Source organism: Eucalyptus grandis, chromosome 5, assembly GCF_016545825.1.
Source record: "Eucalyptus grandis isolate ANBG69807.140 chromosome 5, ASM1654582v1, whole genome shotgun sequence".
NCBI lineage: Eukaryota > Viridiplantae > Streptophyta > Magnoliopsida > Myrtales > Myrtaceae > Eucalyptus > Eucalyptus grandis.
In genome coordinates, this window is record NC_052616.1 from 16,464,326 (window position 1) to 16,536,414 (window position 72,089).

Here is a 72,089-nt window from a genome sequence, read left to right on the forward strand (position 1 = left end):
TCATAGAAAATATAAAAAAGAAAAATCTTTATCTATTTCAAAATAAGTGAAATGAAAATGGGCTAGTGATTATATCCTTACATATGACCCAATTAAGATAGCGATGAAAAGCTCATTTTTATCCAATGATCACTTATATAAGTCTATTTTTTAATACTATTCACATACCTCTAAGCAAAACCCCACGTTGAAAAAATGAAATTGTCCTTCTTGCAAACTCATTTTACCATATTGTGTAGGGTTTATGTTATCGGATGTTTAGTTAATTTTGAGTATATTTTTTTGAGGGGGTGTTTGAGAATCTAAAATTTGGATATGGGCATTTTTGTAAAGAAAATGGATTTTTCTAAATAGAGATACGAAGATAATTGATATCACTGTGTGCAATTGTCTAAAATTCGATGTCAGTTTAGTACATATTTCTCGTAGTGGGGGAGGTTATTTCTTTTTAGATTCTATGAGCATATAAACAATAATTAGCTTGCAACTATTCGTAATTCTAGTGAGCATGCAAAAGTTCAGCATGCCGGATTAAAGTAGAACACATATGGCAATAGCAAGTACTATTACTCGAAGCATCCCCAAAGTTGTGTGGCATGGCCGAGGTTATATATTTGAGTTCGCTCCATTGGGATTGTCGTGAATATTTAGGGTGCATTTTTTCCTATACATATTGACTTGTTATTAGCACTTAACACCTGAAACTTTCACATATACAATTTTTGACATTTAAATTCATATATAGTTTTTTCATAGTTTTAAAAAAAAATTGGATAATGTTTTAAATTCAAGCAGGACATTTTGCTTTCGTTGACGCATGCACAAACATGCCCTTAATCTGACACAGAGGATAGCTTCATTGGACTAGTCTTTTCATTGAGAAATGTTTGTCTTTTCAGAGAATAGTCCGTCCGTCCACCTCCCCTTTTGGGGGAGACCCGTTATTTCCCTGTACCATGCCCCCGTGTTTTAGGGAGAAGGCGTCGCGGGGATCAGAGCTGCCAGCCCTACCCTCGAAGGGGTTGCGGACGGGACTGGCAATGGGGCTAGAATCTTTATCGAGGCTCGAACTCAGCCTCTATCCAGTCTTTCCTAGATGGCATAGCCTTTTAAGGTTGTGCTAAGGACCAATGGACTTGTCTTTTCATTGAGAAATGTTTGTCAACCCAAGGTGAAGATGTTGAATTTTGCTGTTGTAATGCTGGATTTGATTGGTAAGCTATGCAACAAAGTTGTCTCGAGATCTGGACTGATCTTTGTAATGCTGTCCATGGTAGTTGCAAGGCTTACTTGTGTAGACAAAAGTTAAATGACGCAGGTGATTGGATCAAATTAGATGCTTGTGGCCAAAATACTAGTGTGATTGTTGAATTTGGTTGAAAATACTCCTTTGCATATATCCCAAGTCCAGTAGAATTGCAAACATTATTAAGGTCTTCCTTCTATTTAAATTATTAGTCTTGCCATAGCTACAAGGGTTTGACCGTTTGAGTTCTCTCAGAATTTCAATGAGTTTCATTTTTATTTTTATTTTATTTGGTGTCGAATGTGATGTTTCCTATTATCATCAGAATTGTAAGTCTTAGATTTTTCTTCTCATTGCTTCTTGGTTATGGAGTTAGACCAACGACCACGTCCACGGTGTGTTGTACCACGTCCACGGTGTGTTGTTACCATTATGCTTTTGTACGAGAGGAGAAGAGGAGGAGGGGTGGATGGGGTGACGATGGGAAGAAAATAAAATGTGGGTAGAGAGCCAGAGAGGATTGTAAGAAACGGGAAAAGAGAATGGAGTTAATGGAAATATCTTTCTGGCATGGTTTTGATGAATTCAAAAGAAAAATGAAAACTTTTCGACAATAAAAGTTTGTGTGATTCTAAAGGATAAAAATTGAGGAGAGCCATGTGGAAAAAGAGAACTGCCTTGATAGTATTAAGAGCATCGAATGATTATCTAAGTATTATCACGTGATTATTTATAAGTTTGTGTGAAGATGCGTGCTTTGTACAGATATGAAAATTTGACACTTTTTTGTGTTTATCTCAAACATATGTTATGGCCATACAATGCATTATTCATAGAAGCGAACCATAACATTCTAGACAAATAATACGGATTTATTAGCCAAACGAAAATTTAAGTGTTAATTATTCTAACTACTAAGTGATTTGTTGAACAATTTGTTCATTTGAATGTCGTTACTCATATAATTCATCATAAATTCAATTATTTGGATTCAATCTCAACTTAACAGCAAGTTATTGATATGACATCTTGTCTATCTTTTCCGGCCAATGAAATGACCCAAAGAATTATGCGGGTCTCGGAAATTACAGCTATATGACAACCAAGTCTTCTTGCTCTACAACTCCGACGCATCATATGATTCCAACTGGTCGGATTCTTCAAATTTTGAGGATGTTCTTGGAAGTTGCTCGAGTCGTTCTCTGATTGGTCGGGTTGGCGATGCGCTTTGATTTTGGCCATCCCTCTATTTGACTTTCAAAGAGAAGTGAAATTGGGACCCCACCGAGAAGAGTTAAGAACCCGAGATGTAGTCTGCTTCGTATTGTTTAATTCTTGACTAAGTTATGCTTATTGCCATATAAATTTTAGTGACCCGTTTAATCATTTATAAATTGCATAGAAAATTAGGAATTAAATTTTAAACTCTAGCAAAAACGATTTTCATTAAATTGCAAGGCATATAAACATTGCAATCATTTTTTTTTTTTGTCGATCTCTTTCTATCCCTCTTTCTACACTCACTCAAAACTTGTTGTCTTACCTCTTGCATAGCGTGGGAGTCGCAATAAACTTACGCGATCATTTGCATCGGTAGTAATACATCCTTCTCACTAAAAAAATTATATATATAATAGAAAATTAATTAAAAGAACTATTATTAAAAAAAGAGAAAAAGAAGAAGAAGAGAATAAGGAAAAAAAGAAGAAGAAGCCAAATAGCCTGCCCGGCCCTCCTCTTTCCCCCTTCCTTCCTTTCCTCCTCATAAGCCCGGCCCACCTCCTCTACTTTCATCCTTCCTCCTTTCTTTTTGTGTGGGCCGGCCCACCTATTCGCGGGCTGGCCCATCTCCCTTCATTTCAGCCTGCCCCGCGCGTGGGTCTTCTTCCTCACGCTGGTCACGCCTCTGCAAGAAAAAGCAAAGTACGAGCCAGAGGAGACGAGGATCGCGAGGGGGCAAGTGGCGGCATAATCCGCGGGTCGAGAACAGGCCAATCGGAAAGATGTGGTGGCAGAAGCCAGGCACGCCAGTCGCTAGCCATTAAAAGGAGAGAGGCCGAGAGAGAGAGAAGAGAGGGTTCGTTTTTGGCCGAGGGAGAGGAGGTGAGCGAAAGAGAGCTTGAGAGAGGAACAGAGAGCAAACCCGAGGGAACGGGAGCCCCAGAGAGTGATTCGCCGTAGTCGGTGGCCCGCCTATTAGCCACCGTCCGCGGCGACACCCCCCACCGAGCCAAACCAGGTAGGTTTTCTCTGGTCATGTATGCTCTGTTTTTAGGGTGCCGGGTCGGAACTCGTGGTTAACTAGTTCACGCGAGCACCGGTCCTGTTGATCTTCCATTGATGTTTCTGGGCGTGCTGGTATGCTCAGTTAGAAGCCTTGACCCGAGTTGAGTTTCAGAGGCAAAACCTTCGCATTTCATTAGTGCATATCATGTGTTGCGACAAAATGCCTTAAAGAAAACCGAAGAGCAGTTCGTGTTTTAACGCAAGACCGACTCATTTTTTCCCTCATGCCTGCTGAATCCCGCTTGCTTTGCCTATATTCATCGTGTTTTCGTATTGCGTGAAATATTCGTGTGTATTCAAATCGATGAAGTTTCTCATTGCGCTGGAAAATGGGTTAGTGCTCGCCAGAATACTAGTGTTGTTTTGGAGTTCTGGCGAAAACACTCATTTGCATATATCCCAAAGTCCAATGACAGAATTGGGATTTTTCAACAAGTTTTATCTTTCTCTTTGGACTTGGGAGAAGAATTCTAAACCTATTAGGACTATATTTGACTTATGGATTGATGAATGGTCCATCTTTCACTGAATTACGGCAACGGCATTAGTCTCTGGCCTCGAATTTGATCTTGTAGTTTGGAACTCGTATTTCTGAGAAAACATATGATGAAACTTATTTCTTGCTTTTAGCTCATCTCGTCAATTCCCAACTTTGTATCAGGGCATGATACTCTTTTTCCAATATTTTGATGCTGACCAATTGGCCATTCGTTTCATATAAGATAGAAAAGAAATTCAAATGGATTCAAAGACAATTTTCGCTCTGTTTTTGTTGTTCATAAACAGTTTTCACTCTGTTTTTGTTGTTCATAAAATGCTTATTTAGAATGCATCTTGAAGTGCTAGGCCCTTGCTTTCCAGAGATTTAAGAGAATTCAGTAACAGGGCTCTTGTTTGTTTTTTCCACACTAATCCGCTCTAGTTTAGCAAACTCTGGGCTTGGAGAATGTTACCTTCTTGTGCCAGAGGCCAGTCAATGAATTTATGTTCCCCATATTTATCTATTCGTCCTCCATGAAGGATGGAAATATGTGGCTAGATAGTGCTGATAAATTTACTGCTGTCAAGTTTGTCTTTTCAATTGGGTGGGGGAAGGGGGAGGGGAGAGAGGGAGAGAGCTTAGTTGGCAGGGAGCGATGCACTCGGGTGCCTACTTCTATCTTTCGGTTGGGGCTATTGTGTTATACAGTGGTTGTAGATAGCTTCAGATGGAGATTAAAAACATTCATTATCTTCTTCTTCTTCTTGTTTTTTTCTTGTCAGTGTATATTATCTTCTATCGTAGTGAAGATTGTATGAAGATCTCTAAGCAATGTAAGCCATATGATCCGTAGAGTAATTTTAATTTTTAACTGCTACGCATTACGCTATATACTGATTGGCAATTCTATCTAAATTAGTATGGTAATGTGCAGTGCGTTGGGTAATCAGAGGTCCTTAATCAAATGCCGAAAGGGAGAGGACGAGAATTTTTTGCATTGTTCAGTTTTGATTGATTTATATTCCTGGCAAATTATGATATCTCCGGAAAAGACATATTACTAGAGTTATTGCAAGCTTCTAAGTAAACAGGCTTTTCGTCAATACAATGGCTGCCTTCTCTTATCTCACTGAGGCTTTTATTGTTTTGGTAATATTTTTCTGTTCAATTTTAAAGAGTTTTCATTACTTGGCTTAAGTATCAAACTCTTGTACTTGACACTATTTAGATCATTTTGAATTCCCTTGTGTTTGTTGGGTCGTACTCGAAATAGGGATGCACAAGAGGAAGTTCAGTGACTGTACTATTCTCATGCAAATTCAATATAAACTTTTATAACTTGGTGATGGTCGTTATCATCATCAATTGTCAAAGTGCTCTATCAAAGTGATCTTTATGATTTTTGGTTGTAAATTTGTATGAAGGACCGAAAAGTGGCTTCTGTGGGACCGAAAAGTGGCTGCTGTGGCCACTTTTCTTGTGGGTACGATTTTGGATTTTCAGTGAACTCTTGTTTCCTGATTAAACTCGGTGAGAGTCAATGGCATTTTATATTCAGAGTAAGTACTTTTTTAATTACCGTTGCGGATCGACTTCTTGACAATGATGAGAAATTGACAAGGAAAACTTTAAGAAAGATAAAACGAAGGTTACCAAAAGAGCCTCAACATCTACAGAACAAGGTGAATAGGAGGAGAACCATCAGATGATTCCGAATCATCAAGGGGACTTCTGCTGGATTGCCTATTCAGCCTCCATCTTTCCAGCACATTTTGCAATTGCAGAGTTGGATGCTATTCAATCTGTTCTTAAAGAGAGCGAAAGGGTCGTCTAGAGGCAGCAGAAGCAGGAGGAGAATGTGTTCGGCGAGGTAATCGAAAGAGCCAAGGAACTTCGTGATAAGGAGTTCCATTCGCCAGCTAAAATGTATCTCAATTCTCCATCTAAAATACATCAATGAAGAAAGTTGAATGCGTGTTGGGTTTAGACAGTTGTTGAATACCGTTTCGACCCATTTTAGTTGTATTAGGTCTAATCCGAGGGCTTTACCCTTTCCAAATTGTATAGGTCTAACTTCCAACATACGTGCCCAAGGAAAAGCTGAACAGGCTCGTTTGTCTCGATTACAGCAACCAAAGAAATGAAGCGGCCCATCAATTCCTTCCATTTGATTTTAATAGTTAAGGTTTTAGGGATGATTTAAGCTGTAATCAGTCTTTCGAGGGGTCCATTCATGCTAGATGACCATGTGTTGACACAAATCTTTGGTGTGATATTTTTCCACAATTATCGTAAATCTGAGTTCTATTCCATCTTTATATTAACAAATATCAAAGTTTGCTGATTTATATAATCTGTGACGATTGACCCAAAAAAATAATCTTGGGTCTATTAAGATAAAGTATTGAAATCAGAATTATCTAATACAAATGACATGAAGCATGATTGTTGCCCAAATATAGAATGATTACAAGAGCTTTAAAAACCTAACTGAACTTCTGGAGCACAACACATCATCAAACAACTGAATGATCTCTTGAATTCGATTGGAATCACAAGCAAGCACATATTGATAACCAGCCAATGGCTGGAAAACACTCGCCTAGAGAAGCAATTCGGGACCAAGAGTGCTGAAAACGACATGCAAGTACCGATATATCAGGCTCCAACTCACTTGTCCAATCACTTTGATTAATGCTATGAGGTAGATGACTTCAAAAATGATATAAAATTGTAAAAGCTCATGGCTAAGCTCTTTGATATGTTATGAATTGAAATGCCCGACGACAAGTAGCTTGAACGAGGTAATTGCAATTTGAAATCTCTTAGTTGAGTCAAAAAATTTCTGCTGTTGTTGTTGGTGTGGTTGCTCATTGTTCTTGTGCTGAATCGAAAGGAAAAGACATATTCAAAAGGGAAAGAGAACTAGCTACTTAATCCGCACTCTAAGTAAGGCTCTCAAGAATATATTCTCACGAATGAACTTCATACCTTTCGATTGCCATTGTATGATCGGCCATGTTTAGGAGGAGTAAGAGATCTATGAATCCTGTGATTGTTTTTGAGTTTTCGTGTGAGGAGGTTTCATGGAAGCCCTGCCTCTTAGAAAGCGAATGGATTTCACGAGGGATCCCCTCAGAGTTGAACCCGAGTGGGGGGTGGATGAGTGGATCCCACAAGTTCAAGTCGCTCTCTAAAGGTAGTCTCGATTGTTTATTTCTTTCTTCCAACATAATTTTCCAATACACTCTGCGCTACTCAAAAGGAACCTAATGTCGGTGACTGTTTATCGGGTTGAAAGAGTGAAGACATTTTAGAAACCGCGTTATTAGGTTTAGTTCCCTTCCAAATTTTGTTTTGTCCCTCGTATAACGTTATACCATTGCTCGCCCAAGACACACATCCTTTGCGTGTGAAAGGAAATAAAAAGAAAATTAAATACATAAAAGATCACTTCAATGTATTTGGTCTAGTTTAGCAAATAAGACACTGATATTTTGCAAAACTTATATAAAAATTAAGTTATACAAAAGTTTGAAAAGTGTTAGAAATTAAGGGATTATCGTGATGGAAAACGCAAGATTTAGATTTCGCCATTCACCTATGCTGTTTAGTTATAATTCATCACAGGCTTTTCAAGGATAGAAAAAAAATTAAAATTAAAATTTCGTTAGAACTCCTTACCTTAACATAGCAGTTCTTTGAATGCATTAAAATTTTACAGTTTACTTTTTCATTAAATCATGTTTATGCATACCTAAATTTATAGATAAATTGGTATTTGAAAAAAATATGTGACCCTATATGACCCTTGCTTATTAATCGGTGACCTAGATGTATGACTACATATCAAGGTACATTTGATTAGTGAAGTAATGCAAATTGTTGTTGAATATTGTTCCAGCAATATTAACGTTTTCATTAAATTGGATAGTTAATCTTTTTGCTTTTTAGTCCAAGTAATTTTACAATGCAAATTAATGTTAAGAAAAGTGAGAGAGATGAGAGAATAGAGAATAGAGCTACTTGATTTGAGAACTTTATTGTACTTGCTTTGCTCAAGAACTGATGTCACCAACTAAAGGAAATAAATAATAAAAAGGGGAGTTGCCACCTGATTGGCCACAAAACTTTGTTTAGAGTGAGTGCATGGGTTTGGGAATTGATCTCGCTAAGGGAAGGTGTTAGCATCCCTATCGCACTTGTTTAAGAATGTTACATTTATTGTTTCTTTTGTAAGATATTATTATTCATGCTTAAAATATGTGTATATATAATAGAAAAGCTATTGACCAAAAAGTCAAAAAAATTGAGCACGACACCAATGAAACTATAATAGAAGGAAAAAAGAAGGATCAAAAGCCAAAAATTTAATTCCAATGAACAAACTATATTTTATTCCCAAGTTCACGAAACATGATAAACTGAGCTTCAAAAGACGTAAAATCTATAAACAGTATACTATGTTCAATATAGACCATGTATATGATAACATTCTCTCTTCCCTAAATAATAAGAATTTATTAAACAAATGACATGCAACAAAATTGTTACACAAACACAATATGATTACAGGAACTTCAAAATCAAACTAAACCTCGGAAACCGGCACGTCGTTGAATAGTTGAACAATCTCTTGAAGCCAGTCGAGAACTTGTTTAAGCAAATTAGATGATGCCAAAGCAAACACTAGCAATCAAATATTGACAATAAGCCACATAGCTAGAGACATGCTCATTTAGAGAAGCAACTCAACTCCGAACATCCCAAAAATGATGTACAAGTATTTGTATATCATGTTCGGGCTCGTAGGCCCAATCGCTTGGATCAGTGCTACAAGATAGATAACTTCGCAGATGATGTACAACTATAGAATCGCGTGGCTCAATGCCTGGGTAAGCTACGAATTGAAATGCACAATGACGAGTAGCTTGAACAAGGTAAAAATACTATGAAACCTCTTGGCGGAAGCACTTTCTTGTTGTTGCTAACGTGGTGGTTTCTCGTTGTCCCTATAGTGAATCAAGAAAGAAAATGATGGAAAGAGAAATGGGTTCCAAAGATGGAAAGAAATAAAAATCGGCTATTCAATTAGAGCCTTAAGTAGAGTTTTTAAGAGCATATTCACACATATAAGTCACGTACCTTTGGGCTATCTCTGTTTTATCGGCCATGTTATGGAGCAGGATTCGAAGACTTCTTCTCTGGCAGGAGCTCGTCGACCTCGCTTGAAAGAATTCTGGTCCGGAGCTTTTGTTTTGTGAATGGGAGTTTCTGAAGCGAAGTGAAAGGCCTTTGCTTCGTGCATTGCATTTTATAGAGAGAGGTGACTGTTGTTTTTCCACTCATGTTGACGCGGACTTGGCTTTTATAGATTTCGGATTTCGCACATCAACTGTTATTGGATAGGAGGTGAGGACAAAACTTTAGACTCATTCCTGTGTACTTACATCAAATCGAAACCTTTGATTAGGTGTGTGCATCCATTCAACGGTTCAGATTTGAATCAGCGCTGATAAGATGTGGGAGTTCACACATCTAATTAGCGGTAGAGCATCGAATCTGAACCTTGATCAACGGTTCCGTTTTGATTTTCTAATCTCGTATTTTTGAAATTTCCTTTATTTTCTAACCCACCTTCATTTCGAATTAATTCAAGCATCGTAGTTAAATTCTTTTAATTTTCTAATCTCGTATTTTTGAAATTTCCTTTATTTTCTATATGTTTTGATTAGAACAGTCGATTTGGCTTATGGCATCGCAACCATCCAAATCTCCCTGCAACACTGTCGCCCTCCAGTGGCTTGCCTTAGGAACCGTGGTAGTTGGCGCAGCTCATCCGAGCAAGCCGGCTCATCTTTTCAAGGATCGAGATATCTACTCAAATCGGTCCGTCCGGTTTCGCTGATTGCGGCTTTGTGCTTCGCTTGGTTGTGCAGTTCACGGCCGACGCGGTCTCCTTCGCCGAGCTGAACGAGGTCCTACGAGCTTGTTTCTTTTCTACATCTTCAGCAAAAGCTCCCACGAGAAGGAAAGAAGTTAACATCCTCTCTATTTTGGAGCAAACAAAAATATGCAAGTATGGGAGAGGAAATATTGCATCTGTGCAATCAAATATATTGTTTGTCGGGGTTTGATTTGGTCCCCGGGCTGCTGGTCGTGGGGGCTCACCTTGTTAGTAATGCGATTTGTCAGTTTTTTTTTTTTTTTTTTTTTTGGTCGAAGTGGAAACGCTTTGATTGATACTAAGTCGGTGGATTACAAAAAGTAGGAAAATCAACACATAAGATAAGAAAGAGTTCGTGCGGGGGATTAGTAACCCAATTACCCGGCAAGGAACCGGAGCTGTGTGATTTTGCGACCCAGTCCGCGGCTCGGTTGGACTCGCGCGGTTCAAATTGCAAGCAAACATCCTTCATCTGGCCCAGCAATTGTCGGCAGTCCAGTACAAAGGGCCGCGAGGCCCATGGAGTTTCTGTGCAGCCCAGAACCGACTGAACAGCCAAGGAGCAGTCGCTAGATACGTAGAAGATGGCTTCAGTTCGTGCGGGTGAAAGTGCTTCTGTCAGAACAGCTCTCTTCTCCTTCAACCACTCGAGCGAACACCGGATAGCTAGGGTTTCGGCCATATGAGCCGATTGAGCTCGGATTTTCTGCACAAAACCAGCAGTGCACACCCCATCAGCTCCTCTACAAAGACCGGCGATGGATCCCTCTGATCGGCTCTCCTGCCATGAGCAATCCACGTTGATCTTCCACGCACCCGGATCTGGAGGTACCCACGAGTGTCTTTCCGAGGTAAGAAGGAACATCTGGAACTAGTGTGATGCGACCCGTCTTCAAGTCTCACCCACCCGAGGCCTGCCATCAAAGTCTCCGAAGAAGGACCACACGTCTTTCCAGTTCATAGCATATTAATCGTATCATCCACATTTATCTTCTAGTCAGTTCAACCCATCCTTATACTTGGAAGGCACTGCATCGAGATGATGGCATACAACGTTTTGGTGAAAGAGAAAGAGTCCAAAGAAAATGAAACTCACTTGATAGCTTGTAAGAGATAGGTTAGATGAGCGTAGTGATATCTAATCCCATGCTATCCTTTTAATGCTGTTCTTATAGGGAGTGAGGCATTACTACCAATTCCTAGGTGCAAAATGATACCATATTTGTCTATCTATGTTTCCCATCAGTAAGTAATTATAAGTATTCCGATTTAAGAAAATCTATTTACAAGCCCAACCATTCTGTGTGATGTATACAGGGGACTATACGTACGCGTGTTTCAAGTTGAGCATGGGGCGTGCGTTTCCTATTGGACATTTGAAAAACCAGTCCAATAATTGTACCATGTTTGGGTAAGGTGGGGCATGTTTGTTTATCACACCTCCACATTATCAATATGATGACAAATTTGGACTTATGCAAAGCCAGTCCAATAATTGGACCATGATTGGGTAAGGTGGGCCATGTTGTTTATCACGCTTTTACATTGTCAATATGCGCGTGATGTCATAAGTGCTAGAATATTATCCCGTTTTGAGTCGCGACGTTGGAAAGACACTCTGCTTTGTTCCAATACCCTTAGAAATTTAAGTGCCGATTCTGCTTCTTTTGTTTTTTCGGGGGCTTAGAAAGCACCAATTCAAAGATCAAAGGCAATAGCAGAGAAACATAGACGCAATTCTTTATGAGAAATGGCTGCTGTGGAATCTGGACTCCCGCAGGTACAAAAAGAACCATCCGAGGCTCTCCAGATTGGGGTCAAGAGCAACGGGATCGAAAGCATCCCCAAAGATGAGCTGAGGCTGTCCTCGTCCGAGTGTGTCGTCTCCATCAAAGAGATCCTCGCGCAACCTTGCCAGGAGGACGAGGAGCGCCCATGGGAAAAGCTCTCCATTTACCAGATCCCGCTATATCTCAAAAATGGCGAGGACAAAGCCTATGTCCCCCAGATCGTATCCCTTGGGCCGTACCACCACGGTAAAAAGCCCCTCCGTCCTATGGAGCAGCACAAGTTGCGCTGCCTCCGCTGCATCCTCAAGCGCTTCAATCATGATATAGGCCCCTATCTAGACTCAGTGAAGAAGGAGGAGGAGGCAGCTCGCGCCTGCTACGAGGGAACGATATCCATGAGCAGCGACGACTTCGTGCAGATGATGGTTCTCGATGGGTGCTTTGTGATCGAACTGTTGAGGGGAGTCTCTATGGGGTTCGAGGAACTTGGCTACTCTCCCAATGATCCCATCTTCTCAATGCGATTATTGATGGTCAAGATCCAGCAGGACATGATCATGCTCGAGAATCAGATACCGCTCTCCATACTTGACCTGCTACTCGGTCTCCAGCTCGGCGTGCTCATCCGGGGCTCGTGGCCAGGCTGTCGATGCAGTTCTTTGACTCTCTGCACCCAAACTTTAGTGGCGAATGGATATTCAACCGGTCGTCCAACCTTGGCAGGCTCCATTGCCTCGGGTGTTTTGGCAAAGCATGCTGCCGTTCAACTCAACGCGGTCCGAGACCAAGCAACAGCCGCGGAGCTGGAAACTGTTCATTCGCTGCTTGACCGAGCTCCGAGATGCCAGGATCAAGATCAGGTTGACATATACGGACAACTGGGGGACATCAGGTTCAGGGACAGGATCCTCTGGATCCCCCAGCTTGTTATCCACGATGGGACGAGGTCGCTCTTCCTCAACCTAATAGCCTTCGAGCAGTGTCACTTCAATTGCAGCAACTATGTCACCTCGTATGTAGTCTTTATGCACAACTTGATCAAATCTCCTGAGGACGTCCGGTACCTCCGCAACAAGAGGATCATCATGCACTGCCTTGGGAGCGATGCTGAGGTCGTTGACCTCTTCAACGAGCTTAGCCAAAAGGTGGCCTTGGACATTGAAGATAGTTATCTCTATGATCTGTCTACAGAAGTGGAACTGCGGTGCTTTAATTGGTATTCCCGGATAGAGTCTCTTCAGATTAAATGTAAGAAGTGGAAAGCCATTCTCAAGCACAAGTACTTCGACAGTCCCTGGTCAATCATTTCCTTAATTGCTGCCTTCATATTGCTTGTGCTTACTTTCATACAATCCCTCTATGCAGTCTATGGCTACTATAAGGTGGGTTATTGATTTCTCATATAGTGGAAATTATTTGATAAGTGCTTTAGGAGTGATAAAAGTCCGCTGAAAATATGAGTGCTCAAGACGTGGTGGTCTCCCCTCCTAGTGAAAAGAATGGTGGTCAAACTTAGACCCTGTGAACTATATTTGTCATGCGACTTCTGAGTTTAATTTGGTACCATGTCTCACGAAAAATCATCTTACTTGTCCACTCATGAATCTTTCGAACTTTTTTTACTCCTATTAAATATTCAAATTACCTAGACAATCTAACATTTTTCGATGATATTGAGCGAAAGTACTTAAGCATTCCAAAGAGGTGATAATAAGGCTATGGAAAAAGAAAAAGACAGCTTATCAAAAAACAAAAAAAAAATGTTTGCCAATTTATGAGGGCAAAAAGAACCTCTAAACCTCTTCCTTTTGGGCAGTAATCTATGAGAATTTTGAGCAGCTTCCTTTTTTGTGATGAAGTTCAAACAATTGGAAAGGAGTGATGGGCTTAGAAGTTTGGGGACTCCCCCTACTTCACCAATTACTTTGTCGATCCGGTTCATTGGACAGATTGAATTACAATAAATTGATTTTATAAATCCCACGTGAGTTCTACATATGTATCTCACAGATTTGATGATCGTGGTTCAGAAAAAAAAATCATTTTCCTGCATTGTCAAGTACAATTAATTTTGGCGTGCCTTGGATTCTACGTGTGCTTTACCTCTATACCTTAAACCTGTGAGCTACTCTCATTGATTCTCTAAGTCTTGTTCTTAATTAAAAAAATATATTTAATTAATTAGAGTTTGAAGCTTACCTACCTAATATAGATTTAAAGGTGGGCATTTCTTACTTTCTTAGTAAGGTGGGGGGAGTTTATCCTACTCCTCTACAAGGATTCCTTCTACTTCTTTAATTAAGCTAGACAATACTCAGTGCATCTCCTTATACATGCACGCCATGTGCAATTGTGCATGATATTGGAATAATTTTGTGGATAGATGAGTCATTTCTACAAGATAAATGATCAATTGAAGCACCATGACATTTTTTATAATGTAAAATCAAATTTATGCGAACACAGAAGGTTTAGGCATGTGATAGAATACGTAAGTGTCGAACTGGAATAATTAAATTATGGGGGGCAATTTCTTTTGTTCTTTCTCTCTCTCTGTTTTTTTTTTTTTTTTTTTTGGGGTTAATCCCAATCCTCAGGTCAACCATAGATAAAGGACCATATTTTCCTCCTTTCCCATTCAAAATATTTGAAGTTAGGAATGACTTGTGCAGTGCCACTACACGTTGAGATCTAATCTCGGGTTGTACCTTGATCGCGTGGGAACTTTCTAAGGTAGATAGCTGTCGAAACTATTGCAGTCCAATAGTTGAAATTTGTCAATTCATTAACATTGTTGTCTATCGGTGTCATCCCAACGGCAGAGTTGATGGTATACTCTGCACCATTCATAACATAAAAAAGCAATTGATCATAATTAGAGTCAAAAGCATAGGATCTTAGTTATTACATGGGACCGTGTTATGTTGGATGGGCTGTAAGCCTTCAACCGTTGGGATCTAACAGTGTTGTTTATTCCTTCTTTTTTCTTCTAAGAACTTTCTAAGATACTTATGTGATCAACAATGGCCAATGCCCTCACTAGATCTAGTGAGAGTTATAATTAGCTAAGGCCGAGGCTGGTAACCTCTGCCGACTATCACCAAGGCTCTAGTGACCCACAAAGAGAAATAGAAAAAAAAGTAAGAAAAATAAAAAGAAGAAAAATTTTGGAAAATTTTAAACCGACCAAAATTGACTGGAAGTACTACATTAGCAAATCATTAAAAGATTAAGGACTAAATTAGCCAAATTGAAAAATTAATCACTGAATTAGCTATCATTAATAATTTTAGGAATTTTTGAACAATTTTCCAATTTGATTGGTAACCTATAGGAATAAAGTTGTCTTAAGATTTGGATTATCTTGTATTGTTTTTCATGGTAAAGGCTTACTTGTAGACAAAAGTTAGATAAACATGATGATGTTTTTATAATGCAGACCATCGGATCAAATGACTCATTTGTGGCCAAAATACTAGCGTTCTTGTCAAGTTTTGCTTCTGTTTGAATTATTAGTCTGATCATAACTATTAGGATTTGAGCTCTATCGGAGTTTCCATATCATTTAGTCCTAACATTGTTGAGTTTCAATATTATTAGCCTTAGCAATATTACACTTGTTGAATTGTTAGTGCTGACATTTTTGAGTCTTGGGCTTAAAAATTTGATTATTTTATTTTCTTGTTGAGGATACGATATGGTCATGCAACAAGGTATTTATAGAAATCATGTGTGAAACATCACTCAAATAATCCATATTTATTAGTCAGACAACAAAAATAAGTATCATTCGTTATAACTACTGGGTGATTTGTGTTAAATGGTCATATGTTGTTTATTTGAATGTTCTTATTGTATACTTAATTTTGTAGATATACTTTTAAAATCGACAATTTATTTCGATTTATTCTCATAATATGTAGCTTAATTGTACTTTACGCATATGATAATCCATAAATCTTTTACTTGATAAACTGACCCAAGAATGATGTGGGTCTCGTGCCACCATCTCTTGCTTGACTATATACTTAGCTTTTGTGGATTGTCTTGTTAGAGTAATTAGGGTTGAAATTTCATTTATAATTTCGATGAAGGTCCGAATAAAATGGACTAAAGAATGGTTTTGGAATGGGGAAAAGAAGAACAAGAGCTTACTTAAAAAGAAGAAGAACCGGCGTTAAAGCCGGCTCTTCTTTTCGGGTATTGAGAACCGAATTGAACCGGTCCGTCCGGTCGACGGCTCCTTGCTAAGTTGCTATTACGTGCACCTGCAAGCCTTCATGCAGTTCCCCCGGCCAACGGACGGTCGCCGCTCTCCTTTCCTCCGCCCAATCTCCGCCCGTTGACTCGCTCTGCCGCCGAAGCTCCGTCGCATGAGTTCAGCTGAGCTCGTCGCTTCCGCAGCAAAAGCTCCATTGACATTGATCATCCTCCTTCGCGTCACTATTCAGGTAGCGCTACTTGATGTTTGCCTGTAACAGGCAACCATGGTGGAAGAAGAATCAATGGAAGCAAGATTAGATATAAGGAACGAAGGAATTAAAGAATGAGAAGAGGAGAAGAGGAGGAGGTGGAGGCGGAGGCGGGGTGGTCGGATTCAGAAGTCGAGAAGACGTCGGAACGGTTGGGCTTGAAAGACGGCGTGGAAGCGGCGGTGGACGGAGCCTTCGCGTGCACCCAATTCGCGGCGTCCGAATGCTCTTGGAGTGGCTTCACGCTCGTGCCCGGTAGTCCCCGCTTCAACGGCTGTCCAATTGGAGCCAGGAACTCTCCAGTCACGCCCGCGCTATACGCCTTCGGAGGTCCTGAAGTTCCTTTCTCTTGTTGCTTGACTATTCTTGTTAATTGCTTCACATGACTAATTCACAATGCCTGTATGTAGTTTGTAATTTAGAGGAAGGCTCGATTTTTCTATGTTGCCATGTCCCTTGGGCCAATGCATAGCTTGCCTGAGAAGTGAAATTTGATGTGTCTTGTCTTTTCTGGTTCAAATTGAAGCTAATGGGAAGGTAGGTTGGAACGTCACTTTCTGCTTGAATAAATTGGAGGAGAAAACTGTAGCAACATCTTTACGACAAGATTAAATTTTTAATCTTAGGGTTAGCATCCTAAATGAACCGTGAAATGGATTGGATTTTTAATCTTTCTACTGTAGGAAAACACTGAAAGGAATGCTCGAAGAACTTTGTGTAGATAAAAATGAACGAGGAGGAGTATTCAAGATATACAAGGGTTGGTTTCTCTTCTTAGCAGCTGTTCTTTTGAAAGGGCTGGAAAATCTTGTGATTGATTTGGTACCGGTATGGTGTGACTAGAGCAATATGCTGCTCAGAATGGTTGCTTTCCTAGGTTGCACAGCTTCGATCAATTTACCTGAGAAGCTAAGACTTGTTGTTGACATTCCTAAACCTTGCCTTTACTGCGGCGAGAGATTTTCTATAGGCTTCACTAACATTTTTAGTATATACAAGGATTGGTTTATCTTATCTGCATTGGGAGAACACTGAAAGGACTGCTTGAAGAACTTCTTACAATTAAAATTGAACAAGGAGGAGGTTTTAGTAAATACAAGGATTGGTGTCTAATTTTAGGGGCTCTTCTTTTGAAAGGGCCAGAGAATCTAGTGACTGATATAGTGTGACTAGAGCACTATGCTGCTTAGAATGGTTCCTTCCTTAGATTGCACAGCTATGATCAATTACTTGAGAAGCTAAGACTTCTTATTGAAGTTCTTAAATCCTGCCTTTAGTGCAACAAGAGGTTGTCTATAGGCTTCACTAGAATTTTCTACAATTCATGTATTGAGTGATGATACTTATCATGTGGCAATGCTTCAAAGATATACCTTCTGTGCACTGGGTCTACTTTTGGTAATAGTCAAATAAACGACACTAATTAATCTCCTTCTCACTAGCTTCATCTTTTAGCTGTCTACACTTTCGAGTTTCACCAACCTCCATAATTGTGATAGAACTTAATAACAACTTTAATTTTCTAACTTTATCCACTTTTCACCGAAATAAGAATGTTGAATTCATGCTGTCATCAATTTGGTTGGCACATTAATGAAGCTATTTTAGCTTTTTATTTTTATTTTTTTTAACACTTGAACTTTTGATACTTGAATAAGCATGTGTTGATAAATAGTGTACTAGTACCATATATACCATTTCCTTCTTGTATCTAAACATGTTTTGGTGGACACTGATCTGTTCTCTAGCTTCTTAATGTGTCGTTGAGAATTTAACTTGTTGAAAGAATGAATTGTATGAATGAATATTGCAGGAGTGGGAGGGAATGTTTAATGTTGGTATGTCCAGCACATTGACAGCTTCAATTCGAGAATGTGCATCAAATATGGCTTTTGGCAAAAATAAAAGTAACGAGAAAGCTGACCGTGCAACCGTGGAGCAGGTAAACTACATTTAGTCAAAAGATTGATAAATTATGTACTAAGTGTTTGGTAAAACCCACATCAGCTGATTGGTATAACTAAAGTTACATCTATGAATTTGTGAATATGTATATTTTGCTGTTGTAATGCTGGATTATCAGTAAGCAACTATGCAACAAAGTTGCTTTAAGATCTGGATTGATCTTAGTATTATTGTATATGGTAACTGCGAGGCCTTCTTGTGTAGACAAAAGTTAAATGAATAGCGTGATGTTTTTATGATGTAGACAATTTGGATTAAATGAGTCATCTGTGGCCAAAATACTAGTGTTGTTTTGGAGTTTTGGTGAAAATACTCATTTGCATATATCCCCAAGTCCAATGACAGAATTGGGATTTTTCAACAAGTTTTATCTTTCTTTTTGGACTTGGGAGAAGAATTCTAAACCTATTAGGACTATATTTGACTTATGGATTGATGAAATGGTCCATCTTTCACTGAATTACCCCAACGGCATTAGTTTCTGGCCTCGAATTTGATCTTGTAGATTGGAACTCGTATTTCTGAGAAAACATATGATGAAACTTATTTCTTGCTTTTAGCTCATCTCATCAATTCCCAACTTTGTATCAGGGCATGATACTCTTTTTCCAATATTTTGATGCTGACCAGTTGGCCATTCGTTTCATATAAGATAGAAAAGAAATTCAAATGGATTCAAAGACAATTTTCGCTCTGTTTTTGTTGTTCATAAACAATTTTCACTCAGTTTTTGTTGTTCAAAAAATGCTTATTTAGAATGCGTCTTAAAGTGCTAGGCCCTTGCTTTCCAGAGATTTAAGAGAATTTAGTGACAGGACTCGTGTTTGTTTTCCACACTAATCCGCTCTAGTTTAGCAAACTTTGGGCTTGCAGAATGTTACCTTCTTGTGCCAGAGGCCAGTCAATGAATTTATGATCCCCATATTTATCTATTCGTTCTCCATGAAAAATGGAAATATGTGGCTAGATAGTGCTGATAAATTTACTGCTGTCAAGTTTGTCTTTTCAATTGGGTGATGTGAGGGTAGGTGTTGTTTTTGGGTTGGGGGGGGGGGGAGGGGGAGGGAGAGGGGAGAGAGCTTAGTTGGCAGGGAGCGATCTAAATTAGTATGGTAATGTGCAGCGTGTTGGGTAACTAGAGGTCCTTAATCAAATGCTGAAAGGGAGAGGACGAGAATATTTTGCATTGTTCAGTTTTGATTGATCTATATACCTGGCAAATTATGATATCTCCTGAAAAGACATATTACTAGAGTTATTGCAAGCTTCTAAGTACACAGGCTTTTTGTCAATACAATGGCCGCCTTCTCTTATCTCACTGAGGCTTTCATTGTTTTGGTAATATTTTTCTGTTCAATTTTAAAGAGTTTTCATTACTTGGCTTAAGTATCAAACTCTTGTACTTGACACGATTTAGATCATTTTGAATTCCCTTGTGTTTGTTGGGTCGTACTCGAAATAGGGATGCACAAGAGGAAGTTCAGTGACTGTACTATTCTCGTGCAAATTCAATATAAACTTTTATAACTTGGTGATGTTCGTTATCATCATCAATTGTCAAAGTGCTCTATCAAAGTGATCTTTATGATTTTTGGTTGTAAATTTGTATGAAGGACCGAAAAGTGGCTGCTGTGGGACTGAAAAGTGGCTGCTGTGGCCACTTTTCTCGTGGGTACGATTTTGGATTTTCAGTGAGCTCTTGTGAGCTCTTGTTCCCTGATTAAACTCGGTAAGAGTCCATGACATTTTATATTCAAAGTAAATAGTTTTTTAATTACCGTTGTATATCGACTTCTTGACAATGATGAGAAGTTGACAAGGAGAACAACAAGAATGATTAAACCAAGGTTACCAAAAGAGTCTTAACATCCATAGAATAAGGTGAATCGGAAACAACCATCTGATGATTCCGAAGCATCAAGGGACTTCTGCTGGATTGCCTATTCAGCCAGCCTCCATCTTTCCAGCACATTTTGCAATTGCAGAGTTGGATGCTATTCGATCCGTTCTTAACGAGCGAGAGCGTCATTGAAAGGCTGCAGAAGCAGGAGGAGAATGTGCTTGGCGAGGTAATCGAAAGAGCCAAGAAACTTCGTGATAAGGAGTTCAATTCGCCAGCTAGATTGCATCTCAGTTCTCCAGCTAAAATACATGAATGAAGGAAGTTGAGTGCGTGTTGGGTTTGGGGAGTTGTTGAATTCTGTTTCGACCCATTTTAGTTGTATTAGGTCTAGTCCGAAGCTCTTTACCCTTTCCTAATTGTACAGGTCCAACTTCCAATATACGTGTCCAAGGTAAAGCTGAACGGGCTCGTTTGTCTCGATTACAGCAACCAAAGAAATGAAGCGGTCCATCAATTCCTTCCATTTGATTTGACTAGTTAAGGTTTCAGGGATGATTTAAGCTGTAATCAATCTTTCGAGCGGTCCGTTCATGCTGGATGACCATGTATTGCCACAAATCTCTGTGTGATATTTTTCCACGATTACCTTAAATCTGAGTTTTATTCCATCTTTATATTAACAAATAACAAAATTTGCTGGTTTATATAATCTGTGACGATTGATCCAAAAAATAATCCTGGGTCTATTGAGATAAAGTACTGAAATCAGAATTATCTAATACAAATGACATGAAACATGATTGTTGCCCAAATACATACTGATTGCAGGACCTTCAAAAATCCAACTGAACTTTCAGAACGCAGCACATCATCAAACAACTTAATAATCTCTAAATTTCGATTGAGATCATGAGCAAGCACATATTAATAACCATCACATGGCTGGAAAACACTTGTCCGAAGAAGCAATTTGGGACTAAGAGTGCTGAAAACGACGTACAAATACCGGTGTATTAGATTCCAACTCACTTGTTTAGTTACTTTGATCAGTACTATGAGGTAGACGACTTCACAAATGATATAAAACTGTTGTTGCCATTGGTGTAGTTGCTCGTTGTCTGTGCTGAATCGGAAGGAAAATAACTGAAAGAAAAAAATATATTCAAAAGGGAAACATAACTAGCTACTTAATCCGCACTCTAAGTAGGGCTCTCAAGAGTATATTCCCACAAATGTGTTTAGGAGGAGTAAGAGCTCTACGAATCCTTTGATTGTTTTTGAGTTTTTGCGTGAGGAGGTTTCATGGAAGCCCTACCTCTTAGAAAGCGAACGGATGTCACGAGGGATCCCCTCAGAGTTGAACCCACACGGGGGGTGGATGAGTGAATCCCACAAGTTCAAGTCGCTCTCTAAAGGTAGTCTCGATTGTTTATTTCTTTCTTCCAACATAATTTTCCAAGACACTGTGCTATTCAAAGGAACCTAATGCCGGTGACTATTTGTTGAGTTGAAAAAGTGAAGGCATTTCAGAAACCGCTGTGTTAGACTTAGTTCCCTTTCACATTTTGTTTTGTCCCTTGTATAACGAGGGGGTGGATGAGTGGATCCCACGAGTTCGAGTTGCTCTCTAAAGGTAGTCTCGATTATTCATTCTTTCTTCCAACATAATTTTCCAAGACACTCTATGTTATTCAAAGGAACCTAATGTCAGCGACTATTTATTGAGTTGAAAAGGTGAAGGCATTTCAGAAACCGCTTTATTATATTTAATTCCCTTCCACATTTTGTTTTGTTCCTCATATAATGTTATACCATTGCTCGCCCAATACACACATGCTTTGCGTGTGAAAGAAAATAAAAAGAAAATTAAATACATAAAAGATCACTTTAATATATTTGGTCTAGTTTAGCAGATAAAGACATTGATCTTTTGTGAAACATATATAAAATTAATTTATACAAAAAGTTTGGAAAGTGTTAGAAGTGAAGGGATTATCATGATGGAAAACACAATATTCAAACTTCACCATTCACCTATGTTGTTTAGTTATATTTCATCACAGGCTTTTCAAGGATAGAAAAGAAAAATTAAAATTTCGTTAGAACTCCTTACCTTAACATAGCAGTTCTTTAAATGCATAAAAATTGTACAGTTTTCTTTTTTGTTAAATCATGTTTATGCATACCTAAATTTATAGATATATTGGTATTTGAAACAAATATGTGACCCTATATGACTCTTGCTTATTAATTGGTGACCTAGATGTATGATTGCATATCAAGGTACATTTGATTAGTGAAGCTAAGCAAATTGATGTTGACTATTGTTCTAGCAATATTAACGTTTTTATCAAATTGGCTAGTTAACTTTTTTACTTTTTAGTTCAAATAATGTAATGGTGCAAATTAATGTTAAGGAAAGTGAGAGAGATGAGAGAATAGAAAATAGTGTTTTTTTTTTTTTTTTTTAATGATATGATTTGATCTGAAAACTTTATTGTACTCGCTTTGCTTAAAAACCGATGTCACCAACTAAAGGAAACAAATAATAAAAAGGGAATTGCCACCAATCTTTTACCCAGTATGATTGGCCACCAATTCTTTGTTTAGAGCGCATGGGTTTGGGAATTGATCTCGCTGAGGGAAGGTGTTTGCATCCCTATTGCACTTGCTTTTAAGAATGTTACCTTGATTGTTTCTTTTGTAAGATATTATTATTCATGCTTAAAATAAATGTATATATAATAGAAAAGCTATTGACCAAAAAGTCAAAAAAAATTTGAGCACGACACCAATGAAACTATAATAGAAGGAAAAAGAAGGATCAAAAGCCAAAAAAAAAAAAAAAAATCCAATGAAATAACTATATTTTATTTCCAAGTTCACGCAACATGACAAATTGAGCTTCAAAGTATACTATGTTCAATATAGAACATGTATATGATAACATTCCCTCTTATCTAAATCAGAAGAAATTATTAAACAAACGACATCCAACAGACTTGGTACACAAACACAATATGATTATAGGAACTTCAAAATCAAACTAAACTTCAGAAACTGGTACGTTGTTGAACAGTTGAACAATCTCTTGAAGCTAGTCGGTAACTTGCGCAAGCAAACCGGATGACGCTTGAGCAAATAGTAGCAAGCAAATATTGATGATAAGCCACATAACTAGAGACAGGCTTATCTAGAGAAGCAACTCAGCTCCGAGCATCCCAAAAATGATGTACAAATATTTATATATAATGTTCGGACTCATGGGCTCAGTCACTTGGATTAGTGCTATGAGATAGATAACTTCACAAATGATGTACAACTGCAGAACTACGTGGCTCAACGTCTCGGTAGGCCGTGAATTGAAATGCGTGATGGCAAGTAACTTGAACGAGGTAAAGACAATATGAAACCTCTTGGTGGAGCCAAAACTTTCCTATTGTTGCTGACATAGTGGTTGCTCATTGTTCCTATAGAGAATCAAGAAAGAAAATGATGGAACGAGAAATGGATTCCAAAGATGGAAAGAAAGAAAAATTGGCTATTTAATCATAGCTTTAAGTAGAGTTTTTAAGAGCATATTCACACGAATGAGTCACAAACCTTTGGGGTATCTCTATTTGATCGGCCATGTTATGGAGCAGGATTCGCAGATTGCTTCTCCGGCCAGAGGTCGCCCACCTCGCTTGAAAGAATTATGATCCGGAGCTTTTGTTTTGTGTATGGGAGTGTTTGAAGCGAAGTGAAAGAGCTTTGCTTCATGAATTGCATTTTATGGAGAAAGAGGGAGGAAGGTGACCCTACTGTTTTCTCACTTGACGCGAAATGTGGGTTTCATAATTCCACAATTGCGCCCCTCCAATTCAACCTGGGTCGATAAATAGTTGACGGGAGTGTGGATTTCAGAATTCCAGAAGTGCACCTGACCAATTCAACCCAGATCGATCAATGGTTTTGATTTGATTTTGAGGACAAAACCTCCGACCCTCCATTCTAACCTGGATTGATCAACAATTTCGATTTGATTGATGGTGATATGCTAATTGGCTCTTGTCCTCACCAGATGACCATTGTCGACCCTTGTCCTCACCTAATAAGACCCCTCTCGATAGATTTGACCATCATCGGCCATCATCGGCCCTTGTCCTCACCTAATAAGCCTCTACCTCAAATCAAATCGAAACCGTTGATCAACGGTTTTGATTTGAGGAGATCCAACGCCCGTTCGGCTTTTCTTCTCAGGGATTGAGATCGAATTGAACCGGTCCGACCGGTGATTAAGATTTACCCTGCCTGCACGTTCAGTTCACCCAGCGGACGGACAATCACCGCCCTCCTCCCTTCACCAATTGCCGCCCGTCGGGTCCCTTAGCCGCCACGGCTCCGTCGTGCTCAGCCGCTTCAGTTGAGCTCTCCGCCTCCGCAGCGAAGCTCCGTCCCTCGAGTCTGTTGCCTTTGATCATCCTCCTTCGCGTCCCTATCTAGGTAGCTCTCTCTCTCTCTCTCTCTATCACTCTCTCCACATTCACATTGTAACCAGCCTCACGGAGTTTTTCTTTTTGGAGCTTGGTGTTTGGCTGTAACAGGCATATATGCAGGAAGAAGAGCCTGCGGAAGTAGTATTAGGAACAATGAAGGAAGTAATTAAAGAAGGGGAAGAAGGAAGATGAAGGAAGAGTAGTGGAAGAAGGAGGAGAAGAAGAAGAAGAGGAGGAGGAGGAGGAGGCGTGGCCATCGGATTCAGAAATCGAGACCGCGTTGGAATGGTTGGAATTGAAAGACGCCGGAGAAGCAGGGGACGGAGCCTTCGCTCCCAATTCCCGACGCCCGAACGCTCATGGAGGGCTCCACACGCGTGCCCAGACATCCATGCTCCAACCCCTGTCCAATCGGAGCCTAAGACTCTCCACTCGTATCCGCACTCCCCCTTTTGGAGGTCCTAAACTTCTTCTCTCTCGTTGCTTGACTATCCTTTTTAATCTATTTCACTTAACTAATTCACAATGCCTGTATGTAGTTTGTAGTTCAGAGGGATGCTTGATTCTTGTATGTTGCCAAGTCCCTTGCACCAATCTGTAGTTTGCCTGAGGATAAATTTTGACGTCTCCTTTCTTTCGTTGGGGATTAGAGATTTTCCTTTTATGATTACAACATGTTTGGCTTGCCTAAAATGCCTAAAGTCACGGTTCTCTTTCTTTTATGGTTTAAATTGAAGGCGATAGGAAGGGATGTTTTAACTTTGCTTTATGGTATTGTTGGAGAAAAATGTGGCAACATCGTTACGGCAAGATTAAAATTTGAAGCGTAGGGTCAGCATCCTCAATGAGTGGTGAAAACGGATTGCATTCTCAATCTGTCTTCTTTGGGAAAACAGCGAAAGGACTGCTCGAAGAACTTCTTATTAATAATACTGAACGGGGAGGAATTATTTAAAATATACAAACGGATTGGCCTGTTTTGGGCACGTCGGGCAGGAGCACGCGGCCATCTGGCTCACGTGAACTCCAGCCCCGTCAACCCTGTGTTTTGACGTCGTTGGTCTTGATGTGTCCTATATCAAGGGGTCCAGTGGGAGTTTGAGTCCTGGCCAAACTGGGCGTACCTCGTTTAGTGTCGTACGCCAGCCGCTCGATGGAATACCTCAACGAGATTTGGTTTTCCAGTCCTTGTTTTTGGTCCAGATCGAATCGACCACACATGTTGCGTTCTACTATTATGTTCCGGTGATGTTTGGCATTATGGGCACGGTCGTTTGGTCATTTGCTGCCTCGCTGCCACCATCGTTTACTTTGTTTTGTGTTTCATGCTTTGTGGCCAACAATGGCAATCCAAAGACCAGAGGAAATCGGCAATGGAGGTTTAACGATGAATGACCATGAACCATATGCATTCGTGCCTCGGGTGTTTGGCATAGGAATCACCGGTTGAAGTTTAACAGTTATTTATTAGAAACTGGTTCAGGGATGATTTTGAGCTGTAATTAATCATTCAAGGTGTTCCATCCATGTTAGATGACCAAGTGTTGCCAGAAATCTTTTTTATGATACTTTTCCATGATTTTTAAGAAATTTGAGTTTTATTCCACCTTTACACAAGAAAATATCAAATTCTCACAATCATTCATATAATTTGTGACAAGTGATCTCAAAAAAAGAAAAAGAAAAAAGAGAAATTGTGAATCTACCAAAATAAATTATTAATATCACCCTCTATCTAGCTTTTTAGATGTTCCTTGCAAGGAGAAAAATGAAGAAAAGAAAAGCGTGACCAAGTAGAATGATAACTTATCTAAACCTTAAATATGATGTCACCTTCTTTCTCCTGCCTTCAGCAGTGATGTGATGTTCACTGGTGAAAGACGGTTACATGTAGAGTTCCCGTCTTCAAACAGTGATTTGGGATCAATTGATGGGCCAGGGATCTAATGGTGTTGTTCATTTCTTGCTTTCAAATGAACTTGCTGAGACACTTCTACTGGATCATATGCTCAAGGATCAACCCTCAAGTATCGATACAGAGCGCCAACTTCCATTTCGATTGTGTATTGCACGGCTAACACTGGAATTGTTGCAAATTCAGAATTAAGGAACAACATGATCCTCCGAACAGTCTTTGACGCTACCCTTGTTGTGAAGTGGGGCTTCTAAGAGCTTATAAACAATAATCAGCTTTCGGCTATTCACAAACCTAGTGAGTTTGACGGAGCAAAGTAATGCATGTGCTCTTCAGCAATAGCAAGTATTGTTACTCAAAACATGATTGTGTGATGACCCCACAAAGGACAAAAATTGAGGAGAGACGTGTGAAAAAAAGAGAAATGCCTCAATAATATAAAGAGCAATGATTGATCATGCGAGTATTATTACGTAATTATTTACAGTTATTTCATCAATTCACCTGGGCATTATTTTTATTGTGTATTAGGCAAAGATACATGTGTTGCACAAATTTGAGAAATATTACTTTGTATTTATGTCGACCATATGCTATGGTTACACAACACAACATCAATAGAAGCGACTTGTAACATTTTATGTATATAATACGGATTTACTAGCCAAACAACAAATAGAAGTTTTATTCATGATTACTATTAGGTGATTTGTTTAACAATTTGTCACTTAGAATGTCGTTACTAACATAATTCTTTATAAATTCAATTATTTCTATTCTCAACTTAATAGTACTTTATCGATTATGACATTTCATCTACTTTTATTCATTGAAGTGACCCAGGAGCAATGAGGGTCTAAAAAATGACAGCTATGCGACAACCAAGTCTTCTTGCTTTACAACTCCTAATCATCGTTTGATTCCCGAGGGCTTTCAACTGGTCGGATTCTTCAAAATCCTGAACTTCTCGGAAGCTGCTTGAGGTGTTCTCTGATTGGCCAGCCCTAACTTGCAAGAGAAGCAAAATCGAGATCACACCGAGTAAAGTTCATAGCCCGTTTTGCACGATGCAACTGCTTCCTAGCGTTTAAATCTTGACTAAGTTATGATCCCTTTTTTTCGTGTTTAGTCATGTGAGCTCTTAGCTATTTTTAGAGCTTGATTAAACTGATTTTCAAAGCCAAAATTTTCTGTCACGCAACTGCTGTACATAAGTATTTTGGATGAGAAGGAATCAATCCACGAAGGTTTGTCTAATCTCTCGTGGTGCCTTTAAGACATTTTAAGACTTTTATCGAATTTTAATACTTTTCTTTTGATGATTAAAATAAACCTTTTTTTCGATAAAAAAATAGGAGCTTTTTTCTTAATTTATTTCAATATCATGAGAGATCTCAAAACATGAATAAATACAATCGAAGTATAAATACTTTATTTTCCCTTGATTTTCCTTTCAAATCTTATTCATCAAAAGCACACCACATACATTATCAAAGGATGAATTCTCATGTTAGAAAAAGAAAACTAGCTAAGAGGTCTAAGACTTGGGGTTGAAATTTCATGTGGAATTTGCTGGTTTTTTGGCGTTGGAAGGGGGAAAACAGGAGCTCGCCTAAGAAGGGAAAAGAACCGGTTTTAAAGCCGGCTCTTCTTTTCGGGGAATGAGGAACCGAAATTGAACCGGTTCGTCCGGTTGACGGCTGCACGTTATTGCCCCTGCCTGCGCGCCTTCGCTCCGTTCTCCTTTGTTCCCCAATCTCCGCCCGTCGAGTCGCTCAGCTGCTTCCGTGGCGTTGACCTCAGTTGACCTCGTCGCTTCCGCAGCAAAAGCTCCGTCTCTCGAGTCCGTTGCCCTTGATCACCTTCGCGTCCTTATTCTCTCTCTCTCTCTCTTTCTCTCACCAGCTTCACGGAGTTAAAAGGAGGATCAGTGGAAGTAGGATTGGAGATAGTGAATGGAGGAACTGAAGAAGGAGAAGAAGGAAGAGGAGTGGAAGTAGGTGAAGAAGAAGACAAGGAGGAGGAGGCGTGGTCGTCGGATTCAGAAATTTAGAACGTGTGAAAATGGTTGGAATTGAAAGACGATGGAGAAGCAGTGGACAGAGCCCTTCGCTCCCAATTCGCAACGTCCGAATGCTCATGGGAGGGCTTCGCATCCGTGCCCGGTCGTCCACGCTTCAACCCCCCGTCCAATCCGAGCCAGAAACTCTCCAGTCATATCCGCGCTTCCCCCTTTGGAGGTCCTAAAATTCTTCTCTCTTTGTTGCTTGACTATCCTTTTTATCTATTTCATTTAACTATCCGCAATGCCTGTATGTAGTTTGTAGTTCAAAGACATCCTTGATTTTAACACGTTGCCAAGTCCCTTGAACCAATGCATAGCTTGCCCAAGGATGAAATTTGATTTCTCCCTATAAGAGATTGTCTTCGATGATTACAACATATTTGGCTTGCCTGAAAGGCCTAAAGTCACGTACTCTTTCTTTTCCGGCTTGAATTTAAGGTAATAGGAAGGGAGGTTTTAACTCCACTTTATGTTATTGTGGGAGAAAAATGTGGCAACATCGTTACAGCAAGATTAAACTTTGAAGCATAGGGTCAGCATCCTCAATGAGCGGCAGAAACAGACTGGATTTTCAGTCTTTCTTCGTTGGGGAAACAGCGAAAGAACTGCTCGAAGAACTTCTTATTGATAAAACTGAACAGGGAGGACTTATTTAAAATATGCAAGGATCTGTTTCTGTTTCTGTTTCTGTTTCTGGTGGCTGTTCCTCTGAAAGGACTGGATCAAGTGATTAAGTTTTTACTGAAATGCTGCTCAGAATGGTTGCTTTCCTAGATTACAGAGTTATGATCAATTGCCTGAGAAGCCAAGACAGTCATATTGAAGTTCTTAAATCCTACCTTTAGGGCAACAACAGATCATTGATAGGCTTCACTAGCATTTTCTACAATTGCTGTATTGAGTACTGATGCTTATTGAGTGGCAATACTTGAAACAGACACCTAGTCTGCAAAAGTTGTTCTTGTGGTAACAGTAAGATAAACAACACTCATAAATCTCCTTTCCCTTGTCAACTGTCTCAACTTTTGAGTTTCACCAACCTCCATAATTGTGGTAGAACTTCATAACTTTCAATTTCCAAAACTTTTCAACTTTTCACAGGAAAAGAAATGTTCAGTTCATGCTGTCATCAATTTGGTTCGCACATTAACAAAGCTATTTTAGATCTTGATGCTTTGTTTTGGGTTGGAACTTTTTGATACTTGAATAAGCATGTATTGACATATAGCATTCTAGTACCATATCTACTACTTCTTTCTGCACCTAAACATGTTTCTGTGGACACTGATATGAACTGTATGAATGAATACTGCAGGAGTGGAAGTGAAGGGTGAATCATGAATGTTGGCATTTTCAACATAGTGGCAGCTTCAATTCGAGAAAGTGTGCGGGGATATGGCAATCAGTTAAATTAAAAGTAATGAGAAGGCTGACTGTGCAACTGTCGAGCAGCTAAAGTACATTTTTGGCAAAAAGAATGAATTGAATGCTAAATGTCTGGTAAAATATTTCCACCTAAATTCTCCATGCTGCAGTTTTGACAACAGGCACAGTAAGGTCTGTTTATACTAAGAGTAATCTGCTGCTTGGATCATCTCAAGACAATATGTCCCCTGTAGATATATGTCCATTTTGAAGATCTATTGGAATTTTCATTAATTTCTTCATCGACCTCCTTCCTCTTGCTTTGCACCTCTATCCCAGGGTCAAATCTTTTGTACTTGGCATGAAGCATCATTGGTATTGATTTTCCAAATTTATCATGCTTCATGGATATAGGATAACAAATATAGTTAATTTTATTTAATCATCAAAAGTTATGAAGTTGAAACAAACCCTATTGCAAGCTTAATCTGTCTCTTTCCTAAATCATTATTTCAGCTTGACATGATCATGGCCGGGTAAACAGTTTGATGGGTGTATGCATTGGTCAATGTCCCCTCTTGTAATTATGTCCCAGAAGATAGATCACTTCTAAAAGTTATTGCAGTTACAGTGACTCACCCCCACTCGTAAAAGTTACTAAAGCTATGGCAGCATCCCCTAGAAGTTCTCATGGAATTCTTTATACGGTTGTGCAGGCCATTGATTAGAGGACTCGGATGTTTCTCTTCAAGGTGCTCAACCATCAATTATTTAATGATATAAATGGTTGCATCTGCACTGGCAAAGAAGTGTGTTATCATCTACAGTGAGCGGAACTTCATCACATCATTGTTGTAATTTCATGATTTTACTTGTGATTTGTTCATATTTTTGCTAGTAGAGTGCATGGTCTCTTGACCCTATTGTCACTCTGACTTTTGTAGGCAAATGTCTATCATGCATCAAAATCTGACAGGCAAGAATTGGCGATCAAAGTTCACAAGACTTCAGTGCTCATGTTCAAGTAGGTGTGATAGTCTTCAGTTTTTTGCAAGGCCCCTCCACAGGTGTTTGAAAGTGCAATACTGCATTTACTACATTTTTGTGACTTTATTCTTTCTAGAATTAACAATTGATATACAGGTTCTGTTTTTTCTGATAGCAGTCACTGCTAGATTGTCTTGAATGTTGGCTTATTTTGTCGGATACTTTTTTTTTTTCCTTAGGAGCTACTATTAGTTCTTTTTCTTTATTATTTGGCTGAAAGGAGCTATTCTTAATTTGCAATGTGATTTATCTTCAATTCTACAATGTCAATTTTGTAGTGGTGTTTTGTGGATTTAGTTTATGGTAGGTTTCATTTTCTCTTCCCTATATTCGTTATTGTATGATTTTTCTTCCATTGTGGGATGAGACCATGGAGACAGCCTCATCAATGTAAAAGAGTTACGAATCTGAAATCTCAGTGCTGCTCTGTGCCAAGAAAAAAATTCTCAACCATATCTGCCTGACCAATTTCTGTTCTTTCTTACATCTTGCTCTGCTCCAATATAACGGGCTCTCTTGATGCTTTTTACCCCAGCAGTGAGAACCTTTAATTCTTCTGGGTCAAAGCCTGTCTCGTAGAGTCATCGACGTTGAGTTGTTCTTCTGCTACCAAACGTTCTTAATATTATGCTTTCTCTTTCAATAATATAAGGCTCTCATGAGGGAGGACGCTAATGCTATAGAAAAGCTGACCAATCTTGGCGATAACATTAAACCTTGATGTAGCGAGTCTAAGTCTGATGCAGATGTAGATGAAGATTCAGAAGGAAATGAGTCGGCTTCACAAACTGAGGTGGAGGCTTATGTTGACAAGAAGGCTGCTAGGAAGGAGAACAAAAGGAAGGTCAAAGAGGAAAAAAGGGAAGCGAGGAAAAACAAAGTCTCCAAGGTAGTGAAGAAAAGAAGTTGGCCAAAGCCCACGAGACTAGGTAGTCATTGCTAGCTTGGTATCGATGTACATGTTTTTTGGCATTCGTCGATAGAGAGAGTGAGTCGCTTGTTGGATAAGTTCAATTTACCAGATGTGGTGATGGCTTTGTACTTTTCAGCAGTAGCCCAGTTCTAGCTAAGAACAAAGCGACAGGGATGAGTTTATACCGTCTTGTTTGGTGTCAGGTACCGTTATTAGATGATGTCGGTATATGATTCCAAGGTAAATTGTACAGCAGCTTCTGTTTTTTCTTTTTTCCCCTTTTCGGCTAGTTATTACAAGCAAAAAGGTCGTTGGCTATGACCTAATCAAGTCCTGGTTCCAGTCCTCGATCGACGGTTAGGTACCTTTTGTGATTTTATGATATTTTTTTCAAACACCTTCGGGGGTGAGAAAATGAATATATTCTATTTGTTTGATTGAGAATGCTTGGCTGACCTTCTTTGGCATTGCTATATAAAGAGACTAGAGACCTATTGCTTTACTGAGGCGAGGGTCCAAGACCAGGAGTTGATGAAGCATTGTTTTGGGACTCTGATACCAATTGCATTTTGTTTGTCTTGTGTTACCCAACCCCAACAACTGTTTAGGCGGGGATCAAAGACTGACTATGCTTTCAAAAGACGGACGCGGTGCCTAAATCAGTATTAACAAAGCATCTATGCTCTTAATCTCTTGTTTTCAGCAATTAGGCATTGTGCGATGGCTATTGGCGAAAGTCCATTGTCTTTAACGAAAAAGTCTCGCAGCGATGAATCTCACTGTGTTTTGAAAACTTTTCAAGTGTTTGCTTGCGACAAGTTGCGATGGGAGAATTGTCCTTGAGAGGATGTATTAGGCCCTCGGGTGCCTATGTACAATTATTACGAATTTGGTTGTTATTGCAATATAAGTCATAATAGCCATAAATCTGTGAATGTATAACAAAGGATAACTAGTACGCTTTGATAGCTGCGAGACCTATCAAAAGGGCGGTCGAGTTGAGTCAAAATAGGTCCAACCCACTTGACCCAATTTTATTATGTAATATAATTTGATCGATCCACACCCAATTCGACCCAAGCCAAACTCATATCTAAACTAATTGGGACTCATTTTTAGCAAAATTTTTCCCCTTAAATAAATAGCATCTTGAAAAAAACTAACCAATTTTAAAAAAATTAGACATGCAAAATTAGTAAATAATAAATTACTAAAACAATCGAATGAACTCAGCTACTAGAACACTTCTCCTATTATTTCTCCTAATGCTATAAATTCAATCTAATTTAGCATGAGAGACTCCGTCTAAAAAGATATATATGATCTAAACTTCTACTATTGAAAATACTAAAATATCTAAAAATACTTAAAAATTTAAATATATTCAGACCCATCTAGATTTGAAGTGGCCCATGAATTCTTTCCATTTTAGTTGTTTATTAAAAACTAGATTATCAATCTTTCGAGGTGTCCATTAATGCTGGATGACCAAGTGCTGCCAGAAATTGTGTGATATCTTTCCACGATTTCTTAAATTTGAGTTTTATTATATCTTTATATAGGGAAATATCAAAGTTTCGTAATTATCTATATAACCTGTGAAGATTGACCCAAAAAATATTCATAGGACTACAAAAACAAATTATTAAAATCGGAAATATTCATTACAAATGACATGCAACGAGATTGATAATTATAGAAGTTTTAACAATCCAACTCAACTTCAGAATTCGACACATCATCGAATAGTTGAACAATCTCTTGAAAACGGTCTGAACGTCGAGCGAGCACGCATGCCAAAGCAAATACGAGCAAGCTCATATTGACGACCAACCATATGAATAGAGATAAGCTCATCCAGAGAAGCAACTCGGAACTGAGGATTCCGAAAATGATGTACAAACATCGGTATATTGGGTTTGAACTCGCAGGTCCGGTCACTTTGATCAGTGTTATGAGATAAATGACTTCACAAATGATGTAGAACTCTAGATCCATGTTGCTCGGTGTCCCAATATGCTGCGAATTGAAATGTGTAATCACGAGCAGCTTGAATGATGTGAATACTATATGAAATCTCTTGGTTGAGTCAAAACTTTCATGTGGTTGTTGCTGTTGTGATTGCTCATCGTCTCTGTACCAGATTTGGAATAAAATAATTGGAAGAAAATGGTTTCAAAAGAAAAAACCTAACTTCTTAGTTTGTGCTTCAAATAGAGTTTTTAAGAGCATAAACACACGAATGAATTACATACCTTTGGACTGTCGCTATATGATCGGCCATGTTCCAGAGAAGTTGAAGCTCCTTGCACTCTACAATTATCTGCGAGTATATGTGAAGGAGAAGGCGGAACAAGCTCAGTATATATAAGGTCATTTGCTCTGCATTTATTTATTGTTTATCCAATTGAGACGGACTTGACTTTTGAAATAGTTCATCACATTTAACCGTTAGATCCCGTCGAGAGTTAAATCAGCGGTTGAAGACAACCCCAGGTCACCATCTGCTAATGGGAGAAACCCAAGGCTACTAATGTAATGGGAGGAACCCACTAATGTAATGGGAGGAACCCATTACATTAGTAGCCTTGGGTTCCTCCCATTAGCAGATGGTGACCTGGGGGTTGTCTTCAACCGCTGATTTAACTCTCGTGAGGATCTGACGGTGCTGTTTTATCCCTTTTTTCAAAAAACTTTTCTAAGGTCCTTCAGCCGCAACATATAGTCAAGGTTCTTTACCAAAAAAAAAAAAAAAAAACCTATAGTCAAGGTTGCTAATGTGGTCAACCGCCAAAGATCAGAACCGAGCGACGAAACTTCCATTTACATTGTGTATGCACAGCCAACATTTGAAACCGTGTACAAGAGCTACTACAAAGCTGGGATTAAGGACCGACGTGATTGTCGGAAGGGATTGGATTTGAGCCCCGGAGGTAAGAACATGAAGTTGCATGCTTATTATAATCTATTTCGGTTCACTCATCCGGGATCATTATAAGTTATATTTATATAGACTTCTATTTTTTACTTTTTCCTTAATTGACGTCTTGCAATGAACACATTAACTTTTACTTATTTGTAACTTAAAAATTTCACAATACACAAATTTTGACACATTAATTCATATATATATTTTTGATAATTTTCTGAAATTCAGAAAGTATTTCGAATTTGGGCTATTTTTCCATTTGTTAAAGCATACATAAGCATGCCCTTGGTCTAACAAAGCATGCACAAAATGACGTACAAGCACTCATTTGCACATCCTCTCACCCCGACCATCAGATCCACGGCTGAGAGAACGTGCACGCTCTTTCGAACATTCTCTCAAACGTCGATCTGATCGACGGCCGAGAGGAATGCTGACATGCACTCCTACCCGTCGATCACATCGACCGTTGAGGACATTGCGCTCCTACCCGGGAACGCGCAGTCGCTTCGAGTCGCTCAGCCGCTGCAGCGGCCTCAGTACAGTTGAGCGCGTCGCTCCCGCAGCGACAGCTCCGTCCCTTCGAGTCCGTCGCCGTTCATCGTCCCACTTCGCGTCCCTATTCAGGTAGCTTTCTCTCTGTACTTTCACGTTGTGATTAGCCTCGCAGAGTTTTATTCTTCTTGGAACTTGATATTGGGCCGTGACGGGCATATATGCAGGAAGGAAGAAGAGTTAGTGGAAGTAGGATTACGAACGATGAATGAATAAATAAAAGAAAGGGAAGAAGGAGAAGGAAGAGTAGTGGAAGTATAAGAAGAAGAAGAAGAAGACGACGATGGGGGGAGGAGGCGGTTTCGTCGGATTCGGAAATCAAGAAGGCATTGTAATTCAGAGGCATGCTCGATTCTTGTATGTGGCCAAGTCCCTCGCACCAATCTATAGCTTGCCTGAGAATGAATTTTGATGTCTCCTTTCTCCCGTTGGGGATTAGAGATTTTTCTTTCATGATTACAACATGTTTGGCTTGCTTGAATAGCCTTAAGTCACGGTTCTCTTTCCTTTCTGGTTTGAATCGAAGGTAATAGAAAGGAAGGTCTGATCTTCACTTTATGCTTGAACTCTGAAGCATACGGTTAGCATCCTAAATGAGTTACGAAAACGGATTGGACTTTTAATCTTATGTGCTTTTGGAGAACACTGAAAGGATTGCTTGAAGAACTTCTTATAGATAAAAATTGAACAAGGAGGAGATTTTAGAATGTACAAGGACTGGTTTCTATTTTTAGGGGCTGTTCTTTTTGAAAAAGCTGGAGAATCTAGTGATTGATATAGTGTGACTTAAACAATATGCTGCTCAGAGTGGTTGCTTTCCTAGATTGCACAATTTTGATCAATTGCCCGAGAAGCTATGACTTCTTATTGAAGTTCTTAAATCCTGCCTTTAGTGCGACAAGAATTATCTATAGGCTTCAGTAGCTTTTTCTAGAATCAATGTATTGAGTGCTGATGCTTATTGTGTGGCAAAGCTTGAGATATATACCTTGGGTGCACCAAGTCTACTTGCAGAAACAATTAGATAAACGACAGTGGTGAATCTCATTTTCACTGTCTCCTTGTTTTAGCTGTCTACACTTTTGAGTTTCACCGACCTCAATAGTTGTGATAAAACTTCATTGTTGGCACACAGAGATAAGCTATTCTACATTTCGATAGTTTTTGTTTTTTGTGGTCAGAACTTTTGACTTGAACAAGCATGTGTGGAACTAGTACTGTGTCTACTAGTTCCTTCTGCATCTAAAAATGATAAGGTGGACACTGACATGTTCTCTAGCTTCTTAATGTGTTGCTGAGTATTTAGCTTATTGAAATGATGGATTGTATGAATGAATACTGCAGGAGTGGGAGGGAAGGGTGAATGTTCTATGTCCAGCATAGTGACAGCTTCAATTCAAGAAAGTGTATGGGACATGGGTATTGGCAAAATTGAAAGTAATGAGAAAGCTGATCGTGCAATTGCAAGCAGGTAATGTACAATTTCATTGAAAGAATGATCAACTTTATGGTAAGTGTTTGGTCATAAACTCTTCATGCTGCCTACGACAGCCACAATAAGGTCTCTTTATACTCAGCGTAATCTGCTGCTTGGATTTCTCAAGTCAACATATCCCCTGCTCTAGAGATAGAATTTTCGTCAATTTCCCCATTGGCCTCCTTCCTCTTGCTTTGCACCCCTATCCTAGGGTCAATTCTTCTGTACTTGGCATGAAGCATGATTGGAATTAATTTTCAGAATTTATTTAATCATAAAAAATTTTGAAGTTCGAACGAAGCCTATTGCAAGCTTAATCTGTCTCTTTGCTGATTAATTATTTGAGGAGGATACCTTCCTCCGCCGTCTTCCCTCCCTTCTCCACCGACTTCGCTCACAAGCTCTGCTTCCCCATAAGCTCACTTGCTGAATCTCCGCTTTCTCCTTTGCTTCCGTGGATTTTAGTTTTTTGGAGAATTTTTTGAAGATCACGATTGGTTGTAAAGCCACTTAACACATCATCTTTGCGCTTACATAATGGAAGATACTTGATTTCGGCACAAAACTTTTTCCTCGTTTCACTCGGGAAAAGGAAAATTGAAATCGTGACCTTCTGCGTCGCAATCATAGTTTCAGTCAAATTTGCTGGAATCTCACCTAGAGTAATCACGTGTTGTGTCTGTTTGAATCATTTCGACTTTCAGCGTTTTGCTCAGAGCCGCTTCACTCTGGAGACAGTTTTTCTGATTTCGACTGACTGCTTTTCACTTGTTTATTGCTGCGATTCAGAGCAATCGCTCATGGTGCTTTTCCTCTGTGCAGAGCGACCCGTGGGGAGTTGGAGTGGCTCTCGCGGTTTGTTGACGACTCTTCCGCCAACATCCCAGCGGACTCGCTCGCCGGGACCTGTCTGAGGTCCGCAAAACAGACACACGATCACAAGGGCCAAAGTGATCCGAGCTTGAAGCTGAATGGGGAGGCTACAATCAGTCTCTCGACAAAGGCCAGGACCGAATCTTCTAGGGATTCGACAAAGGGCAACGGACAAGGAACAAGAGCGAAGATCGAGAGAGGAGAGAGACGACAGACGAGGGAATCAGGAACGCAGGTTTCAAGGGTAAAAGAATGGACTGAGTGGGTTGTAAATGGGTTCATAACCTAACCTATTTAAAACTCATTTATTCTAATCTTTCTATATAGAATCTATTTAGGTTGACCTGGGAAATTCTAGGTGAATTTAAATGATGGAGAACCCATCTTGACAGATTTGCTCGAAGCATCCCACAAGTTATTATTTGAAGCAATTGGATTGGAGCCATGGAGTAAGAATATGAACTTGTATGGAATGCTTGTGGTTATCTATTTCGATTCACTCACTTGGGATTATTGTGAATGTTTGTTTAAAGCAAGTCTAGATAGGCTTCTACTCTTTGCTTTTTCCTTAACCCACATCTTGCGACAGACTTGTGACACACAATAGACAAATTTTTACACGTTAATCCTTTTTTATTTATTTTTTCATAATTTTCTGAAATTTGGATAATACTTTGAATTCCAGTGAATTTTTCATTTGTTAAAGTGTACACAAACATGCTCTTAGTCTGACAAAGAGGATAAGCTTCATTATTCTTGTCCTTTCATTTTTAGAAATAGTTTAATCCCATTGTGAAGATGTTGAACTTTGCTATTGTAATGTTCGATTTGATTGGAGAAAAATTGGCCAAAAATTTGTAAACATATTATATGGTAGCCAATGAGTCATAAATATTCAATTTGATCAATTTAATACTAAACATTTTGATATTTATCAAAGTAATCTTTCCAGTCAATTTTGACTAAAAATTGCCACTTGAGGTGCATTTTTACATTCTTCAAGATCTTAATGTTCCTGGAAAGCTGCATGAGGTGCCTTTTAAAAGGCTTCAAGGTCTTCTCTGAATGGCCAGCCATAATTTCCACGAAAAGCAAAATGGCGTTCATATGGACAAGAGTTTAGAATCTATTTTGTCTTTTTTTTTTTTTTTTAATAAGTACATTAGAAATCCTAAAACTTATCATGAAAGTGCAAAAGTGCAATTGAGTCTTAAAATTTTTAAAAAGTGCAGTTAAGTCTAATAATTTGTGATTATTATCCTGTTGTGAAGATGTTGAACATAGATGTTGTGACGCTGAATCTAATGGGTAAGCCATGCAATAGAGTTGTTTCAAGATCTCTTTGTTTTGTTGTCCCTGGCAACTGCGAGGCTTATTTGTGTAGACAAAAGTTAAATAAACAACATGATGTTTTTATGATGCAGACAGTTGGATCAAATGAGTAGTTCGTGGCCAAAGCACTAGTGTTTTTGCTGACTTTTGGTGAAAATACCCATTTGCATAGATCCCCAAGTCCAGTAAAAATTCTTATCAAATTGGGATTTATCTTCTGGTTGAATTATTAGACTTACCTAATCTATTAGGATTCGAGTTCTATCAGACTTCAAATAAGTTTCATCCTTTTATTTGGAGTAGAAGGTTGATGCGTGTGGAAAGCTTAGATGTGAAGCTTCTCAGCAATCTCCTCTATGCTACGCATCTCAAGCTTCCTTAACTTCTTTCTAGAGCTTCTTAAGCCTCGCCTTTAAGAAAATCATCGTCCAACACGATTCTGACGTGAAGACCTGGTAAGGCTTTGTCTGGAAAGGAGAGGGTGAATGGGGAGTGGGTGTGAGGAAACTACCCGGCTCTTCCCCCATAGACTAAAAGTCAATGAACTCTATTAAATTAATCTTCCAGGTTCCGCCTAATTCTTTTGACGCCTAAAATATGGTTTCTTTTATTTAGTTTCAGGGGAGATCTCAAAGTATAAATAAATTCGACCGAAGTGCATATAATTTATTTAATTAAAAGTTAATATCACGAAAAATCCAAATTTATACAATTATGACAAATTTACCTCAAACTAATTTTTTTGCGACCAAAAACCCTAAATTGATATATTTGTAACAAATTTACCCAAAATAATTTTTAGACCATCAAAAACTCCAAACTAGTACATTTGTAACAACTATATCATCTGTTAAATTGGATTAATATCATGTAAAACAACAAAAATGGTACAACTATGACAAATAGAGAGTAAAATTCCAAATTGGTACACCAATCAACGGTTGCATGTTATTCAACTCAGTAATTTGACAATAAATTTAATGAAAACTAACATAAAGTAAATATATCACAAATGTACAAGTTTTGGGTAAATTTATCAAAGGTCTATCGGTTTAGAGTTTTGGTGGTAAAAGAAATAGTTTGAATTAAATTTATTACATATGTACCAATTTGAGGTTTTTCGTGATATTAACCTTTTAATTTAAGTTTTTTTTTAAACCTCTTCAACTAAAAGACACCACATACATTCTCAAATGATAAATTCTCAATCTCTAAGACCTCAAAATAAATAAATAAAAACTATGTGAGAGGTTTAAGACTTCAGTAGCGATTGTCTTTTTAGAGTAATTAGGGATGAAATTATCTAAAATTAAGAGTAAGAATCCACTTTTAAAAATCATTAAATTCATTATCTAAACTTTGATGTAAAAATCAAAGTTTATTAAAAGCTTGGTCTAAATTCAGGAGCAAGGCTAGTAGAAATAAATAAATTGATCACTCTTCATCTTTGCCTATTAATTTAATATTTAATTTTTGGCTCCTTCATGTCGACTCTTAATCACTTCGGGCTACCTAGGATCACATGTCTATGAAGAACATGCTTAATCTAATTCAAATTGAATAAAAAATTTACGAAAATATAAAAAAATTGTATGGAATCGATGTCTTAGAGCTCCAAACAAATTGATTCAGCTTCAGGAAAGGGAAAAATCTTGCATGGCCTGAACCGGTTTTAAAGCCGGCTCTTCTTTTCGGGGATAGAAGAATTCCAAATCGCCGGTCCGTTGAAGCTCTTTTGTTATTGCCTGTGCCTGCGCGCCTTTCACCAGTCAACGGTCAGTCGCCGCTGATCATCCTCCTCTGTTGTCCTCAGCCGCCAGAGGTCCATCAAGTTCTCTCTTGCATGGCCCTCATCGCTTCCGCCCTCTCTCTCAAGTCCGTTCCGTTGGTCATCGCGTAACCAGTCTCACAGAGTTTTTCTTTTTGGAACTTGATGTTTGCCCGTGTAACAGGCATCTCTGGTGGAAGAGAATCAATGGAAGTAGCATTAGAAATTAATCAAGTTGGAATGGTTTAAAGAATCAATGGAAGTAGCAAACAGAGGATTAATCAACTTACGTTGTCTAAACGCTCATTGAGTGCCTCACACGTGTGCCCGGTCGTCCACACTTCAACCCCTGTCCATTCGGAGCCAGAAACTCTCCAGCCACATCGGCGCTTCCCCTTTGGAGGTCCGAATGTTCTTTTCCCTTGTTGCTTCGCTATCGTTTATATCTATTTCATTTAACTAATTCGCAGTGCTGGTTTGTAGTTTGTAGTTCAGAGGCATGCTTGATTCTTATATGTTGCTAAGTCCCTTGGACAATCTACACCGTGCCTGAAAATGAAATTCGATTTCTGCTTTTTACTCTTGGGGATTAGAGACCCTTTTTTTTTTTTTTTTTCCTGATGATTACAATGTGTTTGGCTCGCCTGAAAAGCCTAAAGTCACGATCTCTTTCTATTCTGGTTTGGTTTGAATGTAATAGGAAGGGAGGTTAGAACATCACTTCATGCTTGAATAGATTGTAGGAGAAAAATGTGGCAACACCGTTGCAACAAGGTTAAAAGTTGAAGCGTATGGTTAGCATCCTAAATGAGCTGTTAAAAACGGATTGGATTTTTAATCTATCTTCTTTGGGAAAATACGGGAAGTACTGCTCGAAGAACTAATAGCTAAAAATGAAGAAGGAGCTTTTAGAACATACAAGGATTGTTTTCTCTGTTTAGTGGCTGTTCCTTCGAAAGGGATGGAAAATCTAATGAGTAATCCTGTACTGATACAGCGTGACTAGAGCAATATGCTGCTCAGAATGGTTGCTTTGCCAGATTGCGCGACGTCTGAATGCTCACGGAGGGCTTCACACACATGCCTGGTCGTCCATGCTTCAACCCCTGTCCAATCAGAGCAAGAAACTCTCCGCTCATATTCGCGCTTCTCCTTTGGAGGTCCTAAACTTCTCTCTTGTTGCTTGACTATCCTTTTTATGTATTTGACTTAACTAATTCACAATGCCTGTATGTAGTCTGTAATTCAGAGGAATGCTTGATTTTTGTATGTTGCTAAGTCCCTTGGACCAATGCATGGCTTGCCTGAGAATGAATTTTGATGTCTCCTTTCTCCTGTTGGGGATTAGAGATTTTTCTTTGATGACTACAACTTGTTTGGCTTACTTGAAAAGCCTAAAATCATGGTCCTCTTTCTTTTCTGGTTTGAATCGAAGGTGATAGGAAGGGAGGTCTGAACATCACTTTATGCTTGAACTTTGAAGCATATGGTTTGCATCCTAAATGAGCTGTGGAAATGGATTGGATTTTCAATCTGTCTTCTATGGGAAAACAATGAAAGGACTGCTCAAAGAACTTCTTATTGATAAAACTAAACAGGGAGGAGTTATTTAAAAATATACAACGATTGGTTTTTGTTCTTGGTGGCTTTCCTTTTGAAATGGTTGGATAATCTATTGATTAGTTTTATATTGATGTAGTGCGACTAGAGCGATATGCTGTGCAGGATGGTTGCTTTCCTAGATTACACAGTTTTGTTCAATTACCTGAGAATCTAAGACATCTTATTGAAGTTCTTAAATCTGCCTTTACTGTGACGAAAGATTATTGATGGGCTTCACTAGCATTTTCTACAATTGCTGGACTGACTACTGATGCTTATGGAGTGGCAACGCTTGAAACAGACACCTTGTCTGCAAAAGCTGTACTTGCGGTAACAGTCCAATAAACAACACTAGTGAATCTCCTCTTCATTGTCTCCCCCTTTTAGCTGTCTACACTTTTGAGTTTCACCACCATCCATATTTATGATGGAACCTCATAAGAACTCAATTTTCAAAATTTTGCCACTTTTCACCAAAAAAGGAATGTTCAGTTCATGCTGTCATCAATTTGGTTGGCACAATAAAAAAGCTATTTTAGATCTTGATACTTTTTTGCTGAGTAAGCAGTTTGATGGGTGTATGCATTGGTTCGTGTCCCTGCTTGTAATAATTTTTCAGAAATAAGACCACTTCTAAGAGTTAGTGAAGTTACAGTGCCCCACCCCCACTCCTAAAAGTTACTGAAGCTATGGTGGCAACTCTAAGAAGTTCTCATGGAATCATTTACACGGTTTTGCAGGCCATTGACCAGAGGACTTGGATGGTTCTATTCAAGTTGCTCAACCGTCATGTATTTAATGATATAAATGGTTGCATTTCCACTGGCAAAGAAGTATGTTATCATCTACATAGAGCAGTACTAGCTACTTTCTTTTTTCTACCAATTGATTGTTGGTGGAACTTCATCACGTCATTGTTATAATTTCACAATTTTACTTGTGATTTGTTCATATTTTTGCTACTGCTGCATAGTCTGCTGACCCTGTTGTCACTTGACTTTATAGGCAAGCGTCTCTCACGCAACAAAATCTGACGGGCAAGAATTGGCAATCAAGGCCTACAAGACTTCAGTGCTGGTGTTCAAGTAAGTGTGATGGTTTCAAGTTTTTTGCAAGGCCTCTGCGTGGGCGTTTGAAGGTGCAATACTGCATTTGCTACAAGTTTGTTTTATTCTTTCTAGGTTTGCAGGTTCTGTTTGTTGTGATGGCAGTCACTGCCAGATTGTGGAGAATGTTGGCCTGTTTCATCTGATACCCTTTTTTCTCTTTTATTAGGAGCTACTGTTAGTTCTTTTTTTTAATTATTTGGCTGAAAGAAGCTATTCTTAATTTGCAATGTGATTTTTCTTCAATTCTACACTGTCGATTTTGTAGTGGTATTTCGTGGCCCTCTATCTGTTATTGTATGATTTTTTATTCCATCGAGGGATGAGGCCATGGAAACAGCCTCATCAATGTAAAAGAGTTGAATAGGAGACCTCAGGCATGCTCTGTGCCAAGAAAAAAAATTCTCACCGATATCTACCTGTTCGATTTCTGTTCTTTCTTACCCCCCCTCTCCCCTTCAATGTAATGGGCTCTCTTGATGCTTTTAACCTCTAATTCTTCTGGAGCAAAGCCTAAGTCATAGAGTTATTGAAGTTGAGTTGTTCTTCTGCTACCAAATGGTCTTAATATTAGATGACTCTGAAATTGATGTCATGAAAAACTACAGATGGTGATCTGACTTCTAAGCCTTGGAGCATTCCGGCTATATGCCTACCTATATTTGGATGCCAAACCGTACTGTAGCTTACTCCAATAAACATAAACCGTCGGAAGAGAACTGTGACAATTGACTTGCACTGAACTCTGCATCTTACCTCCTGGAAGTTCTCCAGTGACCACTCATCTAGATTCGTTCCCTTGACTCAACTCGTGTCGTGCGACTCACTATTGTCTTGATTGATTAGCACCACGCATTTACTCCTTTTTGATACTCCATCTGCACTGGTTTCCACCATGAACTATTAACTCTTAGCTTCTAAGGTCTATATAGATAGCAGTAGGTGTCTGATGCTATATTCACACGAACTCCATACATATGGAACTATCATACTCATCTGAACCTGGACCAGCATTAACATTGAGAATTGTCCACAGTGAGACTAATACTGTAACTATACGTATTAACAAATTTTCTGTCTCCTTAGCCATTTCATTTGCCTTTAACCTTTGTTTTGGCATTCAAAAAATAGTCGGTTTGACAAGCACCTTGCTTCTGTCTGCGTTACTCCATGAATTTTAGGTACTAAACAATTATCAATATAGCATCTTGCAAAGCTTTTGATGCAGGATCTAACTGTATGGAGTGTATGAATTTCCAACAGGCTATGGTGTCACGCCCCGATCCTCAGGCACGTGCACATCCTTCTATTTGGTCGATTTTATAATGCGATATCCCAGGACTAGTATCGCCGACCCTTTCTATTATTAAGCACATGCGGAAGCAATTAAAATCCCAGACAATAAAACGATGGGATAGAAAAGCGGGCCATATTTTTCATATTGAAATTTATAACCAAACTTTTATACAAAACAAAAACCACTTCAAAACTATTCACATCAAAAAGAGATCTCAAAAGAAGGTAGACTTTCAGCCCATCCAGGCCATACTCAAGGCCCTCTTAGGTTTATCTTCTTCTTCCAAAAATCCTTCTCTTTAAGTTTCACCTCCGAATTCTCCTTCTCAGACTCCTCCTCATCCTCCTCATCGGGGTCCCGAAATGTTTTTCCCCAAACCGGATGAGACTACGTCTCGGCCGAGTTCTACCCCACTAAGCCCGATTAGTAAACCACTATACTATAGGCTGCCTATACACGCACAGGGCAGAAGACGTACCTTGGCATCAGATCCCACCTGCAAGTCAGTACAATTCATAATGGGCACTCAAGCAATCACATCACAGATCGAAGCATCGATCTAATCGACCTAGTCGATTACAAGCTGACAAGACCACTCACGGTCATTCACATTCAGTCAATCAATTCACAACATCAAATCAAACAATGATCAATCGACCTTGTCGATTACATGTCAACCCGACCATTTCCCTAGCCATTCAAGCTATTGCTATTCGAGTCCCACTCGGCAACATTCAATATTTCATGGCTTTACGGTCCCCACTCGACCACTTGCAAGATTCACGGCTTTACGGTCCCACTCGACCACTTTCAAGATTCAATGGCTTTGGTCCCACTCGACCGCTTGCAAGATTTAATGGCTTTACGGTCCCACTCGACCGCTTGCAAGATTTAATGGCTTTACGGTCCCACTCGACCGCTTGCAAGATTTAATGGCTTTACGGTCCCACTCGACCGCTTGCAAGATTCATTGGCTTTACGGTCCCACTCGACCGCTTGCAAAGATTCAATGGCTTTACGGTCCCACTCGACCGCTTTGCAAGATTTAATGGCTACGGTCCCACTCGACCGCTTGCAAGATTTAATGGCTTTACTTCCCCACTCGACCCTTTCAAGATTCAATGGCTTTACGGTCCCCACTCGACCGCTTGCAAGATTTAATGGCTTTGGGTCCCACTCGACCGCTTGCAAGATTTAATGGCTTTACGGTCCCCACTCGACCCCTTGCAAGATTTAATGGCTTTACGGTCCCACTCGACCCCTTGCAAGATTTAATGGCTTTGCGGTCCCACTCGACCCTTGCAAGATTTAATGAGCTTTACGGTCCCACTCGACCACTTGCAAGATTCAATGGCTTCTCAATGAAATAGTTAACCACAACCATTTAGGAATATATCCTAAATTCCACATTCAATTCAATTTGGCACAATTCAAAGCTCAAATAAATAAACAGACTGCACCACGACAATCGCACGAGATTTCGGTCGTCGGCCTTCAAAATCTTAATTTCCGAAAAATAATTAATTATTAATTAATTTCGAAAATTAATTATTAAACATTAAAAATTCCGTTTAGCTCAAAATAAGGCCCAATTAAATAAACGGACTTCACCACGGTCATCAGCATAATTTTCCGGTTCCAGGCCATCTCAGTTGAATTTTCGGAAAATAAATAAATAAATAATTAATTTCGAATATTAAATAATTAATATTAAAAAATTCAATTTAGCTCAAAATAAAGCCCGATTAAATAAACGGACTTCACCACAGTCATCCGCATAATATTCCGGTCACAAACCATCTCCCTTGAATTTTCGGAAAATAAATAATTATTTAATTTAATTCCGAAAATTAATATTTAAATGCCCAAAAATCTCACTTAGGCCCGAATTGCCAAATTGAAGCCCAATTAGGGTCGGAAAATTCCCGAGATACTTCAATAAATAGTAGACCACGTCTACTTGTTAATTGCACAATCAATTTATCTAAATCACATCACAATTGACTAATAATTGCTAATTTATTCTAATCTAACAACCTAAACATAATTAATTAAAACTAAACCAACCTAAAGCATAATTAGCCAACTAATCAAAGATTAGTGAGATTACTCACCAAATCGCGCGCAAATCGGATCAATCCGACGGCGGCGACGCGAGGAACGATACTTCCCAAAGCGGGCCTCGGGTTCGGGGCCGGGAAACGGCCCAAAACGGGCCCAAACCAGCTGGAAACCCATTTCGTGGGTTTCTGTCCTTGGCTGGTTGGAGCAGATCCGGCGGCCAAAACGGCGAGGGAGGCCGGCGGAGGGCTAAGGGATCGCGGGGGAGGTCCGGCGGGGCTGGGGCGGTGGCCGAACGGAGCTGGGTGGCGGCCGGAGGTGGCCGAATGGCGGCTGAACAGAGGCGAATCGAGCTGAGCCGAGCGGGGAAGAACGCCTGGGCGCACGCGAACGGCGGCTGGGCGCGCGGTGACGGGCGGGTGGCGGTGCGGCGGCGAGACGAGCGGCGAGCGGGCGGCTGCCGCTTCTGCTCCGGCTTGCTGGTTCGCACGCGAAAAAGAAGAAGGAGAAGAAGAGCTGGTTCATTCGCTCGGGCGTGCAGAGGAAGAAAGAGAAGAAAGAGAGAGAGAGATAAGCATTGACTGGTCAAAGAAAAGAGAGGGAAGTGAGCGGTGGGGGATTTTCGCACGAGGGGGAGGGGAGAGGAGAGAGAAAGAAAAGAGAGAAAAGAAAGAAAAGAAAAGAAAGAGAGGGAGAGAGAAAAAAGAAAAAGAACAATAATATTCTAAATTTTCTTTTTCTCTTTCCATTTCCCTTTTCTAATGCCTTCCGGTTCTTCGATTTTTCCTCCGATAATTTCTTTATTGAAATTTCAGACCGTCAATAAATTGACGACGATGAGATACGATCCTATTTATTCGACAAATTAAACCCGAAAATCTGGATGTCACATATGGGGTGAGCTTTGGACTGTGATGTTTTGTTGCCATTGAAAATATTATGTAGCACTGGGACCAACTTTACAAGGCACCCTAGGAATTACTAGAACAAAGCGGAAGCCACTTGTGCCCACCGGATGTTCGTGGTGCATCTGCTTCTTGTTGCATCCCTCTTAGGAGACCTTTTCTTATGAAAACCCGATGCATGATTACGCATTTGTGTTTTTTTATGGAGAGATGTTATAATGCGGTCTACAGGAGTAGCTATCTAAATTTGCGTTCTTCTTTGGATGAGGTGACATTTACATTTGCTGTCATTTACTATTGTCATGGTTAATAACTGTTTGTTTATGCTTTCTCTTTCAGTCATATATACTGAAGACACTAGATTTGGTGAAAAATGTGGGAGAGGATGTGATTCGGATGATAACTAGGAGGGACATTGAAGACTCGTCTACAAGACTATCATGGGGTTATCTCAGGCTCTCACGGAGGGGGACGTTAATGCTATAGAAAAGGCAGCTGATCCTGGCGACAATACTAAAGCTTGCGGTAGCGAGTCCAAGTCAGATGCAGATGTAGATGAAGATTCGGAAGGAAATGAGTCAGCTTCCGAATTCGAGGTGCAGGCTTCTAGGATGGAGAACAAAAAGAAGGTCAGAGAGCAAAAACGGGAAGCAAGGAAAAACAAAGTCCTCAAGGCTGTGAAAAAGGAAGGGAGAAGTTGGCCAAAGCCCATAAGACTAGGCAGTCGTTTATGGCTGTGGTATTAATATACATGTTGTTCGGCATTTCTCGATGGAGAGAGTGCGTCGCGTATCACATAAGTTTAATTTACTGAATGTGGAGATGGCTTCGCACTTTTCAGTAGTAGCCCAGTTTTAGCTTAGAGTAAAGCGAGAGAGATAAGATAAGTTTATCTTGGTCTTGCATTTTGTCAGGGTATCGTTATTAGATGGTGTTCGTATATTGTTCCAAGGTAAATTGTATAGCAGCTTCTTCTTTTCTATTTTTACCCCCTTCTTTTGCTAGTTATTATAGGGAAGGAGGCCTTGATAGGAGTTGGCTATGACCTAATCAAATCCCGGTTCCAATCCGCTATGGATGGTCAGATACCTTTTGTGATTTTAAGTTTGATTTTTTCACTTACTTTTTGGGGTGAGAAAATGGATAGTTTGATCTGTTCTATTGAGAATGCTCGGCTGGCTTGGTTTGGAATCACTGTCTTGAGATTTAAGGCCTAAGACACTGGCTATGCAATCACTAGGCAAATTGTCAAATTTGACAAATCAGGAGTTTTTTTTTTTTTTTTTTGGTCGAAACAAATCGTTGATTAAGCATTGTTTCGGGTCTCCGATAATAATCGCATTTGTTCGTTTTTGGTGTTACCCAACCCCAACGACTATTAAGGCAGGATCATTGGCTGTGAATTCTGAATTCCTGTTAGTAATCTTTTAACGGTTGGAGCCTTCAAGGGACTGAGGTGACTTCTTGACTCAAAAATAATCATGCATCTACAAAAATGGATTATGAAAATTATTACAAATAGAAAATCACAAAAATAGATTATGAAAAGATATATTACAAATAGGACAGCATGCAACAAAAGTAATACCCAAATACATAATATTGTTGGAATTTCAAATATCAGTTGGAATGTCGTTGACCAGTTGAACAATCTCTTGAAAACGGTCGGCATCCCGCACGAGCAAACAAGCCAAAGCAAGAAGTAACAAGCACGTGTTAACGACCAGCCACATGGTTAGAGACAAGCTCATCCAGAGAAGCAATTCAGAAGCAAGAACCCCGAATATGATGTACAAGAACCGAAATATCAAGCTTGAACTTGAGGGTCCCGTCACTTGGATTAGTGCTATGATGTAGATGAATTCACAAATGATGTAAAATAGTAGAATTGAATGGCTCAATACCTCGGTATGTTGCAAATTGAAATGCGTGATGATGAGCAGTTTAAACGAGGTGAATATAATGTGAAATCTCTTGGTTGAGTCAAAACTTCATAATTATCTAAATAACATATGACAATTGACCCAAAAATATTTATGGGTCTACAAAGATAAATTATTAAAATTAGAAGTATCTATTACAAATCACATGTGACAAGATTGATAATATGATTGCAAGAGCTTTAAGGATCCAACTCGAACTTCGAAAACGACACATCGTCGAATAGCTGAACAATCTTTCGAAAACGGTCGAATCTCCAGCGAGCAAACAAGCCAAAGCAAACACTAGGAAACATATATTGACAACTAGCCACATAGATGGAGATAGGCTTGTCCAGAGAAGTAACTCGGCACCAAGAGTTCCAAAGACTATGTACAAGCAGCGGTATATCGGGTTCAAGCTTGCAGGTCCGGTTACTTTGATAAGTGCTATGAGATAGATGACTTCACAAATGATGTAAAATTGTAAAATCGCATCACTCAGTGGCTTGATATGTTGTGAATTGAAATGCTCGATGACAAGTAGCTTGAACGTGGTGAACACAATATGAAATCTCTTAGTCGAATCAAAACTTTCTTGTGGTTGCTGCTGTTGCAGTTGCCATTCATCCCTATACCGAATCAAAAATAATTTGATTGAAAGGCAAATAAATTCAAAAGAAAAACCAGCTACTTAATTCGTGCTCCAAGCAGAGTTTTTAAAAGCATAGTCATATGAATGAATTGAGTACCTTTCGAGTGTCCCAGCATGATCAGCCATTATGTTCGAGAGAAGTTGAAGCTCTTTGAACTCTGTGTTTATTATTGAGTTCTGTGAAGGAGTAAGGGGAGGTTCATCTGCTTTGCATTTATATATTTGTTTGTCTAGTTGACGGGGGCGACTTGACTTTTGCAAATGTTCATCCCCTTTGAGCGTTAGATTCCCTCGAGGGCTAAACCAACGGCTAAAGACGGGAGCCCATCCCTATCCCGAATCACTGTCCGACGGACATTCCAAGAATGGCAAGGCATGACTTTGCCATGGACCTCCCAAGTTCCAAGAATGGAAAGTGCCATGGGCCTTCCAAGAATGGAAACTCATGACTTTGCCATTCTTGGTTGGAAAACAGTGAGTTGTGACAGGAATGGGCCTCGTGTCTTCAACAGTCGATCTAACTCTCGAGGGGATCCAACGGTATAGTTTATATCTTTTTTGATGAGAAGTTTCTGAGATACTTCGGCCGTGTCATATATTCAACAATCAACCTTAAATATCGGTACGGAGCTTTGACAACAAAAAAAAGTGTCGGTACGGAGCGCCAAAGTTCCATTTCCATTGGATGTGCACGGCTACTCCTGGAAACCGTGTACCAGAATCATTGCAAATTCAGAATTAAGGAACAACGTGAGCGTCCCAACTTCCTTGACACTCTAAACTTGCAAGTTGCAAGCGCCTTCTTCTTTTTGTTGGTTAGAAAGGGCCAAAGGCAGGATTACTCCGCTTGCAAGCATTCCTTGCTGTGGAGAGGCTATTTCTCTCTTGATTCTAAAAGCATGTAAACAGTAATCGGCATATGACTATTCGTAAACTTAGTGAGCATACGAAAGTTCAACAAATCTGATCCCTACCAAGAATAACTCATGGGATGCTCCGACTTGGATAGCCATGTCAACACTTTGGTTGCACCATGCAGGACGGCCAGCACTAACTAAATCGCCATGTCACGGATATCCGACTATAATTAGTCTAAAGAACTGAATTGGGAATTCGTTAAAAGATTTAGCACTAGTTTGGCAAATTATTGAAAGGCGTGGGTCTATTTAAAAGATCTAGGATTGAATTGGAAAGTTGTCAAAAGATTTATGACTAAATTGACAAAATTGAAAGGTTTGGACTAAATTAGCTACCGTACAATAGGCTTAGGACTTTTGGATAATTTTATTTTAGTAGGAGGGAAGTGTAATATGCTGCTTGGATCATCTCGAGACAATATGGTACCTGTAGATATTTAACTGTTTTAAAGATCATTAGAATTCTCGTTATTTCTTCATTGGCCTACTTCGTCTTGCTTTGCACCTTTATCCCAAGGTTAAATCTTCTGTACTCGGCATATAGCATGAGTTGAATTAATTTTCAGAATTTTTTGTGCTTGATGGATATAGGAAGCAAACTATAATTACTTTCATTTAATCATCCGAAATTTTGAAGTTAAAATGAACCCCCACTGCAAGCTAAATTTGTCTCTTCACTATATTATTATTTCAACTTGACTTAATCTATGAGATTTGGTGAGATTATTGCTGACTATTTTAAGGTGTGATTTATTATTTAAATATTCTAATAGCGTAAGCTAGACTTTGGCCTTAACCTAAAGCTTGGAAATATGTGATTGGGGAGGCAAATATGGGCATGGAATATTCGAACTCAAGATCTCTTAACTTTGATACCATGTGAAATTTGTAAGACCATTGCCGATTATTCTAAAAATTCAAGCTATTAGATAAAAGAGTGATTTATTATTTAAATATTCTAATATAATCCATCTCTGAGAAAATTATTATGGGTGCTTCATATTTTACAAATAATCTATATTTGTTAGTCAGACAACAAAAATAAGTATTATTCAGTGATTTGTATTATACGGTCATATCTTGTTTATTTGAATGTTGTTACTATATACTTAGTTTTGTGAATATACTTTTAAAATCGGCAGTTTATTTCGATTTATTCTCATAATATGTAGCTTAACTGTACTTTACTTATATAATATTTTGTAAATTTTTATTCAATAAACTGACCCAATAATGATATGGGTTTCGTGCCAACATCTCTTGCTTTACTATATGCTTAGCTTTTGTAGATTGTCTTGTTAGAGTAATTAGGGTTGAAATTTCCTTTAGAATTTCGATGAAGGTTCGAATAAAATGGACTAAAGGATGGTTTTGGAACGGGGAAAAAGAACAAGAGTTCACTTAAAAAGAAGAAGAACCGGTTTTAAAGCCGGCTTTTCTTTTCGGGCATTGAGAACCGAATTGAACCGGTCCGTCCGGTCGACGGCTCCTTGCTAAGTTGCTATTACGTGCACCTGCAAGCCTTCATGCAGTTCACCCGGCCAACGGTTGGTCGCCGCTCTCCTTTCCTCCACCCAATCTCCGCCCGTTGAGTCGCTCTGCCACCGAAGCTCCGTCGCATGAGTTCAGTTGAGCTCGTCACTTCCGCAGCAAAAGCTCCGTCTCTCGAGTCCGTTGCCGTTGACCTTCCTCCTTCGCGTCCCTATTCAGGTAGCGCTACTTGATGTTTGCCTGTAACAGGCAACCATGGTGGAAGAAGAATCGATGGAAGCAAGATTAGAAATAAGGAACGAAGGAATTAAAGAAAGAGAAGAAGGAGAAGAGGAGAAGAGGAGGACGAGGAGGCGGAGGAGGGGGTGGTCGGATTCAGAAGTCGAGAAGACGTTGGAACGGTTGGGCTTGAAAGACGGCATGGAAGCGGCAGTGGACGGAGCCTTTGCGTGCGCCCAATTCGCGGCGTCCGAATGCTCATGGAGTGTGGCTTCACGCTCGTGCCCGGTAGTCCCCCGCTTCAACGGCTGTCCAATCGGAGCCAGGAACTCTCCAGTCACGTCCGCGCTATACGCCTTCATAGGTCCTGAAGTTCCTTTCTCTTGTTGCTTGACTATTCTTGTTAATTGCTTCACATGACTAATTCACAATGCCTGTATGTAGTTTGTAATTTAGAAGAAGGCTGGATTTTTCTATGTTGCCATGTCCCTTGGACCAATGCATAGCTTGCCTGAGAAGTGAAATTTGATGTGTCTTGTCTTTTCTGGTTCAAATTGAAGCTAATGGGAAGGTAGGTTGGAACATCACTTTCTGCTTGAATAAATTGGAGGAGAAAACTGTAGCAACACCTTTTACGACAAGATTAAATTTTTAATCTTAGGGTTAGCATCCTAAATGAACCGTGAAATGGATTGGATTTTTTAATCTTTCTACTGTAGGAAAACACTGAAAGGAATGCTCGAAGAACTTTGTGTAGATAAAAATGAACAAGGAGGAGTATTCAAGATATACAAGGGTTGGTTTATCTTATCTGCATTGGGAGAACACTGAAAGGACTGCTTGAAGAACTTCTTACAATTAAAATTGAACAAGGAGCAGGTTTTAGTAAATACAAGGATTGGTGTCTAATTTTAGGGCTCTTCTTTTGAAAGGGCCAGAGAATCTAGTGACTGATATAGTGTGACTAGAGCACTATGCTGCTTAGAATGGTTCCTTCCTTAGATTGCACAGCTATGATCAATTACTTGAGAAGCTAAGACTTCTTATTGAAGTTCTTAAATCCTGCCTTTAGTGCAACAAGAGGTTGTCTATAGGCTTCACTAGAATTTTCTACAATTCATATATTGAGTGATGATACTTATCATGTGGCAATGCTTCAAAGATATACCTTCTGTGCACTGGGTCTACTTTTGGTAATAGTCAAATAAACGACACTAATTAATCTCCTTCTCACTAGCTTCATCTTTTAGCTGTCTACACTTTCGAGTTTCACCAACCTCCATAATTGTGATAGAACTTAATAACAACTTTAATTTTCTAACTTTATCCACTTTTCACCGAAATAAGAATGTTGAATTCATGCTGTCATCAATTTGGTTGGCACATTAATGAAGCTATTTTAGATTTTTTTTTTTTTTTTTAACACTTGAACTTTTGATACTTGAATAAGCATGTGTTGATAAATAGTGTACTAGTACCATATATACCATTTCCTTCTTGTATCTAAACATGTTTTGGTGGACACTGATCTGTTCTCTAGCTTCTTAATGTGTCGTTGAGAATTTAACTTGTTGAAAGAATGAATTGTATGAATGAATATTGCAGGAGTGGGAGGGAATGTTTAATGTTGGTATGTCCAGCACATTGACAGCTTCAATTCGAGAATGTACATCAAATATGGCTTTTGGCAAAAATAAAAGTAACGAGAAAGCTGACCGTGCAACCGTGGAGCAGGTAAACTACATTTAGTCAAAAGATTGATAAATTATGTACTAAGTGTTTGGTAAAACCCACATCAGCTGATTTGTATAACTAAAGTTACATCTATGAATTTGTGAATATGTATATTTTGCTGTTGTAATGCTGGATTATCAGTAAGCTACTATGCAACAAAGTTGCTTTAAGATCTGGATTGATCTTAGTATTATTGTATATGGTAACTGTGAGGCCTTCTTGTGTAGACAAAAGTTAAATGAATAGCGTGATGTTTTTATGATGTAGACAATTTGGATTAAATGAGTCATCTGTGGCCAAAATACTAGTGTTGTTTTGGAGTTTTGGTGAAAATACTCATTTGCATATATCCCCAAGTCCAATGACAGAATTGGGATTTTTCAACAAGTTTTATCTTTCTTTTTGGACTTGGGAGAAGAATTCTAAACCTATTAGGACTATATTTGACTTATGGATTGATAAAATGGTCCATCTTTCACTGAATTACCCCAACGGCATTAGTTTCTGGCCTCGAATTTATCTTGTAGATTGGAACTCGTATTTCTGAAAAACATATGATGAATCTCATTTCTTGCTTTTAGCTCATTTCTGTGTCAATTCCCAACTTTGTATCAGGGCATGAGACTGTTTTTTCCAGTATTTTGATGCTGACTAGTTGGCCATTCGATTAATGTAAGATTGAAAAGAAATTCAAATGGATTCAAAGACAATTTTCGCTCTGTTTTTGTCGTTCATAAACAATTTTCACTCTGTTTTTGTTGTTCAAAAAATGCTTATTTAGAATGCGTCTTAAAGTGCTAGGCCCTTGCTTTCCAGAGATTTAAGAGAATTTAGTGACAGGACTCGTGTTTGTTTTTTCCACACTAATCCGCTCTAGTTTAGCAAACTTTGGGCTTGCAGAATGTTACCTTCTTGTGCCAGAGGCTAGTCAATGAATTTATGATCCCCATATTTATCTATTCGTCCTCCATGAAAAATGGAAATATGTGGCTAGATAGTGCTGATAAATTTACTGCTGTCAAGTTTGTCTTTCCAATTGGGTGATGTGAGGGTAGGTGTTGTTTTTGGGTTGGGGGAGGGGGAGGGGGAGGGGAGAGAGGGAGAGAGCTTAGTTGGCAGGGAGCGATCTAAATTAGTATGGTAATGTGCAGCGTGTTGGGTAACCAGAGGTCCTTAATCAAATGCTGAAAGGGAGAGGACGAGAATATTTTGCATTGTTCAGTTTTGATTGATCTATATACCTGGCAAATTATGATATCTCCTGAAAAGACATATTACTAGAGTTATTGCAAGCTTCTAAATACACAGGCTTTTTGTCAATACAATGGCCGCCTTCTCTTATCTCACTGAGGCTTTCATTGTTGTGGTAATATTTTTCTGTTCAATTTTCAAGAGTTTTCATTACTTGGCTTAAGTATCAAACTCGTCCTTTGACACTATTTAGATCATTTTGAATTCCCTTGTGTTTGTTGGGTCCTACTCGAAATAGGGATGCACAAGAGGAAGTTCAGTGACTGTACTATTCTCATGCAAATTCAATATAAACTTTTATAACTTGGTGATGTTCCTTATCATCATCAATTGTCAAAGTGCTCTATCAAAGTGATCTTTATGATTTTTGGTTGTAAGTATGAAGGACCGAAAAGTGGCTGCTGTGGGACTGAAAAGTGGCAGCTGTGGCCACTTTTCTCGTGGGTACGATTTTGGATTTTCAGTGAGCTCTTGTTCCCTGATTAAACTTGGTAAGAGTCCATGACATTTTATATTCAGGGTAAATGCTTTCTAAATTACCATTGTAGATCGACTTCTGGACAATGATGAGAAGTTGACAAGGAACACAACAAGAAAGATAAAACCAAGGTTACCAAAAGAGCCTCAACATCTACAGAATAAGGTGAATCAGAGACGACCATCTGATGATTCCGAATCATCAAGGGGACTTCTGCTGGATTGCCTATTCAGCCAGCCTCCATCTTTCCAGCACATTTTGCAATTGCAGAGTTGGATGCTATTCGATCCGTTCTTAAAGAGAGGGAGAGCATCATTGAGAGGCTGCAGAAGCAGGAGGAGAATGTGCTCGGCGAGGTAATCCAAAGAGCCAAGGAACTTCGTGATAAGGAGTTCAATTCGCCAACTAAAATGCATCTCAGTTCTCCAGCTAAAATACATTAATGAAGGAAGTTGAATGCGTGTTGGGTTTGGGAGTTGTTGAATACTGTTTCGACCCATTTTAATTGTATTAGGTCTAATCCGAAGGCCTTTACCCTTTCCTAAGTGTATAGGTCCAACTTCCAATTTGTCTCGATTACGGCAACAAAAGAAATGAAGCGGTCCATCAATTCCTTCCATTTGATTTGAATAGTTAAGGTTTCACGGATGATTTAAGCTGTAATCAATCTTTCGAGGGGTCCGTTCATGCTGGATGACCATGTGTTGCCACAAATCTTTTGTGTGACATTTTTCCACAATTACCTTAAATCTGAGTTTTATTCCATCTTTATATTAACAAATAACAAAATTTGCTGGTTTATATAATCTGTGACGATTGACCCAAAAAATAATCCTGGATCAATTAAGATAAAGTACTGAAATCAGAATTATCTAATACAGATGACATAAAACATGATTGTTGCCCAAATACAGAATGATTGCAGGACCTTCAAAAATCCAACTGAACTTTTTGAACATAGCACATCATCAAACAACTAAATAGTCTCTTGAATTCGATTGAGATCACGAGCAAGCACATATTGATAACTAACCACATGGCTTGAAAACACTTATGTCAGATTCCAATTCAACTGTCTAGTCACTTTGATTAATGTTATGAGGTAGATAACTTCACAAATGATATAAAACTGTGGAAATTCATAGCTCAACTCCTTGATATATTGTGAATTGAAATGCCCGATGACGAGCAGCTTGAACGAGGTGAATGCAATATGAAATCTCTTAGTTGAGTAAAAAATTTCTCGTTGTTGCTTGTTGTCCTTGTGCTGAATCAGAAGGAAAATAATTGAAAGGAAAAAACATATTCAAAAGGGAAAGAGAACTAGCTACTTAATCTGCACTCTAAGTAGGGCTCTCAAGAGTATATTCTCACGACTGAACTTCATACCTTTCCATTGCCATTGTATGATCGGCCATGTTTAGGAGGAGTAAGAGCTCTATGAATTCTGTGATTGTTTTTGAGTTTTTGCGTGAGGAGGTTTCATGGAAGCCCTGCCTCTTAGAAAGCGAACGGATTTCACGAGGGATCCCCTCAGAGTTGAACCCACGCGGGGGTGGATGAGTGGATCCCACAAGTTCAAGTAGCTCTCTAAAGGTAGTCTCGATCGTTTATTTTTTTTCTTCCAACATAATTTTCCAAGACGCTGCGCTATTCAAAGGAACCTGATGTCGGTGAATGTTTATTGAGTTGAAAGAGTGAAGACATTTTAGAAACCGCGTTATTAGGTTTAGTTCCCTTCCAAATTTTGTTTTGTCCCTTGTATAACGTCATACCATTGCTCGCCCAAGACACACATCCTTTGCGTGTGAAAGGAAATAAAAAGAAAATTAAATACATAAAAGATCACTTCAATGTATTTGGTCTAGTTTAGCAGATAAGACATTGAATTTCGCGAAACATATATAAAAATTAATTTATACAAAAAGTTTGGAAAGTGTTAGAAATTAAGGGATTATCATGATGGAAAAGACAAGATTTAGATTTTGCCATTCACCTATGTTGTTTAGTTATAATCATCACGGGCTTTTCAAGGATAGAAACAAAAAATTGAAATTTCGTTAGAACTCCTTACCTTAACATAGCAGTTCTTTAAATGCATTAAAATTTTACAGTTTACTTTTTCATTAAATCATGTTTATGCATACCTAAATTTATAGATAAATTGGTATTTGAAAAAAATATGTGACCCTTTAAGACTCTTGCTTTTTAATCTGTGACCTAGATGTATGACTGCATATCAAGGTACATTTGATTAGTGAAGCAATGCAAATTGATGTTGAATTTTGTTCTGGCAAAATTAACGTCTTTATTAAATTAGATAGTTGACCTTTTTACTTTTTAGTCCAAATAATGTAACGGCGCGAATTAATGTTAAGGAAAGTGAGAGAGATGAGAGAATAGAGAATAGAGTTTTCTTGATAATATGACTTGATCTGAAAACTTTATTGTACTCGCTTTGTCAACAGCTAAAGGAAACAAATAATAAAAAAGGGAGTTGCCACCAATCTTTTACCCGGTATGATTGGCCACCAAAACTTTGTTCATAGTGCACGGGTTTGGGAATTGATCTTGCTAAGGGAAGGCGTTAGCATCCCTATTGCACTTGTTTTAAGAATGTTACCTTGATTATTTCTTTTGTAAGATATTATTACTCATGCTTAAGATAAATGTATATATAATAAAAGCTATTGAGCAAAAAGTCAAAAAAATTGAGCACGACACCAATGAAACTATAATAGAAGGAAAAAGAAGGATCAAAAGCCAAAAAAATAATTCCAATGAACGAACTATATTTTATTCCGAAGTTCACGCAACATGACAAATTGAGCTTCAAAAGACGTAAAATTTACAAACAATATACTATGTTCAATATAGAACATGTATACGATAATATTTTCTCTTCCCTGAATAAGAAGAATTCATTAAACAAATGACATCCAACAAAATTGGTACACAAACACAATATGATTACAAGAACTTCAAAATCAAACTAAACTTCAGAAATTGGCACATCATTGAATAGTTGAATAATCTCTTGAAGCCAGTTGGGGACTTGCGCAAGCAAACTAGATGATGTCAAAGCAACTACTAGCAAGCAAATATTGATGATAAGCCACATAGCTAGAGATAGGCTTGTCCAGATAAGCAACTCATTTCCGAGCGTCCCAAAAATTATGTACGAGTATTTGTACATCATGTTTGGGCTCGTGGGCCCGGTCACTTGGATCAGTGTTATGAGATAGATAACTTCGCAGATGATGTACAACTGCAAAATCATATCGCTCAACGTCTTGGTAGGTTGCGAATTGAAATGCGTGATGGCGAGTAGCTTGAACGAGGTAAAGATAATATGAAATCTCTTGGTGGAGCCAAAACGTTCCTGTTGTTGCTGATGTGGTGGTTGCCCATTGTCCCTATAGTAAATCAAGAAAGAAAATGATGGAAAGAGAAATGGGTTCCAAAGATGGAAGGAAATAAAAATTGGCTATTCAATCAAAGCTCTAAATAGAGTTTTTAAGAACATTTTCACACGAATGAATCACGTACCTTTGGGCTATCTCTGTTTGATCGGCCATGTTATGGAGCAGGATTCAAAGACTGCTTCTCTGGCAGGAGCTCGTTGACGTCCCTCGAAAAGAATTCTGGTCCGGGGCTTTTGTTTTCGTCCCCACCTCAAGTTGCGTATGTAACCCTATAGCCCGGGCTGATCCCTTTTTATAGAGTGGTGACTGGTGAAACTTTTTATTTCCCTCTCATGAGGGGCGTTTCCATCCTAAGCATAGGGTACAAAACACGATTTGAGGTGGGGACCAAACTTTAGACTCATGTGTAGTGATATCAAATCGGAATCGGAACCTTTGATTTGATGTGTGCATCCATTCAACGGTTCAGATTTGATACTTTACACTGCGATTGTCCGTCCCCTGGATAACGTAGGCAGGGTAGGTCGATGCACGCGACCAAACGAACATTCGAGAATCATTCCAATTGAAATTGGAAGCGTTGTTGACCCAGTCAACCAATACCAATACTTCCGATTTGAGACCCCTGTCTGCGTCACCCCTTCAATATCAACCATGGTCCCGATTTGAAGACATACGATGCTCGTCCGGCTTTTCTTGTCGGGGATTGAGATCCAATTGAACCGGTCCGACCGGTGATTAAGATTTACCCTGCCTGCACGCCTTCGTTCAGTTCACCCAGCGGACGGACAATCACCGCCCTCCTCCCTTAGCCGTCACAGCTCCGTCGTGCTCAGCCGCTTCAGTTGAGCTCTCCGCCTTCGCAGCGAAGCTCCGTCCCTCGAGTCCGTTGCCTTTGATCATCCTCCTTCGCGTCCCTATCTAGGTAGCTCTCTCTCTTTCTCTCACTCTCTCCACATTCACAATGTAACCAGCCTCACGGAGTTTTTCTTTTTGGAGCTTGGCGTTTGGCTGTAACTGGCATATATGCAGGAAGAAGAGCCTGCGGAAGTAGTATTAGGAACAATGAAGGAAGGAATTAAAGACGGGGAAGAAGGAAGATGAAGGAAGACTGGAAGAGTAGTGGAAGAAGGAGGAGAAGAAGAAGACGAGGAGGAGGAGGCGTGGCCATCGGATTCAGAAATCGAGACCGCGTCGGAATGGTTGGACTTGAAAGACGCCGGAGAAGCAGGGGACGGAGCCTTCGCTCCCAATTCCCGACGCCCGAACGCTCATGGGAGGGCTTCACACGCGTGCCCAGTCGTCCATGCTCCAACCCCTGTCCAATCGGAGCCAAAAACTCTCCACTCGTATCCGCACTTCCCCTTTGGAGGTCCTAAACTTCTTCTCTCTCGTTGCTTATCTATCCTTTTTATCTATTTCACTTAACTAATTCGCAATGCCTGTATGTAGTTTGTAGTTCAGAGGGATGCTCGATTCTTGTATGTTGTCAAGTCCCTTGCACCAATTTATAGTTTGCCTAAGGATAAATTTTGACGTCTCCTTTCTTTCGTTGGGGATTAGAGATTTTCCTTTTATGATTACAACATGTTTGGCTTGCCTGAAATGCCTAAAGTCACGGTTCTCTTTCTTTTCCGGTTTAAATTGAAGGCGATAGGAAGGGATGTTTCAACTTTTCTTTATGGTATTGTGGGAGAAAAATGTGGCAACATCGTTACGGCAAGATTAAAACTTGAAGCGTAGGGTCAGCATCCTCAATGAGTGGTGAAAACGGATTGGATTCTCAATCTGTCTTCTTTGGGAAAATGGCGAAAGGACTGCTCGAAGGACTTCTTATTGATAAAACTGAACGGGGAGGAATTATTTAAAATATACAAGGATCGGTTTCTATTTGTGGTGGCTTTCCTTTTGAAGAGGCTTGGATAATCTAGTGATTAGTTTTTTACTGATGTAGTGCGACTAGAGTAATATGCTGCTCAGAATGGTTGCCCTCCTAGATTACACAGTTTTGTTCAATTACCTAAGAGGCTAAGACATATCATTGAAGTTCTTAAATCCTGCCTTTAGGGCGACAGGAGATTATCGATGGGCTTCACTAGCATTTTCGACAATTGTTGTGTTGAGTACTGATGCATATTGCATATCAAGTAGCAATGCTTGAAACAGACACCTTGTCTGCCCGAGCTGTACTTGCTGTAACAGTCAGATAAACGACACTTGTGAATCTCCTCTTCACTGTCTCCTCGTATAAGCTGTCTCAACTTTTGAGTTTCACCAACCTCTATAATTGTGGTAGAACTTCATAAGAAATTTCAATTTCCAAAACTTTTCCACTTTTCACAGGAAAAGAAATGCTGAGTTCATGCTGTCATCAATTTGGTTCGCACATTAACATAGCTATTTTAGATCTTGATGCTTTGTTTTGGCTTGGAACTTTTTGATACTTGAATAAGCATGTATTGATATATAGCATACTAGTACTATATCTACCACTTCCTTCTGCACCTAAACATGTTTTCGTGGACACTGATATGAACTGTATGAATGAATACTGCAGGAGATGAAGTGAAGGGTGAAGCATGAATGTTGGCATTTTCAACACAGTGACAGCTTAAATTTGAGAAAGTGTGTGGGGATATGGCAATTGGTAAAATTAAAAGTAATGAGAAGGCTGACTGTGCAACTTTCAAGCAACTAAAGTACATTTTTGGGAAAAAGATTGATAAGTTGAATGCTAACTGTCTGGTAAAATATTTCCACTTAAAGTCTCCATGCTGCAATTGTAACAACTGCCACAATAAGGTCTCTTTATACTAAAAGTAATCTGCTGCTTGATCATCTCAAGACATTATGTCCCCTGTAGATATATGTCCATTTTGAAGATCTATTAGAATTTTCGTCAATTTCTTCATTGGCCTCCTTCCTCTTGTTTTGCACCTCTATCCCAGGTTCAAATATTTTGTACTTGGCATGAAGCATCATTGGTATTGATTTTCCAAATTTGTCATGCTAGTGCTAGTATGAACACCTAGAGGGGGTGAATAGGTGTATAAAATAAATCTTGGCAAGTATATGCGGAATAAAATAAACTTCAAACAAAGGAGTTAGGGAAGAGAATAAGAACACAGAAATTATAGTGGTTCGGCTTAATCCAAGCCTACGTTCACTCTCCCACGCTAACAGCCTTCTTGGCTAGATTCTACTATGCAATCAACAAGAAATTACAACTTCGAGTGCAAACACTTAGTAGACCACACTATCTCACTAAGTCACTCTTTTGGTATTTCTCTCACGATCACAAACGTTTAAGCTCTCAAGAGACAAGTGAAGATCGCTCAGACTTTGGAATTATAAATTCTACGCTCCGTCTCTTACTTGCTCATCGGTCCATGATCTCCTTAAATACTCCTCCACTTCCAAACTAGCCGTTGGACAGCATCCCGGAGAATCGTCTTCCAATATACCCATTGGACAGCTCTGTATCTAGAAGATTTGGTAGCCGTTGAGTGACAAAGGTAGAATCCCAAATTGATTCCAATCGCCCATACAAACGAAATATTGGTTTCCATAAGTAAAGCTTCTTCGTATAGAAAGTTCTTGTCTTCAACATCCAATTGTCAATCAATTAGATTGAATCAATCAAATCAATCTTGATGTGGAATCCAAACCAGATCACTAGCCGTTATATGATTGGGCTTGAGTTACGTTCTGTCGAGTCTGGATGTAAAGTCTGAGAGCAATAGACTTTTACAATCGAGTCTATAGACTTTACAATGCAGTGTCGAACATATCTGCTTACGAACAGATTTAGCTTTAAGGTCTCGTACCCAGTTTAGCTTCAGCATAGAGTCGTCTTCTGGTTCATCATTCACGTTCGATGCTGGAATTAGTCGAGTGAGCAGACTTCTGATGTAGAACAGACTTTAACACTAAAGTCTGGCAATCTTCAGACTTTGAGTCTTGAGTCTGGCAATCTTCATACTTTGATACAGAAGTCTGGAAATCTTCAAAATATACTCTAGACATATGTTACGTTCAGTCTTCTGGCCGTCTTCTGACTTTGATAATATCCTCTACATGTTCTAACATCTGCATGGTCTATTACTCAACCATTAAACATGTTAGTAGCCTTTGATTTATTTTGTCATCTTCAAAATATCATAAGGGATTTCCCTAACAATCTCCCCATTTTTTATGATGACAAAACAATATCTGAATATGCAGATTTGTAAACACGCTTTTAAAAATATTAATTTAAATCAAAGGATATCAGAAGATAACAAATAGATTGAGCATAATAATATATAGAAAATAATCGAAGCTCAATATTATGCAATAAATAATATCAACTAATCAGCACATATGCATATTCATATCTTCTCCCCCTTTTTGTCATAATCAAAAGCGATAATAATGGATTCACGTAGAGAATGATAACAAATATCTTGCATGAATCACAATTTCCAAAAATCAGCTTTTATCGAATATTAAAGATATGCAATATAATCTTTACCAAAAAAAAAAAAAAAAGATATGCAATATAGCTCACTTCGATTATATCAGCAAATATCCAATAAAAATTACGGATGCATCATAAAATTTACGTACCATTTTTGTCATAATAAAATGATAATATCAATAAGAGATTTGTTAATGACAAAATGTAATAAAAGATGCACTAACCGGATTTTTAGAATAAATTCTGACACATTTACCTTGCTTCCATCCATAATAAGATCACGATCAATCCAAAAGATTTTTCCATAATTGATCAATGCTCCCCCTCAATTTGTTGCCTTTTTGAGATGATCACGATTTTTTCCTTTTCTTTTGGATTTGATTTCTCCCCTGTCATCATGACAACATTTGCGAATAGAAACAATTGTTGCTTGTGCACATTGAACAGAATATTTTTCCATTATTCCCTTTGTAGCAACAATATCCGCAATGATCATTTGCATTTTGAAATTCGAGGCAAAATTTTATTTTCTTCAATCAAGCTCGTCTCGAATTCAATCTGCATCAACTTAACAAACTTTTTCCACAAATAATATCCACGTGATATATAATACCCTTTTCTTCAAATAGATAAAATTGAATAGCATATATAAAATTATCAAATATTAAAATTCAGAACTATTCAACCTTTTGTACGATGCATAAGGGATTTCCTCAACAATTTGCAAAAATTTTGCATAAGGAATAAAATCTTTGAACCTCTAGAAGATAGTATAGAATCTCCATGATTTTCTGATTGAGTTTTCCAAAATCCATATGGAAGATTCTTTGTGACCTGCAAATTCTTATATAACAGATAATAATCTTTGCAAAAATGTCACGTAATATCTTCCTTTGATTTGCAGATCAAACTTGCTAGATATAGTATATATTCTAAGAATATAGCAAGAATATCCATGAATATGTAGTAATATCTTTCAAGATCAAAGAGATTTCCTTGAGCATAAATTTCAAATATGCATTTTGCAAAAGGAAAATAGATATTTCTGTCACGTGCCAAAATTGCAATACCTTATAAATATAACAAAAGATATTCGCAATAAATAATCATCCAAAATCATGATAAATGCACGTACAAATTTGCAAGGCGGGAAATTTTTTTTCTCTTACCCAGGTATATGTTTCAAATATACCTTTGCTTAAAAAAAATCATTACCAATCTTCGTAGGAGATATTTTCAGATTGTACTAAAATCTGCGTAGATTCACGATCGCTTTTCCCTTATAGAATTTCCTGCAATCAACTCATTTCCTTTTTGGTATCCATCAATTTGGATCATTCCTTGACGTTAGAATAAAATAGAAAATCTCCATAATCAAATATTCTTTCTTAATTCATCGTAACAAAGTATTCAAAGAAAGAATATTATGCACAATGATATTTTGAAAAATAAATTCTCACTTAGTCATGGTATGATAAAAATAGAGAGAATAAAATTCCTTGAGTATCTAAAAATATCTTGCATCATCACGTAAAACAGATTTTTACTTTGCAAAATATGATTAAATCTGAAGTATAAAATTAGACAAAATAATTTGAATTATCTCAAATAATCACACGTACTTTCTTCAATAAATATGATCATTATAAAATCTCAATCAACCAAGGATATATCGAATATCAAGTATAATGAGAATTATTGCCAAAATCAAATTGAGAATAAAAAATTCCTTACCAAATCATCTTTCTTCTTTCTTCTTTATATCCTGCAAAAGTAACTTATCTTTTCTTTGGTACCCATTTTTTCTTGGGTCCATGAGAGTTAGCAGAATATGCTGCTTTTATCCAATTTTTCTTAATAGGTCTCCAGACTTTAGGACAATCTTTCTCAAAGTGTTTTGAATCTCCACAATTTGAACATTTGACGTTATTTCCACCAACAGGTTTTACAAACACTTTTGAAAATGATTTTTGTAAAATGCCTTTGAAGGTTTTTGTCTAAGTCTCTCTTTTACTTTATGAAAATCAATTAAAGCATTATTTTCCTTATTGAAACCAAGTCTTGACTTATTATAGTAAGGAACTTGTTTAGAAAGAATATGCTCTAATGTTTTTGATCCATTTGAAAATCTTGTCGAAATATTTGAAAATTCTTTCTTCAAAGAATCATTTTCTTTAACAAGCAAATCTCAATTTTCTTTTATTTGTAGAAAATCTTTTTGCAAAATTTCAAATTTTTCTTTTTGAGAAAGATCTTTTTGCCTAAGCGAGAATTCTCCTTTTAAGTTCGAAAATCCTTTTAAGAGAAGATTTGAGATTTGAACAAAGCTCATTTATATATTTTGAAACTTTGAAAGGAATTGCTGAATGACTTACCTTGATTTTCTCATCGGATTCTGAGTCCTGTTCTGAATCGGACTCGATTCTGAGTGCGTATGCGAGTCGGACTCGATTCGAATGTGCCATCAAGCATAGATTTCCTTGCTCATCATCTTCTTTTATTATTCTTTTCTGGCTATTCTGCTTGTATTTTCTTCTTCCACTGAATTTGCTTCATTTTCTACTCAACTTTTTGAATTTCTCAATCATAAAAGCAAGTTCTTCATTGTCTATGTCATTTTCTGAGTCTGTTTCATCAAAAACAGCATTAGATATTAAAGCAATGGACTTCTTACCTTCGGGATCTTCGTCGTTGAATTGTTCCACTTCATAGGATTGAAGAGTACCAATCAATTCATCAACGGAGAGTGGCATAATCCTCTGAGTTTCCTGGATTGAGGTCTTGACATGGTTCCAATCTTTTGAGAGACCTCGCAAGAGTTTGTTGACCTTCATTGGGGAAGAAATTGGATGATCTTGATATGCCAAACCGTTTACAATTTCTGTAAAACGATCGAACATATCTCCAATCGACTCTCCTTGCTTCATCTTGAAGGATTCGTACTTACCGAGCAAGAAGTTTACTTTTGTCTCTTTTACACGATCGGTCCCTTCATATGTAACATGAAGTTTATCCCAAACTTCTTTTGCTATTTCACATGAAGAGATTCTGTTATATTCAGCAGGAGACAAGGCGCAATATAAAGAATAAATTGCTTTTGCATCAAGCGCTTCTCTTTTGGACATCTCCGTCCGAGACATAAGAGCGGGGAGTTTGGTTTCTTTGTCTTTGCCATTCTTATTTGATGTAGACACAGCAATGGGGTTGATTCCTCTTTCCACAACATCCCATTGCAAGGGATCTCTGGATCTTAGGAATGCTTTCATTTTTTTTTCCACACGTCGTATTCCTTTCCATCAAAATATGGTGGCCTTGTGTTGCTTTGCCCTTCCATAAGTCCTGGTGCCAACATACTAGCCATAAAGAATCTTTAGCTCAAAAGTAAAAACACTTTTATAAACCGAGCACTTGGCTCTGATACCAATTGAGAGTGCTAGTATGAACACCTAGAGGGGGTGAATAGGTGTATAAAATAAATCTTGGCAAGTATGTGCGGAATAAAATAAACTTCAAACAAAGGAGTTAGGGAAGAGAATAAGAACACCGAAATTATAGTGGTTCGGCTTAATCCAAGCCTACGTCCACTCTCCAACGCTAATAGCCTTCTTGGCTGGATTCCACTATGCAATCAACAAGAGATTACAACTTCGAGTGCAAACACTTAGTAGACCACACTATCTCACTAAGTCACTCTTTCGGTATTTCTCTCACGATCACAAACGTTTAAGCTCTCAAGAGACAAGTGAAGATCGCTTAGACTTTGGAATTATAAATTCTACGCTTCGTCTCTTACTTGCTCATCGGTCCATGATCTCCTTAAATACTCCTCCACTTCCAAACTAGCCGTTGGACAGCATCCTGGAGAATCGTCTTCCAATATACCCATTGGACAGCTCTGTATCTAGAAGATTTGGTAGCCGTTGAGTGACAAAGGTAGAATCCCAAATTGATTTCGATCGCCCATACAAACGAAATCTTGGTTTCCATAAGTAAAGCTTCTTCGTATAGAAAGTTCTTGTCTTCAACATCCAATTGTCAATCAATTAGATTGAATCAATCAAATCAATCTTGATGTGGAATCCAAACCAGATCACTAGCCGTTATATGATTGGGCTTAACTTACGTTCGTCGAATCCGGATGTAAAGTCCGAGAGCAATAGACTTTACAATGAGTCAGACTTTACAATGGGGTCTAAACATATCCTGCTTTGAACAGATTTAGCTTTAAGGTCCATGTACCCGGTTCGGCTTCAGCATATAGTCTGTCTTTTGGTTCATCATTCACGTTCCATGCGGAATTAGTCAAAGTGAGCAGACTTCCGATGTAGAACAGACTTTGACACTAAAGTCCGGCGGTCTTCAACTTTGAGTCTTGAGTCGGCAATCTTCGAGACTTTGACACGAAGTCTGGAAATCTTCAAAATATACTGGACATATGTTATGTTCAGTCTTCTAGCCGTCTTCTGACTTTGATAATATCCTCTACATGTTCTAACATCTGCATGGTCTATTACTCAACCATCAAACATGTTAGTAGCCTTTGATTTATTTTGTCATCTTCAAAACATCATAAGAGATTTCCCTAACATCATGGATATACGATAACAAATATATTTACTTTTATTTAATCATCAAAAGTTATGAAGTTGAAACGAACCCTATTGCAAGCTTAATCTGTCTCTTTCCTAAATCATTATTTGAGCTTGACGTGATCATGGCTGGGTAAACAGTCTAATGGGTGTATGCATTGGTTCATGTCCCCTCTTGTAATTATGTCCCAGAAGATAGATCACTTCTAAAAGTTATTACAGTTATAGTGACCCACCCCAACTTCTAAAAGTTATGAAGCTATGGCAACATCTCGTATAAGTTCTCACGGAATTGTTTATACGGTTGTGCAGGCCATTGATTAGAGGACTCGGATGTTTCTCTTCAAGATGCTCAACCGTTAATTATTTAATGATATAAATGGTTGCATCTACACTGGCTAGAACTGTGTTATCATCTACAGTGAGCAGTACTCGCTGCTTTCTTTTTTCTATCAATTGAATGTGGGCAGAACTTCATCACATCATTGTTATAATTTCACGACTTTACTTGTGATTTGTTCATATTTTTGCCAGTAGAGTGCATGGTCTCTTGAGCCTATTGTCACTCTGACTTTTGTAAATGTCTATCATGCATAAAAATCTGACAGGCAAGAACTGGCAATCAAAGTTTACAAGACTTCAGTGCTCGTGTTCAAGTAGGTGTGATAGTCTTAAGTTTTTTGCAAGGCCCCTCCACAGGTGTTTGAAAGTGCAGTACTGCATTTACTACATTTTTGTGACTTTATTCTTTCTAGATTAATGATTAATATACAGGTTCTTTTTTTCTGATAGCAATCACTGCTAGATTGTGGGGAATGTTGACATATTTTGTCTGATACTTTTTGTTTCTTAGGAGCTACTATTAGTTGTTTTTCTTTATTATTTGGCTAAAAGGAGCTATTCTTAGTTTGCAATGTGATTTATCTTCAATTCTACAATGTGTGGTGTTTTGTGGATTTAGTTTATGGTAGTTTTCATTTTTCTTTTCCCTGTGTTCGTTATTGTATGATTTTTCTTCCATTGTGGGATGAGGCCATGGACACAGCCTCAACAATGTAAAAGAGTTATGAATATGAGATCTCAGGCCTGCTCTGTGCCAAGAAAAAAATTCTCAACGATATCTGCCTAACCAATTTCTGTTCTTTCTTACATCTCGCTCTGCTCCAAAATAATGGGCTCTCTTGATGCTTTTTACCTCAGTAGTAAGGATCTTTAATTCTTCTGGATTAAAGCCTATCTTGTCGAGTCATTGAAGTTGTTCTTCTGCTACCAAACATTCTTAATATTATGCTTTCTCTTTCAATATTATATACCGAAGACAACAGACTAGGTGAAAAATGTGGAATAAGATGTGATTCAGATTACTAGTGGGAAGCACATCGGAGACATGTGCTACATGACTATTGCCTGGTTATAAGGCTCTCATGAAGGACACTAATGCTATAGAAAAGCTTACCAATCTTGGCGAAAATTCTAAAGCTTTCTGTAGTGAGTCTAAGTCTGATACAGATGTAGATGAAGATTCAGAAGGAAATGAGTCGGCTTCCCAAACTAAGGTGCAGGCTTCTGTTGAGAGGAAGGCTGCTAGAAGGAAAACAAAAAGAAAAACAAAGTCCCCAAGGCAGTGAAGAAAAGAAGGGAGAAGTTGGCCAAAGCCCACAAGACTAGGTAGTCATTGCTAGCTTGGTATTAATTTACATGTTTTTTGGCATTAATTGATAGAGAGAGTGAGTCGCTTGTTGGATAAATTTAATTTACCATATGTGGAGATGGCTTTGTACTTTTCAGCAGCGGCCCAGTTTTAGCTGAGAGCAAAGTGAGAGGGATGAGTTTATGCTGTCTTGTTTTGTATTAGGGTACCGTTATTAGATGACGTCGGTATATGATTCCAAGGTAAATTGTATAGCAGCTTCTGTTTTTCCCCCCTTTTCGGCTAGTTATTACAAGGAAGGAGGTCTCAGTAGGAGTTGGCTATGACCTAATTAAGTCTTGTTTCCGGTCCTCTATCGACGGTTAGGTACCTTCTGTGATTTTATTATATTGGTTTCAAACACTTTCGGGGGTGAGAAAATGAATAGATTCTATGAGTTTGATTGAGAAGACTTGGCTGGCCTAGTTTGGCATTGCTATATCATGAGATTAAAGGCCTATTGCTTTACTGAGGTGAGGGTCAAAGACCAGGAGTTGATGAAGCGTTGTTTTGGGACACCGATACCAATTGCATTTTGTTCTTTCTTGTGTTACCCAACCCCGATGACTGTTTAGGCGGGGATCAAAGACTGGCTATGCTTTCAAAAGACAGACGCCATGCCTAAATCAGTATTAACAAAGCATCTATGCTTCTAATCTCTTGTTTTCAGCAATTAGGCATCGTGTAATGGCTAGCGGAGAAAGTCCATTGTCCCTCGGGAACGAGTCTCGTAGCGATGAATCTCATTGTGTTTTGAGAACTTTTTAAGTGTTTGCTTGCGACAAGATATGCTGGGAGAATGGTCCTTGAGAGGATATAATAGGCCCTGGGGTGCCTATGTATAATTATCACGAATTTGGTTGTTATTGCAATTGTAGTTATAATAGCCATAAATCCATGCAATATAGAACAAAAGGATAACCACTACACTTTGATAGCTGTGAGACCTATCAAAAGGGCGGTCGGTTTCAATACAAGTCCAACCTACTTGACCCATTTTTATTATATAATACAATTTGATCGGCCCATACTTGATTCGACATGGACCAAACTCATCTAGACTATTGTGACTCAAGTTTTTAGCAAAATTTCCCCTTAAATATAGAAAATAGCATCTTAAAAAAAACTAACAATTAAAACAAATTAGACATGCAAAAATTAGCAAATAATAAATTACTAAAACAATTGAACGGATTCAGCTACTAGAACACTTCTCCTATTATTTCTCCTAGTGCTATAAATTTGATCTAATTTAGCATAAGAGACCATGTCTAAAAAGATATATATGATGTAAACTTCTACTATTGGAAATACTAAAATATCTAAAAATACTTAAAAATTTAAATATATTCAGATCCATCTAGATTTGAAGTGGCCAATGAATTCTTTCCATTTTAGTTGTTTACTAAAAACTAGTTTAGGGATGATTTAAGCAATTATCAATCTTTCGAGGTGTCTATTAATGCTAGATGATCATGTGCTGCTAGAAATTTTGTGTGATATCTTTCCACGATTTCTTAAATTTGAGTTTTATTCGATCTTTA

General features: G+C 38.7%; 2 protein-coding genes and 3 long non-coding RNA genes across 19 annotated transcripts; all 5 read left to right on the forward strand.

Moving 5' to 3' along the window:
- The first annotated feature begins 11,710 nt into the window (after window positions 1-11,710).
- On the forward strand, window positions 11,711-18,632 carry LOC104446314 (UPF0481 protein At3g47200). Its single transcript, XM_010060178.2, has 3 exons — window positions 11,711-13,132; window positions 15,845-16,552; window positions 18,036-18,632. The coding sequence occupies exons 1-2, from the start codon at window positions 11,711-11,713 to the stop codon at window positions 15,929-15,931; spliced, it is 1,509 nt and encodes a 502-aa protein (XP_010058480.2). The 3' UTR covers window positions 15,932-16,552; window positions 18,036-18,632.
- Window positions 18,633-20,109: 1,477 nt separating this feature from the next.
- Window positions 20,110-20,704, forward strand: LOC120293205. The gene is made up of 2 exons (XR_005550940.1): window positions 20,110-20,256; window positions 20,455-20,704. It is a non-coding gene; the product is annotated as an uncharacterized LOC120293205 (long non-coding RNA).
- Window positions 20,705-28,049: 7,345 nt separating this feature from the next.
- LOC108959705 lies at window positions 28,050-32,257 on the forward strand. Of its 12 annotated transcripts, XM_039312168.1 has the most exons (5): window positions 28,050-28,663; window positions 29,804-29,988; window positions 30,570-30,605; window positions 30,798-30,877; window positions 31,647-32,257. In XM_039312168.1, exons 2-5 carry the CDS (start codon window positions 29,975-29,977, stop codon window positions 31,841-31,843), a joined length of 327 nt encoding a protein of 108 aa, XP_039168102.1. In that variant the 5' UTR covers window positions 28,050-28,663; window positions 29,804-29,974; the 3' UTR covers window positions 31,844-32,257. The 12 variants fall into 12 exon arrangements, 1 of the variants encoding a protein (XP_039168102.1); XR_005550925.1 differs by having other exon boundaries at window positions 30,570-30,707; window positions 30,798-32,080; XR_005550924.1 differs by having other exon boundaries at window positions 30,570-30,679; window positions 30,798-32,080.
- Window positions 32,258-53,069: 20,812 nt separating this feature from the next.
- Window positions 53,070-57,096, forward strand: LOC104446316. 2 transcript variants are annotated; one of them, XR_001987166.2, is made up of 3 exons: window positions 53,070-53,283; window positions 54,525-54,653; window positions 56,453-57,096. It is a non-coding gene; the product is annotated as an uncharacterized LOC104446316 (long non-coding RNA). The 2 variants fall into 2 exon arrangements; XR_005550935.1 differs by lacking the exon at window positions 53,070-53,283 and having other exon boundaries at window positions 54,343-54,653.
- A 3,465-nt stretch (window positions 57,097-60,561) lies between these two features.
- On the forward strand, window positions 60,562-69,375 carry LOC104444397. Of its 3 annotated transcripts, XR_005550934.1 has the most exons (4): window positions 60,562-60,732; window positions 60,807-61,179; window positions 62,365-62,454; window positions 69,168-69,375. It is a non-coding gene; the product is annotated as an uncharacterized LOC104444397 (long non-coding RNA). The 3 variants fall into 3 exon arrangements; XR_005550932.1 differs by lacking the exon at window positions 69,168-69,375 and having other exon boundaries at window positions 60,566-60,732; window positions 62,365-62,714; XR_005550933.1 differs by lacking the exon at window positions 69,168-69,375 and having other exon boundaries at window positions 60,568-60,732; window positions 60,840-61,179; window positions 62,365-62,714.
- The last annotated feature ends 2,714 nt before the right edge of the window (window positions 69,376-72,089 follow it).

Bases quoted from the DNA above. Each gene is read 5' to 3' on its own strand.
- LOC104446314 (XM_010060178.2), top strand. From the start codon at position 11,711: ATGGCTGCTGTGGAATCTGGACTCCCGCAGGTACAAAAAGAACCATCC. The intron at 13,133-15,844 runs GTGGGTTATTGA...ATTTCGATGAAG, and splicing joins CAGTCTATGGCTACTATAAG to GTCCGAATAAAATGGACTAA.
- LOC108959705 (XM_039312168.1), top strand. The intron at 30,606-30,797 runs GTGCTCAACCAT...TGACTTTTGTAG, and splicing joins CTCGGATGTTTCTCTTCAAG to GCAAATGTCTATCATGCATC. The intron at 30,878-31,646 runs GTAGGTGTGATA...AGTCTGATGCAG, and splicing joins ACTTCAGTGCTCATGTTCAA to ATGTAGATGAAGATTCAGAA.